Consider the following 70,141-nt stretch of genomic DNA (forward strand, 5'->3'; position numbering starts at 1 on the left):
CATGGCTTTAGCTGGTTTTGCTTACTAATGTATTCCTATCAGTAAGACGGGGCCCAAAACACAGCAGAAACTCAGAAACATGAATACATAACTTTTCTAGAATAGTTCATTGAGGGAAAATTACAGCGTATCAGGATTTTACTACACACTGAAATATTTTTTAAAGATGTGATTTGGCCCATGATTTGATGTTGCAGAATTCATGTAGCTACCTGTGTTACAAGGTGATACTGCAGGTATTATTTTGGGTGTTACTCTTTCCTATCTTGTCAAAAGTAACCAAGAACTGACTGAACAATTATATCCTTTATTATGCTCCCCAGTAATATGCTGACTGCAATCTCAACTTTCATATAAACATGATATTCTATCTCTTACAATTAAATTTCAAATTCAGTATTAAAGACAATATATCTTTTACTTTAGTGGACTGTAAGGAGGGATGTACCTCTGAATTACCTAAAGGAGCTTCATGCCTACTCTTGAAACAGATTCAATAGTATGGGTAGTGCCAGGCACATGAGAACCCCTGCTCTGCTACTATATAACCTAGAATCTAAAATAGTTAGTGGGGCATCTGGGTGGTTCAGTCGGTTAAACGGTTTCCTTTGGCTCAGGTCATGATCTCAGGGTCCCAAGATCAAGCCCCTTGTCATCAGGCTCCCTGCCCGGCAGGGAGTCGGCTTCTCTCTCTCCCTCTGCTCCTTCCCACAGCTCATTCTCTCACTCTCTCTTTCAAATAAATAAAGAAAACAAACAAAAAATAGTGGTCCTCACACAACAGCCACTCAAAAAGACACTTGTTACCTTACTATTCAATAATCTCTAAATGTTGTGGAGAGGAAATCCTCTATTTTTTATATTGAGTTAGAGTGAAACATAAGGTCCTTCTTTGCTACTGCATAATACTGTAGAAAAATAATATCACAACAACATCCTAACTGTTCCTTTCCCTATCACCGACTGCCTACCTTCCAATTCACCTTGCACTCTGCTATCAGAGAAATCTTCCTTATTAAAAAACTATGTGAACTGATGTGGTTATCACTTGTGGCTGAAAAAGAAACAAACTAACAAACTTTGATTCCCTAGCAACAAAGTAAAAACCTGGTACCATGGTTTTCAAACTTTTCTGTTAAGCAGTTGAATTCTTAGAAAAATCTTCAAGGAACCACAATACTACATACATTTAAGTCTTTGTTGCTTTAAGAAAGCCTAAAAATACAGATCCAACCCAAATTCATTTCAAAAATAGGGAAAGCAGATCTACAGAGAGAACTGACTTGCCCAATATCAAGTTAATGACTGATCTGAGGTACTCCTAGGTATTCATTCATTTAACAAATATTTACTGAGCACCTACTATGTGTCAGGCACCGTTCTAGGCCCTTGCCATATAGCAAGAGACTCACTGTTAATAAATGATCCCTACCCACGTGGTGCTTATATTCTAAGCAAGGGAAAGTGATAAACATTATAAACTAAATATAGAGCATGTTAATTATAAATAAAATATATAAATAAAAGATACACTATGCTGGTAATTAGGACAAAGAAGGAAAAAACAAGACAGCAAAGAGGAGAATATGACATTTTGGACAGACTAGCTACAGAGGATTTACTTTGCCATGTTGAGTGAAGACCTCTAGCCATGCAGAGCTATCTTAAGAACATTCTAGACAGAGAAAGCCTATAAGCCAGAGAAAGACTCTAACAGGGAGCTTGCCTGAAATGTTCAAGGAAAGCAAGGAGGCCAGTGTGGGTCAAGTAAAGAAAGTAAAGAGAAGAGTAATAGAAGGAAGAATACTAGAAACTGTTGGGAGAGCCTCACTGTTTAGAGATTTAATAGTTGGACAGTTTTCATCATATGAGTCATAAGATTTGACTGCTGTGTTGAAAACACACTGCAACAGGGCAAGGACGGAAGCAAGGAGAAGTTAATGCAATAACCCAGAGAAGATGATAATGACTTAGACAGAGGAGGCAGCCTAAGAGGAAGATGTGATCAAATTATGGCTGTGTTTTTGAGGAATATCCAACAAAATTTCTATATGGATGGAAAAGAGTCAGTGGGGAAAGAAAGGCTTCAAAACTCCATTTTTGGCAACTGAGAGACTGCAGTTGTCCAAACTGAGAGAAGAAAGACTACAGATGATGATGGTTTGGGGTGTGGAAATATCAGGAGTTCAGGTTTTGTTTTGTTTGTTTTAGATTTATTTATTTAGGGGCACCTGGGTGGCTCAAACGTCTGCTTCTCCTTCTCCCTCTGCCACTACCCCCTGCTTGTGCTCTGCCAAATAAATAAATAAAATCTTAAAAAAAAAAAAAAGATTTATTTATTTCAGAGAGAGAGTGCGCACTCAAGCGGGGGGGAGAGAAGAGGGAGAGCAAGAGAGAGAATCTTAAGCAGACTCGACACTGAAGGGGGAGCCTGACTTGGGGATCGATCCCACGAGCCTGAGATCATGACCTGAGCCGAAATCCAGAGTGGGATCCTTAACCAACTGAGCCACCCAGAGCCCCAAGAGCTCAGTTTTGAACTCATTAAGTTTGAGATGTTCCAAGTGGAGATGTCAAATTGGATATATTGTCCTGGAGTTGCAGACATAGTCCTAAAGCCCAGGGCAGGAGTATGGGCTGGATATATAAATTGAAGTCATTAACATATACATGATATTAATGTGTATCTGATATTAAAGCTACAGCTGGAAAAGTAACAATGACAGATCCCCGGGACCCTCTAATATTTAGAGGTGGGGGAGCTGAGGTAAAGCTAGCAGAGAAGCCTAAGAAGGAGGACTCAAAAATATCACAGGAAAACAAGGCAAATAAGGTATTACCCTGGAATTTGAGTAAAAGTGTTTCCAAAAGGGATTGAGCAATTGTGCCAAATGCTGAGGACAGATCAAATAAAATGAGGTCTGAGGAGGGAAAACAAAAAACAAAAAAACCCAGCAGAATTTAGCAACATGAACGTCACTGTGAATTCTGAAAGAAGAGTTTTCATATTGTGGCAGAGGTAAAAAAAAAAAAAAAAAAGACAAAACATCTGATTAGAGACCGTTTAAAAGAGAATGAAAGGTGAGAAACTAAATAGAAAGTAATTGTGTAGAGTGAATGAGTCAAGAAAAGATTTGAGGGGGGAGGGGAGGGCTTGTTTAAGAAAAGCAGTACCCTTTCTACTGCCAAGAACATTCCACTTTGTACCGCAGTTAATTTTGTACAAGTCCATCTCCACACAGATAAATTGGTAACCTGTCTGAGGGCAGGAACCACACCATGCAGCTGGTACGACCAACCATCACTGTGGACACACTACTGCTGGGGACTCCATTTCCTTTCTTGTCAAATACTGGGAGAGCCCAGAGATCTGGTCATGTCGAAGATCCACTTCAGTTCTGATGTTTTATGATTTTGTAGCCTCTCCAAGTCCTCTGAATAGTGTTTGAGGAACAGAGAACAAATATCACACGAAGGCCACACTTAAGAACGAAGTCTCCTCATCAAAATTTTAGTTTACTGAAAGTAATACATAAAATTACCAGATAGGCAGAATAACTGGAAATTTTGTAAGTTTCCCCAAAACCCAATTACACTTATTTCTGTTCACTAATAAGATATTTTTAAAAACACAAGAAACCCTATACTAATATTCCGGAAACATTTTTATCCTATGACAGGAGGATATTTAAGTAAATGGGCTTTTAGCACAAGTGCAAAAAACTCATCTCAAATACCCCAAAACCTCCAAGCTCTAAAAAAAAAAAAAAAAAAAGAAAGAAATCTTAGTGAAATTTAAGATATGATAGAAGGCAAACCTCTTATTTTAAACTAGCCTAATTTAGACTATGTTTATTTTTATACAATATTTATTATTTATCTATAACACAAATTAAAGATCCTGTTTACAAGATTAAGAAAAAGCTTAGTATTATGGCTTTAATTCTCATAAACAGATGTACTCAATGTTAATTCAGAATTGCTTGTGGACTGATGATTTATTTGGCTTGACTTTCTGCTTTAGAACTGAATCACAGAGCCAGCCACCCCATCCCTCCCACCACCCACCACTCCAGCAACCCTCACTTTGTTTCCTGAGATTAAGAATTCCTCGTATCAGTGAGGTCGTATGATACATGTCTTTCTCTGATTGACTTATTTCGCTCAGCATAATACCCTCCAGTTGGGGAATTAAAGAGAGCATGTTCTGCATGGAGCACTGGGTGTTATACGCAAACAATGAATCATGGAACACTACATCAAAAACTAATGATGTAATGTATGGTGATTAACATAACATAAAAAAAAAAAAAGAACTGAATCACAGAATGCTTAGCCCCAAAGATCATAAACCAGCAACATGAAAAAAATTATAGTTCTATTATATTTGCTCTTTAATAAAAACTAAATATAAACAAAAAGAAGGGGAACTTTATAATATGTTAAAGAAACAAGAACTTCAATTGCTCTTAATTATACTGCTGGTCAAAACAGAGAAATGAAAAAACTGACATTAGCAACTTGCCATGTAGTCCAAAAGCATGGGCTTTAGAGTAGGTGACCTAGGTTTGGGTCCCAAGTCCACTATTAACTAGTTGTATGACCTAGGGCTACTTTAACTCCATGCCTATGTTTTCACTTCTGTAAAGGGGAAAACGATAATCCCTGTTTCACAAAAAATTCACTTAAATTGCTTATTATAGTGCCAGGAGGACATATGATATTTCTTAAATACTTATCAAAAGGGGGGGAGGGGAAGAGATAAACATTCTAGTAGTACATTCATACTCAGCAATAAAATAGAACGAACTATTGATAAACACAACTTAGAGGACTCTCAAAAGCATTATGATGAGTCTAAGAAGCCAATGTCAAGGGTTACATACTCTATGATTCCATTACATGACATTCTCTAAGACACCAATCTACAACGATGAAGAACTAATCAGTGGTTACAGGGGCACGGATTAGGGGATAGGGTGTGACCTATAACAAGAGAACATGGCGGAGTTTTGAGGGGTGATGGAATTGTTCTATTTCCTGATTATAGTGGTGGCTACATAAATTTATACATGTGTTAGAACTCACAGAACTGTATGCTGAAAAAAAGGGCAATTTTATAGTTTTAAAAGTGAAAATGAGGGGCACCTGGGTAGCTCAGCTGATTAAGCATCTGACTCTTGGTTTTGGCTCAGGTCATGATCTCAGGTTTCTGGGATTGAGCCCATCAGACTCCCCGCTCAGCGGGGAGTCTGCTTCCCCTCTCTCTCCCTCTGCCCCTCCCCCTGATCATTCTTTCTCTCTCTCAATCTTTAAAAAAAATTTTTAAATAAAAAATAAAAATGAAAATAAAACAATTTTTTTAAACACCAAAAGCCCAAAAGTCATTACTTCAGTCCATAATCATGAGAAAAGAGAAGACAAAATCAAATTGAAGGACATTCTACAAAATACCTGACCAGTACTCTAAAGTGTCAGTCAAAAAAGAAAAGAAACCATCAGAGATTTGAGATTCTCTTTCCCTCTACCCCTCCCCACCGCACTTGCATGCACACTCTAAAATAAATAAATAAATAAATAGAATTTTTAAGAAAAAGAAAAAGTAATGTTTGCAATAATTTCATAAAGCAAAAATATGTTCTTTCTCTTCCAAAAACCAACCAACGCCATCCTGCATATTTTGAATACCTTAGTGTAAGTTTAATTATCTAGTTTAGGTTGTACCTACACTAAGATCATATATGTTATCTGAAAGGGATAAAACAGATTCTACCATAAATGATATGACTTGTTAGCTGTGCTTACTTCCAGCATATATGTTTATAACTTTAAAAATTCTATCAACATCTGACTTCCCAATTCAAGAATGCGTTTTTTTTTTTAAGAATGTCTCATGAATTCTACCTCTTAATATTCCTATTTAAAAAAACTTTCAATAGCCTTGTAGTACCCACAGAATAAATTCCAATACAAGATTTTTTTTTAAGTGGCTGAGTGTGGAGCCTCATGTGGGGCTTGAGCTCACAACTCTGAGATCAAGACCTGAGCTGAGATCAAGACTCGGACACTTAACCGACTGAGCTACCCAGGTGCCCCCTAATACAAGATACTTTTGCATCTTGATTTTGGTCTACCCTATAGTAGCCTCACTTGTGGCCTTCCCACCTCCCAACATACACCCACAATCCAGCTTTGCTGAACTTATTCAGAGCATGTTGTGCTAACTCCACATTTGCAGGCCTTCCCTACCCAGTGAATTTCCTGCAAAGCCCTTCTCTCCATCACTACAAGAAAGAAATGGTCACTTTCTCCTTTGTACCTCCCTCTGTATTTTGTAAATTATCTAACAGATGCATGAATCGCATTGCTTATGCACTCACCTATACACTTATGCATTGTTAAAATGTGCAAAGCACTCTGATAGGTTTTGAGGACCTAAAGGTGAATTGATTTCTTTCATAACTCCTCCTGCCCACTCTGCTGGAATATCTGGTGAAGAACACAGCGTTTGGGTTCTTTTTTTTTAATCATTTGTTTATATGTCTCACTGGTCATTTAGTTTAGCCTGATAGCATTCCTGACCCACAACAGTTCTGTAATAAATACTTGCTGAATGAAAACATTTGGAAGTTGAACTAAATATTGGCTCAATGATAAATCTTTCTTCTCTTCCACACAAGCCAAACCATGCTCAGGTCATTTCTGTATAGGTCTAAATTACACAAAAAGCAAGGCCCCTTCTTCACTTTCCTGAACAGTCCGGATCTATGAATAGGTTGGCTAAGGCTTGGTCTGGCAGCCCTGTCTGGTGATCAAGGCTGGAGCAGTAAGCTTTACATTTGTTAAGAGAGAACAGTTTCTGGGTTAGTCCCCGTGCTTACACCTGAACATCTCATTATGTTAATAGACAATGAGTAAAGGGAGAGAGACAGACACAGAGAGCAAAGGAGTGAACAAAAAAGAAAAACTCTCCAAAGAGTAGGACTGATTATCCAATCATGGTTCTTTTCCTCAACTTTTGGTCTTCTGTCCCTTTCAGGCCTTTACTTACACAGCCTTCGGTCAATAAACTTCCCTAATTAGAAACAAACTGGTAAATGTTTCAGTAAAAAGGAATATTCAAATAAGATATTTAGCCTAGAGGCTTTCATGTTTCATAATACTGAACAGATGGAACAATTAATGACTTCTTTAAACTCATAGTTTACTATCATCATAAAGGATGCTCTGCCGCTCTTCTTCCCTACTTCAAACCATACCATTGGTACAAATGAAACTTTTAAAACTTAAAAGTATTTTAAACTTAAAGTCATTTCAGGAAATACTTCTTAGACATACATAACGCTCTCAGTATTTCATTCAATGTTCTCAAATTTCTTTTTTCTCTCTCTCTCTTTTTTAGGTAGGCTCCACACCCAGCTTGGAGCCCAAAGCGGGGCCTGAACTCACAACCTCGAGATCAAGATCCTGAGATCAAGATCTGAGCTGAGACCAAGAGTCAGACACTTAACCAACTGAGCCACCTCAGTACCCCCAATGTTCTCCAATTTCTATCTCCAGGTGTTGCTCCTGAACTCGACTCTTCTATCCAACTTGACACCTCCATTCAAATGTCATAGTCTTCTCAAATTTAACAGATCCAAACCTGAATTCCTGGTCTTTTCTCCAAAACTTACTCTTACCCAGTTTTCTCCAGTTGTCCTGGTGGAGAGTGAATACTCCTAGCTGCTCACACCAAAACCTTGGCTACCGACTTGTCTTTCTGTCCTAAAGTCATATCCAATATGTCAAAAAATCCTGTAGGCTCAATCTTCAAAACATATATAGAATCCGAGAATCAATCCACTTCATTGTTACTATCGTGCTGCCAGCCGTTGTCCGCTCTTATCTGCATCCCTGTAGTAGTCTAAGGAGCCCTCCTGCTTCTCTTCTTCTTTCCCTACAATCTAGTCTCAAAGCAGTAGCCAGCAGTAATCTATTTAAAAACACAAGTCAGATTCTATCACTCTCCTACTTTAAAACTCCTCTTTAAAACGCCTTAGCTCCTCTTTTCACACAAAAAAGTAAGTCTTCATAACAGCTTACAAGGACAAGATCCTACCCTGGCCCGAACCTCTATGACTGTATCTCCTACTACTTCCTGCTCGCTCCCTCTCTTCTAGTCCCACTGACCTCTCCTTGCTATCCCAGGAACATATCAAGCATTCTTCCCCTCTAGGCCTGTGCACAGTCTCTTCTCACTGCCAGGGAGGCTTTTCTGTTAGATATCCAGGTAGCTAACTCCTTTACTTCCTGTGGTAAACCACTGTAGTAATAGGTACTAAGTTGTTCAGACTTCTCAGTTTGAAATATGACTCTGCCTCTTCCCCCATCAAGAAGCACAGTCTACTTCTCCATCACTTAAATATGGGCTAGGCCAAGTGATATGCTCTGGCCAGTGGAATAATAACAAAACACAAGCACAGGTCTAAAAAGTATAAGGACACAGGGGCTTACCTTCTTGCTGCTGGGATCCCTCCTGCCACCAGTAAGGTATGAGAACTACACAGAGAGGCCCCCAGCCATGTGAGTGAAGCCACCTGAGATTATGTATCTCGCCCCAGCTGAGTCAGCTCTGATCTGAAGAATCACCCAAACATAAGAAAGAATAAAATAGAGGATACACACAGGTGCTCAAAAATTATGACTTGCTCCTTTAAAGCCAGGATTAAAAACCATTCTCACTGTAGAATCCTATGCCATTTCAATAACATCCCAAACTTTAAAAATCTCATAAATATTTTGAACTTTAGAATTTAGTTTGAACCACCTTAAGAGACATTTCCCAAATTTAAGATACTAAAATAAACATGTATAATCTGCTTTACAGATTAAGAATTCAGACAATTACAAGTTAAGAGAAATAAGTCCCCAGGACTTACCAACCTCTCCTGCCTTGACTCTTGTTACTGTTTCCCCACTATCCTTTCTCCCCATTCTTCAAGACTCTGCTAAAGTTCAGCTGAAAGAAACAATATATAAGTGATGAAACCTTAAAAAACAAAATAGTGAAAAACAATGTGCCTGTGGGCAATAAATTATCTCAAGTAACTAAATGTAAGAATAGAGAGATTAAATAGAATAGGATATTTTTTAAAAAGACATCTAATACTCTTGGGGTGCCTGGCTGGCTCAGTCAGTTAAGCATCTGACTCTTCATCTCAGCTAAGGTCTTGATCTCAGGTTTGTGAGTTCAAGCCCAGAATGGAGCCCAATTAAAAAAAAAAAAGAAAAAAGACATCTGATACTCTCAAAAACAGAAAGCAGATACTATATACAAACATAGATTATAATAAAAATGACATCAGGGACACCTGGCTGGCTCAGTCAGCGGAGCATGCGACTCTTGTGAGTTCAAGCCCCACACTGGGTGTAGAGATTACTTAAAAATTAAATTAAATTAAATCTTTATTTAAAAAATGGCATCAATAAAAACATTAAATTCTATTTTGTTGCAGAAAAAGACATACAGAAGGGAAGACTGTTCATTAGACAGTATTTGCTAATGATCTCAAACCAGTTACTCTTTTTTAAAAAAAATCCCTATACCACATTATTCCAACTAGATACTCAAATGTAAAAAAAGAAAAGCACCAGAAAAAAATATAAACATCTGTATATTATTTGGTAAGAAATGTCTTCCTATGTACGACACAAATGGCAGTAAAAAGATAAGGAAAAGGATGACATCTGACTACTAAAAATTTAAAACCACTATAACCAAAGCTAAGGCAAAGGAAAAAGAAGGGGAAAATGTGACCAAAAGTCCTATAAAAAAAAGAAAACAAAACAAAAGCTAGTCTTGGGTTTGGCTTCCACAGCCAAATACATACACTGAAACTCCACAAATACTTACAAAAAATAAAGTTCATGCTCCACTTACAAAATCAAAACTAGAACTATTAGGCAACATCTTGTGGGTGTGTAAGAAAGACCCTACAACGTGGAGCTGCCTCAGTGGGCTCACTCTGACAGAAACCTTGGTCTCTTTATCAAAATCTTGATCAATGGGGGGCCTGGGTCGCTCAGTCGGTTAAGCATCCGACTTGATTTCAGCTCAGGTCATGAGATCAGGGTCAGGATCCAGCCCTGCATCAGGCTCCACACTCAGCACAGAGTCTGCTTGAGGCTCTTTCCCTCTGCCTCCCCTCCCCGTGTGTGTGTGTGTGTGTGTGTGTGTGTGTGTGTGTGTTCTCACATTAAAAAATCTTGATCAATGAACACCCAATTCTGTTTTGTTTTATTTTAATTTTTTTTTCAAGATTTTATTTATTTGAGAGAGAGACAGAAAGCATGAGCAGGGCACAGGAAAAGGGACAAGCAGACTTCCGGTGGAGCAGGGAGCCCAATGCGGGACTGGATCCCAGGACCCTGGGATCACGAACCAAACCAAACTCAGACACTTAACGACTGAGCCACCCAGGCGCCCCTTCCAATTCTGTTTTAAATTAAAATAAAACATTTAGGGATGCCTGGGTGGCTTAGCTGGTTAAGCAGTTAAGCGTCTGCCTTCGGCTCAGGTCATGATCCCAAGGTCTTGGGATTGAGTCCCCCGCATTGGGCTCCTTGCTCAGCAGGGAGCCTGCTTCTCCCTCTGCCTCCCACTTCCCCTGCTTGTGCGCTCTCTTTCTTCTCTCTCTGACAAATAAATAAAATCTTTCAAAGAATAAAACAAAGTAAAAAGATTCATGCATTTAATTCTATATAAATTTTACCTCAAAAGAAAAAAATAACTAAACAAACATTGGTCAATACTAAGCATGCTAAAGTATTCAGATGGAAATGTACTAATACCTGCAATTTACTTTAAAGGATAAATGTATGATAAGGCAAATATTATAAAATGTTAATGATAAAATCTAAGTGGCAGATACATGAGCAAAATTTCATCTTTGCTGTATGTTTAAAAATCTGTGTAGTAAAATATGGGGGGAAAACTACTGTTGTTGAATCAAACATTCTAACAGAAAAATTGGGCGCCAGGCACGAATATGCACTTCACAAAAGAAATGTGGCCAAACACAATAGAAAATGTTCAAAGATATTCATTCCTGAACCTTAAAGCAGAAAAACAATACCGTTTTTCACCTATTAAAATAGCAAAGAATAAAATGATTAGAGAGGGTACAGGGGAAATAAATGATCTCATACACTATTCATGAGCTTTGTAAAAGAATATAATTCCAGCAGGCAATTTCACAATCAAAAAGCTTTATGTATAGATCCTCTCACCCAGCAGTTTCAATCCTAAGCATTTATTCTAACAAAAAAATGCACAAAGATGTAGACAGAAATTCAGCACTATCGTTCAAAAGTATAAAAAAAAAGAACTGTCATGTAAATCAGATGTTATAGAGACTGTACCTCATCATACTGAACATACCATATTATTCAGCTGTTAAGAATGATTATCTGGGGGCACCTGGCTCAATCATTAAGCGTCTGCCTTCGGCTCAGGTCATGATCCCAGGGTCCTGGGATCGAGCCCCACATCGGGCTCCCTGCTCCTCGGGAAGCCTGCTTCTCTTCTCCTCTCCCTCTGCCCCTGCTTGTGTTCCCTCTCTCGCTGTGTCTCTGTCAAATAAATAAATAAAATCTTTAAAAAAAAAAATGATTATCTGTATAAAATGGTGTAGACACGAAAAAGTCTCCAGAATACATGTAAGTGACATATGCAAGTTATAAACAGTACATGTCACGTACAATCAACATCTATGCATGTGTGGTCCTTATTTCAATATCTGAAGTAATGGTCAACTGAAAGTTAACAGTATTTATACTGTTAAGATTTTTATGATCTTTATTATTTGTTTTTCGGTATTTAAGTAGTTTCTGTGTGCCTGGCACTGTTCTATAGACTCAGGATACAGTTTACCTATAGATTCATGTTAACATTCAGGCAGAGTCCCTGAAGGAACTGTGATGAAGGAAATCAGCAAAGTAACATAGTGACCAAGAAAACCCACTTTCAGTAGGGACAGCCTCTCTGAAAACGGGGCAGCTGCCTTGAGACCTGAATGCTGAGGAGCCAGTCGTACCCAGCAGAAGCTGGGGAGGAATACTATTAACAGAGGAAGTTATAGGAGCAAACAAAGGCAATTCGGCAGGAGTAAGCACCATGCTTCTTAGAGCGCAAGGAGGGAAGAAATAAGAAAAGCGGGTAGAGAGTACTAACCTGGAACATATTACCACTTTGAAAGTCAGGAAAAAGGATCAAGCTCGTCTCATCCTAAAAAATCAAAAACTTTTACCACTATCCCAATCATACTAGAAGACAAAACTTTGAAAATCTTTCCTTCCTAAGTGCTTGCCATACGTATCTCATTTAAGTCAGGCCAGAGCTATTAAAAAGCATTCAGAAAATTTCAAAGTAGAGCATTCTCGGGGCAACAGTTCTCCAAGGCCATTCACAGAACAGATGCATGAGAATCCTCTGAAGACAAGTACACAGTGCAAACATACATTCCTGAGTCCTATAGCTAAGGTTCAAATTGATTAAGTGGGACTCAGGATTCTCTATTTTTACTTCCCAGATGACCAGAAGTTAGTATAGTGACAAAGAGACCTCCATACCTCAACAGGCCTGACTGCCCTGTATTTATGTAGATGTATGTATGTAGAATGCCATATCTAGATTAAGTCCGTGAGAAGGTCATATTTGTGTTCGGTAGATCCTATTTAGGAAATCAGCAAGGTGTGTAATATATTTTTCAAGCATCTCATAGATCCAAAAAAGATATTCTTTAAACTCACACTTTTCCATAGAAACAAATCCAATCATTTGACAACCCCAAACCCATCTACCATTCTTTCTCACTCCCTTCACAGCCAAACTTCCTCAAAGATTTGTCTATATTCCATTTCTTCACTTTCCTCTCATTCTTTGACTCATTCTAATCTAATCTAATCTAATCCTACCCCTTTTAAACCACTAAATCTGTAAAGTCAATGACCACACAGGGCGAAAACCTAATTAATGTTTTTGGAACTTGTTTTGTTAGACCTAATAAATGCTCTCTCCTGGTTTTCCCCCAATTCTGGAGTACTTTTCCTTAGTTTTCTCTGCCCTACCTCCACTACCTCACCACTGAACATAAGAGGTTCTAAAGATTCCACTGAAAGCCCTCTTCTCTTTCCAAACTCTCCCTGGGCAAATCCATCCATTTCTGGGGTTTCAACTACCAAGCCAGAGCATAAAGGTGAAAATCACCTCTGCTAAATTGCCCTCGACAATCCCCTTAAATTCACTGTTGAAGTTTTATCACATCAACAGGTCACACTGGCAACCAATATATCATCTGAATAAATATAAATGAACCATTTTTCCCTCTGGCATTCAAGCACCAGATTAAGTAGGTAATTCATATTTAAAAGCCACATTGTAAGAGAAGATGCAGGATTTTTCTCCTTCTACTCCGTTCCACCTCCCTACTCCCTGGTTTAAAACCCATCAACATCTGCCATCTCTGCTTAAAATAACATTCAAAATCCTTTTTTTTTTTTTAAGATTTTTTTTATTTATTCATTTGAGACAGAGATACAGAGAGAGAGCATGAGCAGGGGGAGGGGCAGAGGGAGAGGCAGAAGCGACGTCCCACTGAGCAGGGAGCCCTACTTGGGGCTCCATCCCAGGACCTAGAGTTCATGACCTGAACCAAAGGCAGACGCTCAACCATCTGAGCCACCCCGGTGCCTCAACATTCAAAATCCTTGCAATGGCCTACAATGACTTATATAATCTGATACATGCCCTGGTCACCACCCCCCACTTTTCATACATCACAGCCCTCAGGGCCTTCTTTCATCTCCCAAAGGATACCCTTCCTTGCCCTGCTTTGGAGCTTTTGCAAAATGCTACTCCCTCGTGCCTCCCCTCCCTTTCCACTCCTCTCTTCCTCCTAGCCACTGCTTACTCATCCTTCAGGTCTCTATTCAAATGTCATTTTCTTGGAGAAGCCTTTTCAGTGTAGCCTTTCCACCTACTTTGTCAGGGGTCTCCCTGGTATGCATGTAACATTCAAGCACGCTTTTTACTTGTTCAATCAGTATCTGCCTCCTGCTCTAAACCGTAACCTTTATGAGGATCTTTGTCTGCTTTTTTCATGGTTCTATCCCCAGCACCTAACACGTGAATATAAACCAAATTAACAACCTCAATCTCATTACAGAGGTTTTTATAATCTTACCACTTGCATATCCAAATATAAATTCAAATTTGCCTTTAAAAAAAAACTATGGTAAAATATACATAAAATTTATCATCTTAACCATTTTTAATTCTACAGTTCAGTGGCAATAAGTATAATCATACTGCTGGGCAACCAATCTCCAGAACTCTTTTCATCTTGCAAAACTGAAACTCTATATCCCAATTCCCCCTTCCCCCAACCCCTAGCAGTCATCATTCCAATTTCTGTCTCTATGATTTCGATTACACTTGATACCACAAGTGGAATCATGCAGTATTTATCTTTGTGTGACTAGTTTATTTCACTTAGCATGATGTCCTCCAGGTTCATCCATGTTGTAGTAAATTGCAAAATATCCTTCCTTTTTAAGACTGAAAAAATATTCCACTGTATGTATATACATTTTGTTTATCCATTAATCCACTGAAGAACATTTGGGTTATTTCCACCTTTTGACTATTGTGAATAATGTCGCTGTGAAGATAGATGTACAGAGTCTCCCTGAGACTCTCCTTTTAGTTCTTTGGGGTGTATAGCCAGAAATGGGATTGCTGGATCAGACAGTAATACTATTTCAAATTTTTTTGAGGAACCACCATAATGCTTTCCACAGTGGCTGTACCATTTTACATTCCCATGAATAGTATACAAGGGCTCCGATTTCTCCACATTCTCTCCAACACTTGTTATTTCCTGTCTTTTTTTATAGCAGCCATTCTAATGAGTCTGAGGTTTTGCTTTTATATAAACTTTATGTGCTTTCTTTTTCCTACAAAGCTGTGGTAAAAAGCCCCCTCAAAACATGCACCATAAACTAACCCAAGACATTCTAGAAAATAATGAAAATGGAAAAGAGACAGTCTTTGAAAGCAGGATTTTAAGGAACAATAAAATTGTGGTTCATGTGCAGTGGCAAAAAAAAAAAGAAGGAAAAACAAATAAAAGAAATGGCATTCCTACTCATATCTGAAATTCCCTGATGCCAACTGCCTGCTTGGAACTCCTTAAGCCTATATTCTGCCTTCCATCATGACACTTCCCTTCACCCTTACCCACACCTGTGTACCTTCCCAGAGTGCTGGGACTGTGTCTGCAGTCAATCTCTTCCGGTCACACTCTTCCCTCCTACTTCAGCTCTTACAACTGGGTCAGTGCCTGCCCTACTCAGTGGGTGATTGAGTGGCAGGGCCCTAACCTTCCCAGTTAATAGGGTCATCTGTATCCCTTGGCATAAGGGAGTATCAGTGATAAATACAGATGTCAGGAAAGCTAGGGTAAAACAACTCCCATTACAACCTTGAAAGTTTGAATTAAATGTTTAATTAAATCTGGAAACAGATAAAAAGCTATACACAAAGCAATACATCAACACATCCTAAATCAGAAATGTATCCTGGTCTTGGGATTTTAAATCCAAAAGAAAGTTTTACTAAATTAAAAGATTAAACTACAAATAAAGATTTAAGATCGTCTAGTAGGACTGTCTGGACATAGAAGTCACTAGCTAAATACCTTCCCAGAGATCTAAAATAAAGCAAAAAAAAAAAAAAAAAAAAAAAGTTTAAATCAAAGTTACTTATTTAATAGTGAGTAGTCTGAATTCAAAAATAAAATGTTAAATTTGCACATACAGGTGCGCACACAAAACTTACGAAACCATTGTTATTCCTTTATCAAAATTCAAGTCACCTATACTGGAATTACTTTTCAGAGAACAAAATATTTTATATTTACATTTGTGAAAATGAACCCCCTGAGAAGTAAAAGGAAACGCTAACTGCCATTAATCCTAAAACAGTCACCATTCCAGCATAAAAAGTCAGATACTGTACAATAACAAAGTGCAGGCTAAAGATCAAACTAAAATTTTCTTTATATAAGTACAATGTCATTTACAGTTTTAAAAATGATATGATAATGAAACCACTAAAGATTAAAAACTATAAATACATCTCTAACTTTACTGGCTCTTTGTCCCAATACTTAGGAAAGGAGCAAATGAACCATGAAGTATTTTGAAAGTTACTTTCCAAACCTTAAATAGTATCTAAATAATACTGTTTTTTATACAGCAATGTACCTTGTAAGCCTAGATAAACATTTGCATTTTCAAGATTCATGGTCTACTTCATATAAATTAGAGTATACGTCAAGTATAGAATATAAGATATAAATATTGCAAAAAAAAATTATGAAAAGTCACCCCCAGTCCCATTCATTTACTTTGAAAAGGTTAAATAAAATGAAACCATTTAAAGTATATCATCATATGTGCCATGCTATACTTCTGAGAAAAATTCAGAAATATTTAATTACTTAAAATCATGAACATTCTATTTGAAAATCTCTTCGTTACCAAAATGTAAGGTCCTTAAGATGAAGTATCAGGTAACTTAAGGGGCTGGGGTCCAGTTGATACTTCATCCACTCTCCTCCTCAGCCTAGATACCACATTCAGAAAGAATGGACAATTGCTGACCTCAGAATGCCGCTTAAGCCCACTTCTGCTTTACTGTTAACACAAATTTCAAGCGCTAAATGGCTACTCCACCCCTCCTGACACCTTAGGGAATACAAGCCATTTACAACATTGGGCTGTAAACAGCTCTTCTGCTAGGAAAGTTTTATTTTGTCGAGTTCTAGACGGAACCATTTCCTGAGTTGCAGAGAGCAAATAAGTCTTTCATAATCACTATTTCATTTTGATTCAAGCTAGTTTACCAATTTAATTTGTGAGCAGACTGCCCTTCTAAATAAGTAACATTGAATAAAATCCAAATTACTTACATAAATACACTTAAGGCAATTTATCAAAGTCTGGAGAACTTTTTTTTTTTTTTAGTCTGGAGAACTTCTAACAATAAAATCCAACTCTACAAAAAATGAGAAGGGAAGGTCACTTTCACTTAGTCAAAGAAGGGGGAGGGTGGAGACTTTTCAAATATTTCTCAAGAGCTACAACTGTCAAAAACAGTACCATATGTATTATAACATTGGATGAAAAAATGAGTACAATAGAAGGAAAAAAAAGACTATTTTACAACATGCCACAGTGTTTTTTTGTTTTTGTTTTTGTTTTTTAGATTTATTTATTTATTTATGTGAGAGAGCGAGAGAACACACAAGCAGGAGGGAGCTGCAGGCAGAGGGAGAAGCAGATGCGGGACTCAATCCCAGTATCCTGAGATCATGATCTGAGCTGAAGGCAGATACTTACCCAACTCAGCCACCCAGGCTTCCCCGCCACAATGTTTTAAAAAACACACTTTTTGATAAGAAATTTCTGGAGCAAATAAGTATCTAAAAAGCATTCTTAAATTTCTTTGCAACTTCCTAAAGCTATTGATTGTATTTTAAATTTCCTTTATTTAAAAGCCTCAGAAAAAATTCAGAAAACAAATTTCAACTTGCCATTTAATTACCATAACCCACATATACCGATATAGAAGAACCATAATGAGTTCTAAAATAGTGAATTTCAAATGAATGAAGTTTTATTAGAATTCTTGATGATATTAGGTTTAAGTTATACTGTCCACAGGGTGGCAGTCTCACAGCCTTAAATTTGTCTCTGGATTCAATGTACAATTTTAGTATTCAAAAAGCCACACCCACATACACATACAGGTGGGCAATAGTAGTTTACTGTCTGACCAACCCTAGGAGCAAAAATTGTCTGTTCTCACCAAAAAAACAAACAACAACAACAAAAAACTATGCTTTGTAACCTCCCTATTTCTTTTAGGAGTATTTACTTCCTGACATCTTCAATTTTTTCTTCCATTTACCTTTTTTTTTAAATCTCATTCTTTGTATTCTGCTGCTACCACCCTATTTAAGGTGAGAATAGAGACAAGGAGAGCTATTAAATTATTTCTGTACTTCTGGAGACACTCCACCTTGTTTAAGGCCTAACCCAAAGGGAGAGGGGGAGCAGGAACAGGAAGATGAGAGTGGACACTACAAACACAATCCCTCCTTTCTCCAGCTCATCCTGCACACTACTACCAATATAATTTCATCAAAACACTTATATTACTAGAAATCCCTTCTCCCAGCTAAGTAAATTCCTTATCCCCAAATTCAAAGACCTTCACAATCAGAACCTTCCAAAATTTCCTGAGTGCTCTGGAAGAGTTAAGGGGATCTGTAAAATAAACTTCACTTTGAATAGACCTTCCAACTTCCTGGTTTTCATTCATTCATTCAAATAGTTTTTGCATACTCTCTGAGTGCCAAGCACACTGTTCCAGGTGCTGATGGTACAGAAAGGAACAAGTCAAAGTCCCTGCTTCAAAGTTATTCTCGACTGGACAGTCTGAATTGGAGTCTCGTTAGGGGTGAGGGAATAAACCCCGATGCACTTCCAGCGCTCTGCAAGTAGAGAAGCACCCCTGGAAGCATACTAGTGGTTGGGGGGGATGATAAAGACACCAGAGATCTGACAGCACGGACATTGTCTGCTGCAGGCCCTAATCTATTTTTGCAGCCTTATTTCCAATTCCTATCCTACTTGTACCCTCAGTTCAGCCAAAATGTGCTAGCAACTGTTAATGTGCCTCTGCTCCTGCCTGCTTCCTTCTTAATGCCTTGCTTTCCACCACATCACCTCCACCAGCAAAAGCCTAGCCAGACCTCAAAGCCCATCCGAAATGTTGCCTCCTACAGGAGGCCTTTCCCCATTCACTTCACATGAATCCAGATGTGATATTTTGGAGGCCTTCAAACCCATGTAACTCTTGGCTTAGTTCCCTCTGAGCATTTATCACACTATACATCGTATCATAATTATCTGTACAGATTAACCTCCTTCATCAGCTATTTACTGAACACTTGCTCCATTCCTGGACTATCTAGGAGCTAGAACTGCAGTGTTAAATTATTCCACTAATATTTTTAAACGCTTACTATCCAAATGATAAATATAAAATGTAAAGACAAAATATTATATATGCTTTTTACTACTTCAATCTTTTTTTTTTTAAGTTTTGTTGATATAATCTACATATCATAGTTCACCCATTCAAAGAGTAGAATTTAGTGTTTAGGTTATTTACTGAGTTGTGCAACCATTATCATTATTAGATTATTTTAGGACAATCACTCTAAAAAGTAACCTTTATCTCCATTAGCAGTCACTCTGAGCCCTGTAACCACTGCCCCCTCACCTCCCAATCCTAGGCAACCATTATCTATCTATCCTCTTTCTCTTATAGAATTGCCTATCATGGACAGTTCATATAAATGGAATCATATAAAATGTGGTCTTTTGAGCTGGCTTCTTCTGCTTAGCATAACAATCTTGAAACTGATCCATGTTGTGGTATGTATCAGTTCATTCTCTTTTATTGCCAAATAATATTTGATTGTATAGATACATCTCGTTTTATTATTCAGTTGATATTTGCACTTTCACTTTCTGCTTATGAATAATGTTCTTCTAAACATGTGTACAAGTTTTTGTGCAGGCGGGTTTTAATTTCTCTTGAATGGAAAGGCTGGGTCGTATGGTAACTCTATGTTTAACATTTTGAGGGAACTGCCATCCTGTTTTCCAAAGAGACTGCACGTCACTTTACAGTCTACCAGCATTGCATGAGGGTTCCAACTACTTCACTATTGTTTGAATCTTAAAGAGCAAGAATGATTTCACTATTCAGTATCCTTACCCTCATGGAGCTTATACTCTAGTGGAAAAAAGACAAATAAATAGAAAAAAAATAAATGTGTTAATTTCAAGTATTAAGAAAAAGGAGAAAACAAAAGAGAGTAAAGTAACCAAAAGAAAAGGATGATCAGAAAGACCTCACTGAGGAGGTAATGTTGACCTGAAATATGAATATTCTAGGCAGTGGTAACACCAAGAAATAAAAGTGAGAAAAGAACAAGTTTGGCATGGTCAAAGAACAAAAAGGAAGCCAGTGTGGCTATGTATAATGAAGAGGCGGAGAAGATAGGAGGTGAAGTTGGGGGGGTAGAGGTCAGATAATATTCGACCACGGTAAAGTCCTTGGATTTTAAATGCCATCATTTTTTAATCCCTTATATTTCTTTAATATAGGTGTTCATCTGTGAAAACATTCCTTAAATAGTCACATATCTTCTGATTGCACCTAATAGTAGCAAATATTAAAGAGACTACTTAGGTAAATATGTACCATTCAATTAGTATCGCTTTACTCTGTGGCCCAAGGGAGGACACCTAAAACATGACTACCAACGGCCTTTTTGGTAACAAGGCACAAGCTTATGAATGAAGCTTTACAAATTTATCACCAAGCCTTAACCAATTTAAGGTGTATGCCTTACTGACAGTAACTAGCAGCTCAGTCTTAAAATATTAAGGTCATTTTCAATAAAGCATGCTAGTAAGAATATAGTTGCATATAATGCTCATGATTTAAACCTAGGTTTCATTCTTTTCAATTGAATTCTGATTGCTTTTCTCATTCTACTAATTAAAAATTAATATTCAACAGGCAAACATAAAACATGGGCACAAATCTCTATATTGCTTAAATTTTTTAAAAATAGTTTTCACATATTACTGCTATATGTTTTTTTTAAAGAAGAAAATGTTTTTAAAACTCCAGTAACATAAATGCTACTCCTTTGATAAAAGAACCCATTACCTAGTCAAACTTTATTAAGGTGAAATTCTCTTCTACCATCCCAGCTTGATCTCCCATGCCTCTCTCTCCCTCTAGGCACTGTGTTCAGACTATTTGCCAGCTTCATACTTGTTGACCCCACCTCCCCCTCCTAGCCCCCCACCCATCCTCCACCCCCCTCAGCTTTAAGACACACATTCCCCACCAGGAGAAATCCAACCAGTTCTTCAAGGTCCAGGGCAAACACTCTCCCCTCTACCTCTCTCTGCCAGTTCTCAGGAGTAGAAGTGATGTCTCACCTCTGTGTTTCTGCAGCATAACTTCTGCAACTCAGATATTGCCTTACCCTGTTTGGCCTGGTACACAATATAGGAGTCTGAGAAATATTGTCACCAAACTACTTCCCTCAGCATACCTTCAAATATATATAAAGCAAAGCTATTTGCAATTCCTCGGTGCTCAGTTGAAAATCACATCCAATCACAATATGATACCAACTCATCACAAAATGCAAGGTCAAGTAGAGTTGTTAAGCCCTCTCCAGAGACAAGGCAGAGGGGTCTTTCCTTCCTTCCAAATTCCGACTGAATTCTTTATAGTAAATGGTTTCTTAATGACACAATCCCGCTCTTCATTCAAATGAAACTTTCCCCACATAAATAAAACTTTTCCACATGCATTACCTATTCAAGAATTGCTCAACAATTCTTGCAACTCCAACCAAAGTTTCTGAATGATACGTATTTTCCAGAATTTACGGCTGTAAACCCAGAGTACAGAGAAGGTGGAAGATTCACACAAGGTGTGAATCGCAAGCTAATCAGAGAAGCGAAAATACAATTCCATTCAGTATTGTACCCACAACCTACTAACACGAACCTGATCAGGAACTTTCAAAAGCGTGTGATGGTGCTTGTCGTAAATATTCAAACATCTGAGTTAACGAAGAGATAAAATATTTTTAATTATGAAAGTTTACTTACAACGTAAAAATGATTAATCCTTAATCATGCAGATCACGTTAACAGATATTTCAAAACTCACTGTGCAATTAAAATATAAAAGTTTGGGAATGCGCACATTAACCACCAATCTTCTGCTCTTATTAATGGCACTGACCAGAAACCTATCCACAAGAGCCACTTTTTCAGTCTCCATTTGTTCCCAGAGGCCCAATGGACTAAACATTATAGCTCACCCCATCTTCTAATTTCAGCTTGCGTTTAAGATAACGCTTTTGTTTCATTTACAGCTCACATGCTGCTGACACAGCTGCCCCTTCTTTGTAATAAACACAGGGCTTCTATATTTAAAAATACAGTGAAACTTTGTTATAACATCCCCTCCCCAGTCTCCAGCCAGTTTTCTCTTCCAAGCCCCACCTCCACCCTAAGATTTTTCTATCCGCGGCGCTCAAAACGTTAGACCCTTTGGACAGCTAAATTTCTTCTTTAAAGACATCTCATCATAGTGGTATTTTTCTTCTCCGCAGCATGTGCGCGCGCGTCTGTGTGCGCGCTTTAAAGCGGGGCGGGAGGATTGGGGGTGGCGGGCGGGGGGAATTCCCTTCCCCGGAGGCCTTCCCAGGCAGTGGCACTCAAGTCTGTGGCTCTGGAGTCCGCGGGACTTTGGTGCGCTGAAACGAGCGCCCCCGAGGTCAGGTTGGGCCGAGCTGGCCGGCGGGCTCGGCCGCTGCGGGACAGCCGGGTGGACACGCGGCCGATCGGACGGTGACGGGCAGCGGCGCGGACGGGAAAGCGCGCCCGAGGGCGCCGAGGCTCGCCAGACCGCCACGCCGCCGCGCGCCCCGCGACAGGCGGCTTTGTGCCGGGGGTCGGGTCCCGTAAACAGCCGGCGGAAAGAGAACGAGGACTCCGAACGGGGTGCGGACTCCCGGCGCCGAGGGCAGGGGGTGAACACGCCCCGCGTCACTTGGGACGGTCGGAAAACCGCGGCCGCGGAGGGTGTGGGCCCCGGGGGGGCGCTGGGAGGAGATAAAGCGACCAGAGTTAATCATCACCTCCCGAGCGCCTGGGAAAGGACGACTCGGGGCAGAGGGGCGAGAGGGCAGCCCCTGGAAAGTGAAACTCCCCGGCGGCTCAGCCCCCCAGCCAGAGGAGGGAGGCGAGGGACCCCAGCGTACTCGCTCCTCCAGCCGCCCGGGTCACGAAGTCACCAAAGACTACACTAATGCTCGTTTTTCACAAACATCACGAGAACGAAACAAGAAGAGAGCCAGAATATTGGAAATAAAATAAGTAAGTTTCCCCATTCGGTTTTTAAAAATGCCACAACGTTCCCATACCGGGAGTCGAACCCGGGCCGCCTGGGTGAAAACCAGGAATCCTAACCGCTAGACCATATGGGAAGTGCTGATAGAGACGCCGCCGTGACTCACCTGACAAGCGCACGCTCCCCGACTGCCGCCGCTCGGCTTCCCCGCGCCGCTGCTCCCTCCGCCGCCTCTGCGCCACTCGAGCCGTAGCGCCGCCGCCGCCGCTGCCCACGCGCTCCCCGAGCGAAGGAACTAGCTCGGCCCGTGCGCGCGGGGGCGGGGCGGGGTCAGTCCGCCGCCTCCGGAAAGTTCTGAGGCAAAGCCCCGCAACTCGCGGCTCCGAAACCAGCTGTTTCACTTTTCTTTTTCTAACTCCGCCAACGGCCCCCAGCCTACAGGTCCGGGTTGCTTCGCTGGTCAAAGTGCGTGCGGACTAGTTGGCAAAGTTGAGGGCGGCGACGTCTCGGGGAACAGCTGTTTGCGTTCGGGGCGGAGGCGGCGCGCGAGCTCCTCGGCCACGAGCCAGCGAGCCTAGAAGGGTGGAGGTTCTGGATCCCAGGGGAAGAGAGAGTGAAGGCGGGATGATGCGGGGATTTGAGGCGTGACGTTCCTGTCCTTCGGCTCAGGTCCCGTCGCGCTTTCACCCCTTCTCGGTGACCTCAACCCCTTTATACCGACCCCACCTCTCAGGATTCCGGAGTACCGCCCCGTAGGGGGAGGGGAGGAGGAGGAGATTTCGAACGCGGTTTGAGTCGCCCGGGCACCCGTACTTGCGAACCGTGGAACCCTGGTCCCGGGGAAAGAGGGAGGTGTTCGGGTTAGGAGGCTCCGGTGGGCCTCGCGGCCGGCCGGGTCCCAACTCGCCCCGCGTGGGGAACACGAGCTCGAGCCGGACCCGGGGGCGACGCGCGGAGCGGCTGGTCCAGTCATGTGAGTCGGGTCTCAGGCTCTAAACAACGAGGTGTTGTTCCTCTGGGCGGCCCTTTTTCCGCCGAGTCTCGCCCTCCACCACCATCCCCCCCCCCACCTCCTTTCGGCTGGAGGCGTGACGGAGGTGCTCTTAACTCGCTCGGGACCGGCACCAGACCGGCAGGGCGGGTTCTCTGGGCGCTTAGAAATGCTATCCTGCGGAGCGCCCTGGGGGCCTGAAGCTCGGGCTTCGGGAGGGAGGCTGGCGGCCAGTTGAGGTTGGACTGCTGCCCGCGAAGCGACCGGGTGCTCCCTCGCTTGAACAGCTGGGGGTCGCAAGCACCCTATTCGTTTCTGTAGCGCGTGAACCCAGGGGTATTGTGAAACTTTAGGGTTGGGCTCCGGCCGCCGCCGCCTTCTCCGACTGGTAGAAACGGCCAGTCTTCGTTAGCGTAGTGACTCCCACCCCTACCCCCCACCCCCGCCCCAAGTCTTGCGGGCTAAGAGGTCCCTTAGCTTTTCCAACTCTCTCTTGCCCTGAGGCTCAAGAACAAATTGTATTAACTGATAGTCTCGGAGGAAGCAGTCTCCCACCAGAGGAGTCTTGTTCTTTGTTCTTTTGGTGGAAATAACTTGATTTAAAGCAAACTTTGAGCTTCTTCAGGCCTCCATTACAGCAACCTCCCAAAATGCCGGAAAGGCATAGACAAGATAAATCTTTTCCAAGATGTATCTTATTTCTTCACACCGATGGCAGTGGCAAATGAGAAAAAAAAAATTTTTTTTAAAGCAATTTTATTAAAGGGAGTTTTAAATCCGGTGCAGACTTTTTCTTTTCTAGTGGCAGCAATTTCAGCTAACTGCTGCAGTGAGTTAAATACTAAAGGTAATGTGTGTAACAAGACAAGATGCAGTAACAGGGGCTTATACTTCAAACTCTAAGAAGATGTAAAAACATGCACAATTTTACCTTTTTAATTGTAAATAAGCTTAGACTTGTTTTTCCCTTTTTCAGGGCAGACTACTGGAAGTCGCAACCAAAGAAATTCTGTGATTACTGCAAGTGTTGGATAGCGGACAATAGGCCTGTATGATATTTCCACTCTTAGAGAGCTTAATAATATTGTATTCCTGTGTTTCTTTTTGATCTAAACTCAGTATTTACGAAGCACCTTCATATACATTGCTCTTGATTTTTCAAAGCATTGAAAGATTTCTGTTGTCTTTTCATTTCTTGAAGGAAAGCCGTGAGCCTTCTTCCTTTTCATCAGCTTAAATTTGATTATATATTAAGCCAAATTATTTTTCTATGGTCTTTCAGTCACATTCAGAAAATGGACGTTGAGTGGGTCATCTCATCCATGTTTATCCACATTATGATGTTTAATACTACCATATAAAAAGAAACGTAAAAGGGCAAAACCCTTAATATATAAAAAGGAACATTATTGTAGTTTATTTTGAATCTTTTCTACTCCAGAAATAATTAAACATATTTGCAGAGCTTTGTAGCTATAAATGGTTAAATTTTAAAGAACATCATTACCTCTTTCATGGAATATGAAAATAGCAGCTCTATTAAGCACCTTATTACTGTATCTCTTAATCTAGATTAAGCTTTTAAGACATAAAAGCATCACTGATTTTTTCGCCTTTGTGTGCATGTCATAATAATATATACATAGTATGTAAACACCTGGGTATCTTTTAAATATATATTCCTATCCTTTTTAGTTGATAGAGTTGCATGCATAACAGAACAGTGGCCCCATTTTTAACAATGTTACACTTCTTTGATAGACTTTTATTTACTACTGTCTACAGGAGTTTGGGGATATTTTTCTCCAGGGTTTTGTTTTGGTTTTTGGTCTTTTGAATAGTTGCTAAAGCTCTCAACTATCTTGTTTAACTTAGGCCATCCTTACACATAAATGCCACAAATTTTGAAATCTATACAAATCACTGATAGTTTCTCTTCTGTTGAGGTACCCAGTCAGTTCAGTGAATTTTAGGAGTCATGAAGAGTAAATAATCTCTTCTATGATAGTCTTTCTTCTCCTTGGATTGTTAATATACATCAACTTAACCTTTAATTAGAAACAAAATTATTTTGTTTTCGAATGGGCCTTGAATATTCTTTGGCATAATTCAGGAAACCTGATATATGAAAAATAGAAGGTGAACCTTTTTTTACAATGTCTCACTTTAAAGAGGAATTCATGGTAGTACTTTAGGATAGCTTAGCTAAGATTTGATTGACAAAATTTATTTTGCAAGGTTTACCAGAAATTTCTTATTGCATAAAACCAGACATTTGCAATTTAGGGAGCATTCCTGACTTTTAAATAGGTGATAACATTCACTCACTCCTTTGTCCCATCCAGTCACCGTCATTTTTTGTAAGTTACCACTTTTTTTCATTTTCTTGTCCATTCTTCATTGTTTCTGTATGCACACATAGGTTTTAATTCCAACATATGTAAAACGTAGGATACCATACACACTATCCTTCACCATAGTTTGGTATTTGTTTGTTTTTTAAATTGAACAGTATGTCCTGGAGCTCTCTCCACATCAGTACGTAGGGAGCTTTGTTCTCTATTCCAGCAGCCAAATTTTGGTAGATAGTGCCAAATTGTCCTCCATTGGAGTTGTACATTTCATACCATTACCACAGTGTATAAAAGTATTTGTTTATAATTTAGAAGGAATTCCTTACTGTCTACTTTTCTCTCAATTTGGAGGAATAAGTTCTAATATTATTGTTTATTCTCTGTGTTTCCAGAGCAGTACAAATTCTAGAGACTTAATGGTTTTGACATTTTATGTTGAGAGGTGTTTCTTGAAGTTTTTTTTTTTCCACTCCTCTTTTGGCTTCATGTCTTGTTTGAGTCCTCGGTACAATCATATTCACTAGATTAGTCATCACAGGTACCTTGTATTTTTCTCCATTGATTCGGTCATCATAGTTTATTTTAAGCACCAAAGGAAACCTAGTCAGAGGATATAATAATAAATAACATGATTCAGTTCCCTCCCATCATTTGATAAAAAGACCAATTTGCATTAAAATTATTTTTCTGTCCGTCATTTTAATTTCAATTTTGTTATGTCCCATTCCCATATTTACTATTACTTTACTATGAACATTATGATGTTGATGTAACCTTCTTTTGCATTTTCTCTTTTATTAATTTTCAAGAGTGTTGAATTTCACGAAAGAGGAAAGAATCATAAGGAAAATGTGGCAAAGAGGATCAGTGAGGTAATTTAGTTTATTTCTTTCTTTGCCAATTTTTCTATGTAAGTATCAGTCCTTTATCTGGCTTTCAATTTTATATGTGTCTCACATAGATTAAACAGAAAAGCCTGGACAAGGCAAAGGAAGAAGAAAAGGCATCAAAGGAGTTTGCCGCAATGGAGGCAGCTGCCCTGAAAGCATACCAAGAGGATTTGAAAAGGCTTGGCTTAGAGTCAGGTAAAAAAGCAGCCAGCATGTTTTAAAACTAACATCAGAGGTCATGCTCAGTGAGCTTTTATTGTTTCCATAAAGAGGTTATACACTCAGGGTATACTCTTAGTGCTTTTCCTGTGCATCATAGCTGTATTTAGACTATGGGACTTTGCTCATGCACTTTTGTTTTACTTTTAAAGCTTCATCTTTTAACACCTCCATTCATAACCATACTACCTTGGTGGTTAGCTAGTCCTAGTTCTGTCCTAGGTCAGTGTTCATTTCAGGCACAGTTGAGTTTTTTAGGTACTTGGCTAAAAAGAGCTATTCATTAAAAAATAGGCCTTGCATTATAACCACAGTTTGTTTTATCCATATGGTCAAAACTATGAATTATGTTTGTTTATGTGGTTGAGTTAGAGTGAATTAGCCTGTTGTGGACAAATTTACTGATTTTACCACTAGAAGGTAGATAATTTTTTTTTAATTGGATAAATTTGACATAAAACATTGTTTATGCAGGTGTTACTTTTATACATTTATATATTGTAATGGGATTGCTACTGAAGCAATATTTATCAGATTACCTATTACAGTATTGTTGTCTATATTCGTTATACTATGCATTCAATCTCTGTGGCTTATGTACTACTCATTGCAAGTTTATAAACTTAAACAGTATCAGCCTTAACCCCCCAACCCCCTGTCCCCTGGAAATAACAGTTTTACTTTCTGGTTTTCTGAGTTTGACTCTTTTAGATTCCACATACAAGTGATATCATAACAGTATGCTTGTCTTCTCTTTAACTTACCTCACTTATCACAGTATGCTCAGGTTCCATCCATGTTGTTGCAAATGGCAAGATATCCTCCTGTCTCATGGCTGAATAGTATCCCATTATGTATATGTACTATATCTTTTTTATCCATTCATCTGGTTGATGGGCATTAAGGTTGTTTATATATCTTGGCTGTTATGAGTAATACTGCAGTAGGTATGGGAGTGCATATATCTCTTTGAAATCCTGCTTATATTTCCAGTGAGTATATACCCAGAAGTGAAATTGCTGGGTCATACGGTAGACCTATTTTTAATTTTTTGAGGAGCCTCCATAAGTTCTCCCTAGTGGTTGGACCAGTTTATTTTGGTACCAATTGTTTTAGAATAAGTTTTTAACATCTGGTAGAACTAGATTCCCCTTATCACTTCTGTTTTATAATTCTGGATATTTGTCAGTTTACATACACCAGCAGTATATAAGCATTTCCTTTTTTCCACATGGTCACCAGCAAGAAGGTAAATAATTTGGGGGTTTGAAGATAACTCAGCTCCAGATAAAAGGCATTTATTTAATTAGAGTGTATCTATCTTGTTGATGAACTTAGGCTTTAACTCGGGAACTTTTCTGTCAGCATTTCTTCCATGACAAATCCATTGTCTTTAAACTAGGCATATAGCAATCCCAGTTGTTGATCTTGCATAATGGTTGAGATAGTCAACATGGAATGATACTCTTTACTCTAAAAACTTCTTTCCGTTAAGTTTTTAAGCAGACTAATAAGTTAATCAGTATTGCCCTCATCAAATAAGGACAGGTGTAACCAGACTTTAAAAATATTCTCCTGGACATTGTTAGTTAAAAGGAAGGGGTGGGGGCTGTATTTCCATGAGGATAAAGCTGTAAGCTTAAAGGAGAAAAAGATAGAGGTGTTCCTGCAGAATTAAAGAGGCATCGTTGAAAATTCATCTCATCAATTATATGGATTGAGAGGTTTTGTTATGCTAACCTATGAGCAAATCAGTCTTAGCATTTTGTATTTAAATGTATTCAAAGAGGATTTTTCCTATTATTTTTCATAGCCTTGTTTTTTTAAATAGGATATACATTCCCCTTAAAGTACCATAATGCAGTACAAAGAAAGGATTTTTTTTTTTTTTTTTTAAAGATTTTATTTATTTATTTGACAGAGAGAGACACAGCGAGAGAGGGAACACAAGCAGGGGGAGTGGGAGAGGGAGAAGCAGGCTCCCCGCTGAGCAGGGAGCCCGCACATGGGGCTCGATCCCAGGACTCTGGGATCATGACCTGAGCCGAAGGCAGACGCTTAACCGACTGAGCCACCCAGGTGCCCCAGGATTTTTAAAAACTAACTGCTTTTAAGATTATCCCAGACATCTTTAGATTTTTCTTTTTTAAGTTATACTCCACATTGTAGTCTAGTTGGAGGTGGTTTTATTTTTTCCCTCAATAACATGTCATATACTTCCTTTCTTTTAAATAATTAAGGATATACATCATGTTTAGTGGCTACAGAGTGGTTAGGAGCACAGACTTTGGAATCCACCAGAATTGCCACTTGCTAGCTATACAACCTCTGATTTTCACAAAAACTAAGTAACATAATGGTATAAACTGCTTATTACAGTGACCACTTGTAATAAGCATTTAATAAAGGGTATAAAATACCATAACAAAATGCCATAAAAGTGCCATAACTTATTTAACTAATCTCTTCCAGACTAACATTTAGGTTGCTTAGTTTTCACTGTTAGAATGAATGCTTCAGTGAACCCCCTTATGCAGGCATGTTTTTTTACATTTATCTCTGTAAATTTAATCTCTAGAGATGAGATTGCAGAATCAAAGTGTGAATATCTTTTATATATTGATAGCTAATACAAGCTGTCTTTGTACTTTTTGTCCATCTTCTGTTAGAATATTGGATTTATTTGTAAGGAGTCTTTGTTATGAACATTAACCATGAGCCATATTTGTTGTAAATATTTGTCTTTTTTTTTTTAGTTTTTAAAAATTTTTAATCCTATTATGATTAACATAGCATTACATTATTTGTTTTATTTTTTTGTTTTTATTTTTGCTATACGGAATATTTGGATTTGTATGCAGTTAAGTTTAACGTTATTTTACTTTGTGTTTTTTTTTTCACATATATCTTTGATCTGAAGTTTATATTGATGTCCAAACATGGGAGGGGCCATGGAGTGGAGAATAGCTTTACTTTGTTCCAAATAATTAACCAGTTAATCCAACATGATTTGTTAAATGATTTCTTTTTCTTTTTTTTTTTTTTTTTTTTTTTTTTTTTTTTTTTTAAGATTTTATTTATTTATTTGACAGAGAGAGACAGTGAGAGCAGGAACACAAGCAGGGGGAGTGGGAGAGGGAGAAGCGGGCTTCCTGCCGAGCAGGGAGCCCGATGTGGGACTCGATCCCAGGACCCTGGGATCATGACCTGAGCCGAAGGCAGACGCTTAACGACTGAGCCACCCAGGCGCCCTAAATGATTTCTTTTTCTAATAAGCACCAGGAGTCTGAGCACTGGGTGTTATACACAAACAATGAATCATGGAACACTACATCAAAAACTAATGATGTAATGTATGGTGATTAACATAACATGATGATAATAAAAAAAAAGAAGCACCAGGAATCTACATTTGGGTCTGTTTACTCTTTGTTCTGTTTCATTCATATGTTTGCCTACTCCTGGATCAGTTTTACTTCTTTTTTTTGGTACCAATTATTTTAGAATAAGTTTTAACATTTGGTAGAACTAGATTCCCTTTATCACTTCTGTTTTATAATTCTAGATATTTGTGCATATTTAGTTTTCCAAATGAGCTTTCTTATAATTTGTCAAGTTCCCAAAAGAATCTTCTTGTCAAGCTTTTGATTGGAGTAACATTATTAGTGTTTTATACCAGGAAAAAAAAAAAAGTGTGTTGGTACTTCACCTTTCTTATATCTTTTTCTCTAGAAATTTCAGAGCCAAGCATATCACCAGTAACAAGCACTGTCCCACCCACCCCGGCATCAAATCAGCAGAAGGAAAAGAAGAAAAAGAAAAAAGACCCTTCAAAGGGCAGATGGGTAGAAGGCATAACCTCTGAGGGTTACCATTACTATTATGATCTTATCACAGGAGGTAGGTCATTTAGGCATAGAACTAGTAAGAATGATAACTGACCATTTATTTTGTTTTAGTTAATATTGGAACATTTAAGCAATGGAAGACTATAACTTTACATCTTTGCCACAATGGTAAAAAAGTCATGTGCCCTTTAAAAAGGTACCTTTCTTATAGTGACTCAACATCATACTTAGTTAAAGTCTTAAGAATGGGTTCCTTATGGGGCACCTGGGTGGCTCAGTCAGTTAAGCATCTGTCTTCGGCTCAGGTCATGATCTCAGGGTCCTGGGATCAAGTCCCATAGAGGCTGGCGTCTTGCTCCCTGCTCAGTGGTGAGTCTGCTTCTCTTTCTCCCTCTGTCTCCCTCACCCCTGCCTCTCCTCTTGTGCTCTCGCTTGCTCACTCTCAAATAAATAAAATTTTTTTTTTTTTAAGAATAGGTTCCTTACAAATAAGTTAAAGCTTTGTATTTTCTCAATAAAATCTTTTAAAAGTATGAACTAGGGCGCCTGGGTGGCTCAGTCGGTTAAGCGGCTGCCTTCAGCTCAGGTCATGATCTCAGGCTCCTGGGATCAAGCCCCACATCGGGCTCCCTGCTCCACAGGGAGTCTGCTTCTCCCTCTCCCTCTGTGCTCTCTCTCCTTCTCTCCCTCTCTCTTTCAAATAAATAAATAAAATCTTAAAAAAAAAAAAAAGTATGAACTACATGGAAATAAGGCATTTTAGATCCACTTTACAAATTGTAGAGGTTCTTAAAATATTCTGTGGGAGAGATTTTCTATCCAAAACCAGGCTGGGAACCAGAACCATTTTCTTTTTTATGTAGCTGTCTTGTAGTAGAGAAGCCCCCCCCTCCTATTCATGTTTTGGATATCACTTTCTAATAAAATACACAATGGTGTTATCCAGTGGGAATATCAAAAATACCTTTTTGTTTTCCTTTAAAACTAAATGTATTAGGGATTTTTTCATATAAATTCTGAGATAAGTAAATATATTTATGTAGCATCTTACTCTCTAGAAATATAAAATTTAAGATCAGAAATAAACACTATACAAGGAAGAGTTTTAAAGTGCTATAATGTAATAGAGATGTAAAATCGTATAGGAACTCCGAATGGTGAGGGATTAATTGTGATTATGTGGATCTGAGAGATTATCGCAGAAATTACTTTTGAACTGATCTATACATTAAGAGGAGAACATCAGGAATGATGTCTTCTTATTCACCATTTATATCCCTAGCACCAAACACAGTGCCTGGCATGGTATAGACACTTTATAGGTATTTTGATTGAAAATGATTATAGTAGGTTATTGTGAGGGTGAAGCAAACATTCCAAACAGGTGGAACAATATGAAGCTTTAAGAAGTTTGAAAGTTTGGGAAACAGTCATCTGGTGGAGGTAAAATATACAGTTCTCTGAAGATGTCCTAGCAGAAGAAAGAGGCTGGAAAAATAGATTGGGGCTGTGTCATGGAGGGCTAGGAGGATGATCGTGCCATTTACTGAGGTATGGAATACAGAAATAGAGTAAGTTAAAGTGGGACAATAATAAATTCAGTTTTTGGTATGTTGAGGTTGAGGTACCTCTAGAACATTCATGTGGTAGTTTTCAGTAGCTGATTAGAGTCTGGAATTAGATAAATTATGTCTAGAAATGTAGATAATATCTTAACTTTCAGGAGTATATGAGATCACAAGGAGAAAGAAGAGAACGAGAAGTATGAAGGGTGGGTAGTACATTTATTGAAGGAAAGGAGAGAAAAGCCAGGAAAAAAAAGAATGATCAGAAAGGTAGGAAATGAGATTAGAGTTAATTATGAAAAAAACCTTGGGCTCTAAGTATTGTAATTATTATGATTTTTAGAATCACAGTTTGGGACTACATAGAAATAGTAATAATCACTCACAGTTTGCACTGAGCCTTAAGAGAAGTGCGTGTTAGTCAGCAGTGAACCACAAATGATTATATGCTAAGGATCATAAGTCTTTCTCAAATTTACATAGAAACTGTTTATTAATGGGGCACCTGGGTGGCTCAGTCGGTTAAGCATCTGACTCTTGATTTCAGCTCAGGTCATGATCTCAAGGTTGTGGAATCAAGCCCCACGTCGGGCTCCTGGCTCAGTGTGGAGTCTGCTTGAGATTCTCTCTCTCTCCTGCTCCCTCTGCACCCCACCCCCTCATGCTCTCTTTTTTCCTCCCTTTTTCTTTCTTTCTTTTTTTTTTTTTTTTAAGATTTTATTTATTTATTTGAGAGACAGCACAAGCCAGGGGGGAGCATCAGGCAGAGGGAGAAGCAGACTCCCCGCTGAGCAGGGAGCCCAATGCGGGGCTCAATCCCAAGACCCTGAGACCATGACCTGAGCCAAAGGCAGACGCTTAAGCAACTGAGCCACCCAGGCGCCCCTTCCTCCCTCTTTCTAAAATAAATAAGTAAATAAAATCTTTTTTAAAAAATATTTTTTTTAAAACTATTAATTCTGTGTTTCTGCCTTCTAATTCCTATTGCTTGCTTCCTTTGTTCACCATCCTACTGTGTATGCTCTTACTCTCAGCAAAACCCTTGAACAACACAGGTGTTAGGGGCACCGACCCCTCCCTACCCCATGTGGTCGAAAATGTGCTTATAACTTTTTTTTAAAGTATAGTTGATATACAGTGTTATATCAGTTTCAGATATACAACATAGTGATTTGACAATTCTGTACATTAACCCATGCTCACTACAAGTGTAGTCACCATACAACACTATTGCAGTTTTATTGACTGTATTCCCTCTCCTGTCCTTTTCTTCATCTCCATGGCTTATTTATTTTATAACTAGAAGTTTAAACCTGTTCATCCCCTTCACCTATTTCACCTGTCCCCCCATCTACCTCCCTTCTGGCAACCAGCAGTTCTCAATATTTAAGAGTCTGGTTTTATTTGTTTTGTTTTGTTTTTTAGACTATACATGCAAGTGAAATCATATGGTATTTGTCTTTCTCTGTTTGATCTATATCATTTAGCATAATATCCTCTAGGTTCATCCATGCTGTCAGAAATGGCAAGATTTTATTTTTTATGGCTGAGTAATTTGTGTGTGTGTGTGTGTGTGTGCGCGTGTGTGTGTGTGTGAGAAGGAGGGAGAGAGATATGTATCTCACATTTTTAGCCATCTATCAGTGAGTGAGCACTTGGGTTGCTTCTGTGTGCTGTGTATATATAATGATAGACGTTATTATAATATATAAGTAATGCTGCAATAAACATAGGGGTGCATTTATCTTTTCAAGTTAGTGTTTTCATTTTCTTTGAGTATATGCCCGTATACTGGGAATTACTGGATCATTGGTATTTTATAACTTTTGACTCCCCAAAAACTTAGCTAGTAATAGCCTACTGTTGACTGGAAGCCTTACAGATGACATAAACACTTGACACACACATTTTGTGTATTATGTGTATTACATACTGTATTTTTACAGTAATACCTTTTTCTTAAATTTTTCGGTATTTCTAGACTACATGGTTCATCTGTTTTTTTAAACTGTCACAATTCTCTCAAAAAATTTCCAATATATATATTTTTAAAAATCTGCTTAAAAGTGGACCTGCACAGTTCAAACCTGTGTTGTTCAAGGGTCAGCTGTTTTCTAATTCTTGCATCTTTCATCTTGCTTCTTTTAAGTCATTCATTCTATCTCTCACTTTCCCCTCCTCAGGATGTCAAACAGCCATCTCATTCCTTCAGAACTTATCAAGCCTGGGGCACCTGGTTGGCTCATCCAGAAAAGCACATGACTTTTAATCTTGGGGTCATGAGTTTGAGCCCTGTGTTGGGTGTAGAGATTACTAAAAAAAAAAATAGTATAATAAGCTTTTAAAAACTTTTCAAGCCTGGGGGCACCTGGGTGCCTCAGTCAGTTGAGCATCCAACTCTTCGTTTTGGCTCAGGTCGTCATTTCATGGGTTGTGGGATCAAGCCCCACGTCAGGCTCCATGGTCTCCAGGAAATCTGCTTAGGGTTCTCTCCCTCTACCCTGTCTCCCATGCGCACAGGGGCACACACTCACTTGCGTGTGCTCGCTCTCAAATAAATAAAGAAATCTTTAAAACAAACAAAAAAACTTCAAGCCTGAATTCCATGAAGTCTTTAAGAGAAGCCCTACAGGTGTCTAATAATTCTTGTGGAAGTCCCAGTAACTTCGAATCCTTCATTCTGTTCTTCCTTCTTGGTTAAATATCATTCATACATGTTCTGTACAATACCACTGGGATATATACTGGTTTTTTTTCATTTTTCAAAGGCCTGTAGTGCTTTGTACACATTGAATGTCTTGTAAATTTTTGCCAAATTAAATTTTTTGAGTTGTTTTTCTTTTTAAGCGAAGAAATTTTTATTAATGAAGTATATTTTGCTTTAAGCATCCCAGTGGGAGAGACCAGAAGGATTTCAAGGAAACTTAAAAAAGGTAACTGAAGCACATTGATAGTGTCTTTGCTTTAAACTGATTGGTTTCTGGGGTTTTTATAAAAGAGTTCTGTTAAGCAAATTTACTTCCAAATAAGCCCCCCTACACACATTTTGTTCCTTTCTTCCTATAATGCTTTTGTGAGGAGGTTGGGTGGAAGTGGAAAAGTGGTATCTACCTAAAAACTCCATGCAGGGCAAATATTATCAGTTGACTTATAGTTGGTTGCCATTCAGATGTCCCTGTCCATCGGCAGAGAATTGTTCCTATCTTTCAGAGGTGTGACATTCTCTCTCTGAAAGTTAGTTCATGATTAACACAAACCAAGCTTCCATAATCAGTACTGCCCCTCTCACTCCCAGGTGTTAAGAGGAAAGGGAAGGTAGCTGACTCTGCCTTAGTTATTTTAATAGAGTGTAACTACATCATTATCTTCAGTTTATGCTGTTTTTTTCCTCCCATTAGACAGCAGGGAAGACTGTTTGGGTAGAAGGAGTAAGTGAAGATGGTTATACCTACTATTATAATATAGAAACAGGAGGTAAGTACTACCTTTGATTATCCTAACTATATAAAATTGTACCTCGAACTGCTTATTAGCCTGCTAATGAAGGGAACTTGGGAATTTTAGTATAGTGATCAACATATATCCATAGCATGTGGGTATTTTGTAATTTAAAAACTATACAGTGGAAAAGCAGGAAGATTTTCGTATATAATATACTGTGCTGCTCATTCTCAATTGATACTCCATTCACAAATTTTAAAAATCATTTTTACTTTATCATTATTGACTTTTGTTATGATTATTGTAGAAATATAATCATTACCTTGAAATGTACCTTAGAAATCACCTAATTCAACTTGCCTTTTCCTTTTCTAAAAAACAAAACTGAAGTTATTTTAGCAGTGGCTGAGACTGTCAAATTTTCACTTTTACTAATTTAATAATGTTTCAGTTATTTGTAAATATTTATGAAACATGCATAACTATTGTTACCTAATTATTACCTAAGTTTTTCAAGTTGACATTTTTTCTAATTTAATTTTATAAAATGGATCAACAAGTAATTGTAGTTTCTCGTACAATTAAATTTACCAAAGTATGTATGGTGTCAGTATAACTTTGAGAGGCTTTATTTAATTATTTATTAAATTTCTACTATCCAAACACATAGCATTAAATCTTTTAGGAGGAAAAAGCCCTTTTAGCCTCCAAGTAGATACCTAGTCTGCCCAACGATAGTAATGGTTCTAGCTCGGTAAAATTGAGGTACTGAAAGTTTCTAAAGATAAAATAATATAGTGATATAGGTGGAGAGTTGGATCTGAGCTTAATGCATAGCTTCTTCCCTTACCAGCTATATAAAAGTCACTAAACCTGTAGCTGCTCTTATGTAAAATTGAGGTGATCATGCATACTCTTGGGTCATGAAGGTCAGGTATCTATAAAGTTCCCAGAACAATACATAGTAGGTGCTTAAATTATTTCCTGAAAGTTTTTTTGTTATTCACGTGAAATATACATAAGGAAATAATGTGGTTTTTTTTTTTTTTTTTTTTTTTTATTGTTGGAAAGCACTTTTTTTTTTAAGATTTTATTTTTGGGGCACCTGGGTTGGCTCAGTTGTTAAGCATCTGCCTTCGGCTCAGGTCATGATCGCAGGGTCCTGGGATCGAGCCCCACATCAGGCTCCCTGCTCAGTGGGAAGCCTGCTTCTCCCTCTCTCACTCCCCCTGCTTGTGTTCCCTCTCTGTCAAATAAATAATAAATAAAATCTTAAAAAAAAAAGATTTTATTTTTAAGTAATCGCTACACCCAGTGTGGGGCTCAGACTTACAACCCTGAGATCAAGAGTCGCATGCTCCATTGACTGAGGCAGCCAGGCGCCCTGGAAAGCACCCTCTTTTAATAAGGGGCTGTACAAATTGATTTGTCCTCAAACAGTTTCAGCTTATGTGTAGACAAGTGTAATTATTGATACAGCCCCTTTCACTCTTAAAACTGTCTCAGTTGGACAGTAAATCTTAGCATCCCCTTCCCTTTTATTACACTAAAAATAGAGACTAATTACAAGATAATTAGAAATGCTATCATGGGGTGCCTGGGTGGCTCAGTCATTAAGCGTCTGCCTTCGGCAGGTCATGATCCCAGGGTCCTGGGATCGAGCCCCACATAGGGCTCGCTGCTCGGCGGGAAGCCTGCTTCTCCCTCTTCCGCTCCCCCTGCTTGTGTTCCCCCTCTTGCTGTGTGTCTGTCAGATAAATAAAATCTTTAAAAAAAAAAAAAAAAAAAGAAAGAAAGAAATGCTGTCATTTTACTAAAAGCCCAGTAAACCACTGGATGGCAGTAGAGTTCAATGGAGATTATTTTTTTCTTAGTATAAAAATGACAAATTATATTCGTTCAGGTCTTCACAGTATGGTATCATTCTGTGAGGATCCCAGGAAATCTTTGTGATAAATTCCGGGAAATCTGATGTGTGCTCATAAGCACCTGTTTCCTGATACTGGTGTCAGATAAAGTGTGACAGTCTTAGAAGGCATTGCCCAATTCTTAAGTTTCTTTCTACTGGGGCTGTAGTTTATACATCTGGAATCCAGATTGAAACCCAACTCTCAAAAGATAAAAGAGCAAGGGCTTTGGGAACTCTTACTTATTCTTGATCAAGTGATAGTGTAAAATAGATCCAGTGCTGTTGTTTAATGTATTATGAAGAAGTTAAAAAAATAATACATTTGTAAGTGACAGGGAGTGTTATATTGGGAATTACTTCTGAATAGAGTTGGTAACTAAATAACATGACTATTAAAATGTGTTGAATAGAATCCAGATGGGAAAAACCTGATGATTTCATTCCACACTCTGGCGATCTGCTTTCTAGTAAGGTCAATGAAAAGCCACTTGGTACCCTAGAAGAGTCTAAATCATCAGATTCTCGTAGTGATTCTGATGGGGAAGAGGAAGCAGAAAAAGGAAAGGCCTCTACAGAAACACAAAAGCCAAAAATAAAGTTTAAGGTAGGTTCTTGATTTATTCTTTACAGAACTTTACCAATTTATAGAAAGCTCAACAGACTTACTCAGTTATCTGGTGGAAGATAGAAATAAAGCCAAGACGTACATTTTTAGCAAATGGATAAACGGTTGTACCACTTATTAGTATCTACCTGGTGGCAAGACAGTGAGTTCATTTTTAGACCTCTTAAGTTTGAGATCCCTCCGTAATATCTAGAGAGTTGTCTGAACATACAAGTCTGAGTATCTAGATCTAGGCTAGAGATCCTATTTTTGAGTATCATCAGCATACTGGTAGTAATTCAAATCTCAGAATGGGTGAGATAACCTAGGAAAATGACTTTGGGCAACAATTAAACATTGAAGAGACAGACAGGGAAAGAGGAGCCTGTAATGAAAAGAGTGACTAGAAAGGTATGCAGAGAAGCAGAAGAATTTAAGATCCAAGAAGCCAAAGGAATAGAGAGCGTCAAGGATTAATTATAGATCTAGAACAAAAAAAAAGTCCATTGAATTTTACAGTTAAAAAGTCCTTGAAGCCCTTCTAGTAGTTTCACCAGGGTTTGGGGTGGCAGAACTCAGATTATATTGTACATCTGAAACTAATATTAGACTGTATGTTAATTAACTGGAATATGAATAAAAACTTTAAAAAATAAATAAAGGGGCGCCTGGGTGGCTCAGTCAGTTAAGCATCTGCCTTCGGCTCAGGTCATGATCCCGGGGTCCTGGGATCAAGCCCCGCGTCGGGCTCCCTGCTCAGCAGGAATCCTCTTTCTCCCTCTCCCACTCCCCCTGCTTGTGTTCCCTCTCTCGCTGTCTGTCTCTGTCAAATAAATAAAAATTTTAAAAGCATCTTAAGAAAGAAAGAACCCCAATTATAGAGGAATGAAAAGTGGTTCATGGTGTATATGTGGTTTGGATATGAAATGAAAACTAGAAATTGGTTGTCAGGATGATGGCTGTACATTGACTCTTAATCATGAGAGATTTGTGGTAGTGATGTTTTCATTAAGAGAGACTCCAAAGGAGGCAGAATGGGAATACCAACAAGGGTAGGTGGATAGGTTGGTCTTCAACAAGGAGTAAACTCATTTTTGGTAAGAAGATAAGGTTTTCCTTTTTTATAAGAAGGTAGGACTATGGATAAGTTGGTATCAGGGAGGAAATTGAAACAGTCATGCCCTTTTAGCTTCAATTTACTCATTTATAAAGAAATCAAGATTGCTTGCTGAGAGTGAGAAGCTTTGAGTAGTTTGACAATATTAATGAATTGAAACAGTCACTGAGCTAGGGTGGGAGAGGAAATGAACCAAGTAAAAGGATTGACAGGTACTGCTGAATCCCCAGCCATGGTAGAAAAGTAAAATTAGATATTTCTATAGTATTGCTAGTCCTGCTTTGTGATCATTCCAGGAACACTCAGGAGCCCAGGTGGCAAAGCAGAAAAGACACATAGCATTGATCCATGGATGACATTACTGGCCTGAGTAGTGAAGGAAATTCAAGGATGCTGGAAAGAGGGTACTCCCAGGCCACATCTAGGATCTTGTCGTTGCCTGGACTTTCTCTACTACCCTGTAATTCTTAGTGGAACACAGGCCAAGGGATGTGTCCAGTTTGCAGAGGCACAGCAGCAAAGCCCTTATAGTAGCCGTCTCACAGTGTTTATATTTCTGTGTTGTTGTTCTTTTATTTTCTTTTTTGAGATTTTCTTTTTAAGTAATATCTTTTTTTTTTTTTTTTAAGTAAACCCAACATGGGGGCTTGGACTCAAAACTTTGAGATCAAGAGTCACATGCTCCACGGACTGAGCCAGCCAGGCACCCCCACCTCACAATGTTTATATCCAGCATCCAACCTGGACTGATAAATTTCAAGCAAATAAAATATTACAAAATACAGATAAAGACAGACTACCTATAACCCTGCTACTTCCCAGAGAAATCACTGTAACACCTTGGTGTTCTCTTGGTCTTTAACTTTTTTTTTATTCCGACTCGCATACATTATTTTAAAATATGGAGTCATACTGGGGGCGTCTGGGTGGCTCAGTCGGTTGGGCATCTGCCTTCAGCTCAGGTCATGATCCCAGGGTCTTGGAATTGAGCCCTGCATCAGGCTCCCTGCTTAGTGGGGAGAGCCTGCTCCTCTCTCTCCCTCTGCTCCAACCCCCCACTTGTGCACATGCTCTCTCTCTCCTTCAAATAAATAAATAAAATCTTTAAAATAAAATAAAACATGGAGTCATACTATAATAAGGTCTTAATTGCTTTACAGTTTAATCTGTCACAAAGACATCAATAAGTTTTCATCCACCAAAATAACGGATAGATAGCTTTAATGTGGTATGAATACACCATTATTTACTCAGCCATTTGTAGCTGAATATTTCTTTTTAATAACTGCTGAGGACTAAGGGAAGAAATACCTGGAGACACATTTCTAAGCAGTGTTAAAGTCTCTGCTGACACTGAATATCATAAACCTTGAAGTCTTACCAGTTTGTATGGTTGTGTGATTTTTTTTTAATTCTAGTACACTTAACATACAGTGTAATATTAGTTTCAGGTGTATAGTGTAGTGACTCAACAATTCCGTACATCACCCAATGCTTATCACAACAAGTGCACTCCTTAATCCCCATCACCTATTTCACCCATTCCCCTTTCCACCTCCCCTCTGGTAACTATCAGTTTGTTGTCTATAGTAAAGAGTCTGTTTCTTGGTTTATCTCTCTCTCTCTTTTTTTTCCTTTTGCTTGTTTGTTTTGTTTCTTAAATTCCACACAAGTGAAATCATATGGTATTTATCTTTCTCTGACTTATTTCACTTAACATTATACTCTAGCTCCATCCGTGTCATTGCAGATGGCAAGCTTTCATTCCTTTTTTTACGGCCGAATAATCTGTTGTATATACATATACCGTATATTTATTCATCTATCTCGATGAGCACTTGGGCTGCTTCCATAGTTTGGCTATTGTAAATAATGCTGCAATAAACATAGCGGTTTGGCTTCCATAGTCTGCTTAGGGGTTTGACTTCCATAGTTTTGCTTCCATAGTTTGGCTATTGTAAATAATTCTGCAATAAACATTATTTCTTGTAGTTTTGATTTGCATTTCCCTGATGATCAGTGATACTGAGTATCTTTTCATGTGTTGGTCATCTGTATGTCTTTGCAAAAATGTCTGTTCATGTCTTCTGCCCATTTAATTGGATTCTTTGTTGTTTGGGTGTTGGTTTGTATAAGTTTTTTGTATATTTTAGATACTAACCCTTTATTGGCTATGTCATTTGCAAAATCTCTTCTCCCATTCAATAGGTGGCCTTTTAGTTTTGTTGATTGTTTCCTTTGCTGTGCAGAAGCTTTTTATTTTGATGTAGTCCCAATAGTTTATTTTTGCTTTTATTTCCCTTCCCTCAGGAGACATATCTAGAAAAATGTTGCTACAGCCAATGTTAGAGACCTTACTACCTGTGCTTTCTTCTAGGATTTATGGTTTCAGGTCTCACATTTAGGTCTTTAATCCATTTTGAATTTATTTGTGTGTATGGTATAAGAAAGTGGTCCAGTTTCATTCTTTTGCATATAGCTGTCCAGTTTTCCCAATACCATTTGTTGAGGGTGGTCTTTTTCCTGTTGTATATTCTTTCCTGTTTTGTCAAAGATTAATTGACCATAAAATTGTGGGTTCATTTCTGGGTTTCTGTTCTGTTCCATGGATCTATATGCCTATTTCAGTGAGCATTTGCAGCCCAAATGCTCACTGATAGATGAATATATAAAGATGTGGTGTATGTATATACAGTGGAATATTATTCAGGCATAAAAAAGTACCATACTGTTTTGTTTTTTTTTTTTAAAGATTTATTCATTTATTTATTTGACAGAGAGAGACACAGCAAGAGAGGGAACACAAGCAGGGGGAGTGGGAGAGGGAGAAGCAGGCTTCCGGTGGAGCAGGGAGCCCAGTGCGGGGCTCGATCCCAGGACCCTGGGATCATGACCTGAGCTGAAGGCAGACGCTTAATGACTGAGCCACCTAGGCGCCGCCCATACTGTTTTGATTACTTCAGCTTTGTAATATAACTTGAAGTCTGGTTGTGTGATTTTTTTTTTTCCCATGTAACATTTGACAGAGCAATGATTGGATAGGTCTGTGTTGGAGGTGTTTAGGCCCCACACAAGAGACAAACAGGAACAAAGATATTTAAGGGTGCTAGCAAAAAAAATGTTTATAAAGTAATTCCACGTGGACCTGGAGCTCTTTAATGAAGGATGTAAAATCTGTGCTCAGCATCACTAATCATCAGGAAAATGCAAATCAAAACTACAAGGAAATAATCACCTCATACCTGTCAGAATGGCTAAAATCTAAAACAAGAAACAATGGGTGTTGGCAAGGAATTGGGAAAAAGGAACCCTCTCACACACTGTTGGTGGGAACACAAACTGGTGTAGACGCTGTGGAAAACAGTATGGAGGTTCCTCACAAAGTTAAAAATAGAACTGCCCTAGGATCCAGCACTACTGGGTATTTACCCCAAAAATATAAAAACACAAAGAGGGATATATGCACCCCTGTGTTTACTGCAGCATTATTTAGAATAGCCAAACTATGGAAGCAGCCCAAATGCTCACTGATAGATGAATAAAGATGTGGTATATGTATATACGGTGGGATATTATTCAGCCATAAAAAAGGAATGAAATCTTGCCCTTTGCAATGACATGAATGGAGCTCAGAGTATAATGCTAAGTGAAATAAGTCAGAGAAAGATAAATACCATATGATCTCACTTGTGCGGAATTTAAGAAACTAAATAAACCAGCAAAGGGGAAAAAGAGAGGGAGAAATAAACCAAGAAACAGACCTTTACTATTTAAACTAAGAAACAGACCTTTAACTGTAGAGAACAAACTGATGGTTACCAGAGGGAAGGTGGGTGGCGGATGGGTGAAATAGGTGATGGGGATTAAAGAGTACACTTACCATGTTGATAAAATAAGATAAAAAGTAAAACGATTCCCTGTGGATGTAAAGCTCTGTAATGATGTAAAATCTAGACAAGGTCAACAAACTCCGAGCACAAGGAGAAGTTAAGGCATTAGAGATGGTAACAAGGTTGGACAGGAGGTATATTAGAAGTAAGGAAGCCAGAAAGCCAGAAGAAAAACTTAACTGTGGTTAAAGGTGGGGTGCTTTTGGAGTTCTAAAATTTACAGGTAGGTCATTTTTGAGTGATGATACAGTTCAAATTAAAAAGTACATTGATGTAAGGATTTAGTATTTGAATACTACTATGTGCTATATGTGAGGGAAAATATCTTATATAACATTAAGTGGCTGAAATATAGTTGAAGGCCAAAGTCCTTGATTGTGAAGCTCACAGAACAGGCTAGGGAATTTTTAAGGTCCAGGATGATGAGTTTGAATAGAAAGAACATGGTTAAAGTCATCAGTGAATATGGAGTAGTGGCCAAAAGTCATTATGGTGTAAGGAAGCATGGGAGAGAACTGTATAGAGGTGGTATGAACCTCAGAGGAGGAGGCATTTAGTACATTGCATTAGAATCAAAACATACATTATAATCACAACAAAAATCTTTTCTTTAAAAAAAAGTCACAGCCTGGAAATAGTCCAGAATGCTAAGAGAAAGTGGATACTGCCTCCTAGTTTTATGATGGAACAGTATGAGGCAATGAGTTAATATCCATTCAAAGAATTACAGACAGAACAGTGTCCTAGGACTGCCACCCACGGTTGTGCATTTTGCAAATAGACTGAAATCTAGTGTATGGTTTATTTGCTTAACTGGATGATAGAGCTTTGTTTTCCCAGATGAAGGGGTGCCATAAAAATTCTAGCTCTAGCCAAGGGCATCATGGGACTTGCTTCTACATCAAGGGTGTGTCTTTTTCTCATTTCACATAGTTACCAGTTACATATTCCATTGAGGCTTTGGCGGTCACCTCGATGTGAAGGCAGAGTTCAGTTAAGACTGATAGATTGAGGGAATTCTTTAAGTAGATAGTGTATTAGGGTCTAATGACGTGGCATTAAATTCAGAAAAGACACAGTATAAGGGGAGATCACTATTGGATATATAAGTAAGGAGAGAAGGCAGAAAAGAGGAGAAGAGAGGATAAAAAAGGCCAGTTTATGTCTTAATTGTAGAACATTGGGGTGCCTGGGTGACACAGTCGGTTAAGCATCTGCTTTTGGCTCAGGTCATGATCCCAGGGTCCTAGGATCGAGCCCCACATCGGGCTCCCTGCTCAGCAGGAAGCCTGCTTCTTCCTCTCCCTCTGCCTGCTACTCCACCTGCTTGTGCTCTTTCTGTGTCAGATAAATAAATATTTTAAAAATTGTAGAATATTAATAGAATAATATTAGGGTTTTTTTTTTTTTAAGATTTTTTATTTATTTATTTAACAGAGAGAGACACAGTGAGAGAGGGAACACAAGCAGGGGGAGTGGGAGAGGGAGAAGCAAGCTTCCTGCAGAGCAGGGAGCCCGATGCGGGGCTCGATCCCACGACCCTGGGATCATGACCTGAGCCGAAGGCAAGACGCTTAACGACTGAGCCACCCAGGCGCCCCTCATATTAGATTATTTTAAAAACCAGCCTTGGCCCATGGTATCTTAACATTTGACATAATAAAAAACCTAATCAAGCATTAAAATTCTTTTATGTATATTTTTTGTGTTATGTGCAATTAAAAATGTTGAGTTAATGTATTATTATTTATAAATCAATAAGATTATGTTAAATTGTGTCCTTGTAGTTTTGCTTGAAGTATGTTATTTCTTGACTTTGACATTTCAGGAAAAAAATAAAAATAGTGATAAAGGAATTGAACCAGAAACACAGAAAGAAAAAAATATCCAAGACCAAAATTCATCAGGTCCAAATGAAGAAAAATCCAAAGCTCATAAAAAGTCAAACCCATATGGGGAATGGCAAGAAATTAAACAGCAAGTTGAGTCTCAGTAAGTACCTGAAACTTAATCCCACTGTTACTACAAATTGTATTTTCTGTCTCAGTACTTCCATACATTACAGTAACTAATTGCAAGGATAAGGTGCTCATTAAAGGTGTGGTTCATTTTTTTTATTCCTAGAGTATTTTTAAGTATTTGAAACTGTAAACTAGTGGTCATTTTAAAAAGTAAGTTAATGAGGTTTTTTTTTTTTTTTTTTGTAGGAGAGATGCTATTTATTTATTTTAATTCCAGTATAGTTAACATAGTGTTATATTTGTTTCAGGTGTATGATAAAGTGATTCAGCGATTCTGTACATTACTTAGTGCAACCAACCTCTAATGATCTTTTTAATTCTTACCCAAATATAACATTTCTTTTGACCACACATTCACACACTAACACACCATGTACACATGGGCATTCTCACACTCACCATCATTCTGTTGGACAAACAGGTATCTGCATATTCAATAAAGGCTTCATAGGATATGTCTAAAGACAAGAAAAAATGCTTTTATTTTGTTACTATCTTAAAAGTGGTTTATGACACTTCACCGAAGTTTTAAAGCCAATATTCAAGGGTGTCTGGTAAGGTGTCTGCCTTCAGGTCAGGTCATGATCCCAGGGTCCTGGGATCAAGCCCCATCCGCGCGTTGGGCTCCCTGCTTAGCAGGGAATCTGCTTCTCGTCTCCCTCTGCCCCTCCTCCCGCTCCTGCCATCTCTCTCTCTCTCTCTCATAAATAAATAGAATATTTTAAAAAATAAATAAAATAAAGCCAGTATTGAAGAAACAGAACAGTTTTATCAATTAAACAAGATCATGGTAGGGATGTTACCTGATTTAAATTATTAGCTTATATGTTTAAATTAGTTATTGTCTTGGGAGCATTTACACAATAAAAGGAAGAAGTCACCCCCAGCTCCACAAATTAGTGTTTCTTAAATGTTTAAGTAAATCTTCAGGTGGAAAAAAAAAGTACATGAGTTAGCAGTTTTTCTCCAAAAACATTAATGCTTCGAATTGGTAATGTAAGATGACTACTCTGTGGATACTTTTATAGTGAAATTATTTATTATTGAAACTGTACTTTTCAAGATCATATTTTTTCATAAGATAGAATAATGCAGGTTTTGGCCAGCTTTATACTGACAGTCCCCAACTCATAATGGTTTGACTTGGGATTTTTTTATTTTAAGATGGTGCAAAAGAGATATGTATTCAGTAGAAACTGTACTTCAAATTTTGAATTATTTTTTTTTGGCTTTTTTTTTTTTAAGATTTTATTTATTTATTTGAGAGAGAGAATGAGATAGAGCATGAGGCGGGGAGGGTCAGAGGGAGAAGCAGACTCCCTACTGAGCAGGGAGCCCGATGCGGGACTCGATCCCAGGACTCCAGGTTCATGACCTGAGCCGAAGGCAGTCGCTTAACCAACTGAGCCACCCAGGCGCCCTCAAATTTTGAATTTTTATCTCTTTTCACCCTGCCTAGCAATACACTGCTGTACAATTCTCTCTCATACACTCCCAGGCAGCCATGTGACCATGTGAGTAAACAGCTAGTATACTTCAAACCATTCTGTTTGTCACTGTCGGTATAGTAGTCAACAAATTACATGTATTCAATATTTTATATAAAATAGGCTTTGTGTTAGATGATTTTGCCCAACTTAGCCTAATATACATGTTCTCAGCTTATTTAAGGTAGGCTAGGCTAAGCTATGATGTTAAGTAGGTTAGGTGTACTAAATGCATTTTCAACTTACTGATACTTTCAATTTACAGTGGGTTTATTGGGACATAACCCCATCATAAGTGAGGGAAGATCTGTATGCTGTTCTAATAATTAATTCTCCAGGGATAACATACCATAGTATAGATTAAAACTGCTGTCAGAATGTTACCATTATTATGATAGGTTAGGTTGTATTTGTTACTTAACATAATACTAGAAAAAATGCATTTTAATGCAGCATACTGCCAGGCACCATGATAAGCCATGCTGACTATGTGTACTGAAATTGCAGAAATAATAGGCTGCATTACTTCAGCCCCTAAGTGACTTTTTTAAGTGACTTACAGTAGGAAGATGGCCTTACTAGACCAACATCTCCTATACTTAAAGCTAAGATTCCATAAAATTCAGGTATTTTGTTTCCCATGTGATAAATACACTGTAAAACCATTCTTGTTAAATTTTAACCGAGTCAGCCAGTTTTACATGTGATGGATTATGATGTCTGACTTCCTAAGTAGATAAAACCTAATTTTTAAGAGGTTCCCCCCTAAAAATAACCAATATATTTTTATTATAAAAAATTTTTGGAATTGAAGAAAAGCATAAGAATAACTCGGTTACTAAGAGATAGTAACATTTTTAATAAATAATAAAAAATAGTAACTTTTTTTTTTTTAAGATTTTATTTATTTGACAGAGAGACACAGCGAGAGAGGGAACACAAGCAGGGGGAGTGGGAGAGGGAGAAGCAGGCTTCCCGCGGAGCAGGGAGCCCGATGCGGGGCTCAATCCCAGGACCCTGGGATCATGACCTGAGCTGAAGGCAGGTGTGTAATGACTGAGCCACCCAGGCGCCCCAAAAATAGTAACATTTTTAAGTATTTTCCCTAGTTTTTATCTTTTTCCCTATTTAGCATTATATATTTTTTTAATTTAATTTATTTTATTATGTTACATTCGTCACCATACAGTAGATCATTATTTTTGATGTAGTGTTCCATGATTCATTGTTTTCATGTAACACCCAGTGCTCCATGCAGTACATGCCCTCCTTAATACCCATCACCTGGCTAACCCATCCACCTGCACCCCTCCCCTCTAAAACCCTCAGTTTGTTTCCCGGAGTCCATAGTCTCTCATGGTTCATCTCCCCCTCCGATTTCCCCCTCTTCATTTTTCCCTTCCTTCTCCTAATGTCCTCCATGCTATTCCTTATGTTCCACAAATAGGTGAAACCATATGATAATTGACTTTCTCTGCTTGACTTAATTCACTTAGCATAATCCCCTCCAGTCCCATCCATGTTGATATAAAAGTTGGGTATTCATCCTTTCTGATGGCTGAGTAATACTCCATTGTATATATGGACCACATCTTCTTTATCCATTCGTCCGTTGAAGGGCATCTCAGCTCTTTCCATAGTTTGGCTACTGCAGACGTTGCTGCTATGAACATTGGGGTGCATATGGCCCTTCTTTTCACTACATCTGTGTCTTTGCGGTAAATACCCAGGAGTGCAATTGCTGGGTCATAGGGTAGCTCTATTTTTAATTTTTTGAGGAACCTCCACACTGTTTTCCAAAGTGGCTGTACCAACTTGCATTCCCACCAACAGTGTAAGTGGGTTTCCCTTTCTCCACAATCTCTTCAACATTGGTTGTTTCTTGCCTTGGCAATTTTTGCCATTCTAACTGGTGTAAGGTGGTATCTCAGTGTGGTTTTGATTTGAATTTCCCTGATGGCTAATGATGATGAACACTTTTTCATGTGCCTGTTAGCCATTTGTATGTCGTCTTTGGAGAAGTGTCTGTTCATGTCTTCTGCCCATTTTTTGACTTGATTATTTGTTTTTTGGGTGTTGAGTTTGAGAAGTTCTTTATAGATCTTGGATATCAGCCCTTTGTCTATAGTGTCATTTGCAGATATCTTCTCCCATTCTATGGGTTACCTCTTTGTTTTGTTGACTGTTTCCTTGGCTGTGCAGAAGCTTTTTATCTTGATGAAGTCCCAAAAGTTCATTTTCACTTTTGTTTCCCTTGCCTTTGGAGATGTATCATGAAAGAAGTTGTGGTGGCCGATGTCGAAGAGGTTACTGCCTATGTTCTCCTCTAGGATTTTGATGGATTCCTGTCTCACCCTGAGGTCTTTCATCCATTTTGAGTTTATCTTTGTGTATGGTGTTAGAGAATGGTCGAGTTTCATTCTTCTGCATGTGGCTGCCCAATTTTCCCAGCACCATTTATTGAAGAGACTGTCTTTTTTCCATTGCATATTTTTTGCTGCTTTGTCAAAGATTATTTGACCATAGAGTTAAGGGTCCATATCTGGGCTCTCTATTCTGTTCCATTGGTCTCTGTGTCTGTTTTTGTGTCGGTACCATGCTGTCTTGGTGATCATGGCATTGTAATATAGCTTGAAATCAGGCAACGTGATGCCCCAGCTTTGTTTTTCTTTTTCAACATTTCCTTGGCAATTCAGGGTCTTTTCTGATTCCATACAAATTTTAGGATTGTTTGTTTCAGCACTTGGAAAAATGTCATTGGAATTTTGATCAGGATGACATTGAAGGTATACATTGCTCTGGGCAGCAAGGACATTTTAACAATGTTTATTCTTCCGATCCATGAGCATGGAATGTTTTTCCATCTTTTTGTGTCTCCTTCAATTTCTTTCATGAGTGTTCTGTAGTTCCTAGAATGTAGATCCTTTACCTCTTTGGTTAGGTTTATTCCGAGGTATCTTACGGATTTTGGTGCTATTGTAAATGGAATCGATTCTCTAATTTCTTTCTCCAGTTGCATTGTTAGTGTATAAGAAAGCAACTGATTTCTGTGCATTGATTTTTGTATCCTGCCACGTTACTGAATTGCTGTATGAGTTCTAGTAATTTGGGGGTGGAGTCTTTCAGATTTTCCACAAAAAGTATCATCTGTGAAGAGAGAGGGTTTGACTTCTTTGCCAATTTGAATACCTTTTATTTCTTTTTGTTGTCTGATTGCTGTTGCTAGGACTTCTAGTACTATGTTGAACAATAGTGGTGAGAGTGGGCATCCTTGTTGTGTTCCTGATCTTAAGGGAAAGGCTCTCAGCTTTCCCCATTGAGGATATTCAGTGTGGGTTTTTCATAGATGGATTTTATGAAATTGAGGAATGTTCCCTCTATCCCTATACTCTGAAGAGTTTTAATCAAGAAAGGATGCTGTATTTTGTCAAATACTTTTTCTGCATTAATTGAGTGGACCATATGGTTCTTCTCTCTCCTCTTATTAATGTGTTCTATTACATTGATTAATTTGCAAATGTTGAACCACCCTTGCATCCCAGGGATAAATCCCACTTGGTTGTGGTGGATGATCCTTTTAATGTATTGTTGGATTCTATTAGCTAGGATTTTGTTGAGAATTTTGGAATCCACATTCATCAGGGATATCGGTCTGAAATTCTCCTTTTTGATGGGGTCTTTGCCTGGTTTGGGGATTAAGGTAATGCTGGCCTCATAGAATGAGTCTGGAAGCTTTCCTTCTGCTTCTGTTTTTTGAAACAGCTTCAGGAGAATAGGTATTATTTCTTCTTTGAATGTTCAGTAGAATTCTCCAGGGAATCCATCAGGCCCTGGACTCTTGTTTTTTTGGGAGGTTTTTGATCACTGCTTCAATCTCGTTCCTGGTTACTGGCCTATTCAGGTTTCTTCCTGTTTCAGTCTTGGTAGTTTATAGGTTTCCAGGAAGGCATCCGTTTCTTCCAAGTTGCTTAATTTATTGGCATATAGTTGTTGATAATAATTTCTAGTAATTGTTTCTATTTCCTTGGTGTTAGTCGTGGTCTCTCCCCTTTCATTCATAATTTTATTAGTTTGGGTCCTTTCTCTTTTGTTTTGGATAAGTCTGGCCAGTGGTTTATCGGTCTTATTAATTCCTTCAAAGAACCAGCTTTTAGTTTTGTTGATCTCATCTACTGTGTTTCTGGTTTCTAATTCATTGATCTCTGCTCTAATCTTAATTATTTCTCTTCTAATGCATGGCTTAGGCATTGTTTGTTGCTTTTTCTCCAGTTCTTTAAGGTGTAAAGTTGCTTGGTGAATTTGGGATTTTTCTATTTTTTTGAGTGAGGCTTGGATGGCTACGTATTTTCCCCTTAGGACCGCCTCTGCAGTATCCCATAGATTTTGGACCGATGTGTTTTTGTTTTCGTTGGTTTCCATGAATTGTTTAAGTTCTTCTTTGATTTCCTGGTTGACCCAAACATTCTTGAGCAGAGTGGTCTTTAGCTTCCAAGTGTTTGAATTTCTTCCAAATTTTTTTTGGGGATTGAGTTCCAGTTTTAAAGCATTATGGTCTGAGAATATGCAGGGAATAATCTCAATCTTTTGGTATTGGTTGAGACCTGATTTGTGACCCAGTATGTGTTCTATTCTGGAGAAAGTTCCATGTGCGCTCGAGAAGAATGAGTATTCTGTTGTTTTAGGGTAGAATGTTCTGTATATATCTATGAGGTCCATTTGGTCCAGCGCGTCATTCAAACCTCTTGTTTCTTTGTTGATTTTCTGCTTGGATGATCTGTCTGTTGCTGAGAGTGGAGTATTGAGGTCTCCTACAATTAATGTATTATTGTCAATATGCCTATTTTGGTTAACAGTTGGCTTATGTATTTGGCTGCTCCCATGTTGGGGGCGTAGATATTTACAATTGTTAGATCTTCTTGTTGGATAGACCCTTTAAGATGATATAGTGTCCTTCTGTGTCTCTAACTACAGTCTTTAGCTTAAAATCTAATTTGTCTGGGGACGCCTGGGTGGCTCAGTTGGTTAAGCGACGGCCTTCGGCTCAGGTCATGATCCTGGAGTCCCGGGATCAAGTCCCGCATCGGGCTCCCTGCTCGGCAGGGAGTCTGCTTCTCCCTCTGACCCTCCTCCCTCTCATGCTCTCTGTCTCTCATTCTCTCTCTCTCAAATAAATAAATAAAATCTTTAAAAAAAAAAAAAAAAAATCTAATTTGTCTGATGTAAGAATTCCTACCCCAGCTTTCTTTTGAGGTCTATTGGCATGGAAGATGGATCTCCATCCCTTCACTTCCAGTCTGGATATATCTTTAGGTTCAAAATGAGTCTCTTATAGGCAGCATATGGATAGGTCCTGTCTTTTTATCCAGTCTGCAACCCTGTGCCATTTTACGAGGGCATTTAGGCTGTTCATGTTTAGAGTGATTATTGAAAGATATGTATTGTCATCATGTTGCCTGTGAAGTCCTTGTTTCTATAGATTGTCTCTCTAAATTTCTATTCTGTATCACTCTTGGGGTCTTTTTTCCTTTAATAGAAACCCCCTTAATATTTCTTGCAGGGCTGGCTTAGCGGTCACACATTCTTTCAGTTTCTGCCGGTCTTGGAAGCTCTGCATCTCTCCATCCATTCTGAATGACAGCTTTGCCAGATAAAGTATTCTTGGCTGCATGTTCTTCTCAATTAGTACCCTGAATATGTCTTGCCAGCCCTTTCTGGCTTACCAGGTCTCTGTGGATAGGTCTGATGTTATTCTGATGTTCCTCCCTCTGTATCTAAGGAATCTCTTCCCCCTACCTGCCCTTAAGATGGTTTCCTTGGTTCTAAGATTTGCAAGTTTTACTATTACATGCCAGGGCATTGGTCTGTTTTCCTTGATCTCGAGAGGGGTCCTCTCTGCCTCTAGGACACGAATGCTTGTTTCATTCCCTAGATTAGGGAAGTTCTCAGCTACGATTTGCTCAGCTATATCATCTCGTCCTGTCTCTCTCTCCACTCCCCCAGGGATCCAAATAATTCTGACATTGGAACGTTTCATGGCATCACTTATTTCTCTAATTCTGTTTTCATGGATTTTAAGCTGTTTCTCCCAGGCCTCCTTTTTCCTTCTTTTCTATCAATTTGTCTTCTGGATCACTAATTCGTTCTTCTGCCTTGTTTACCCTAGCTGTTAGAGTATCTAGATTAGATTGGATCTCATTGATAGCATTTTTAAGTTCTGCCAGTTCAGCTTTCATTTCTGCCATTAATCGATTTCTCCATTCTAGCCATCGTCTTCATAACTGTTACCCTGAAGTCCATTTCCAGCATCTTGGTTATATCTGTATCCATTTATAAATCTGTGGCAGAAGTCACAGTCTCTGAGTCTTTCCTGTTTTGGGGGTTCCTCCTCCTAGTCATTTTGTTGAGGGGTGGTTGAGGGAATGTACAGTGTCCAAATTACCACAACCCAAGCAAGATGCACCTGTTCATAGGGACCTTAGGGTTGTTGGCCTCTTGTTCTCCCAGCCTTCTGGGGGGGGGCCTGCTGCGCTGTTACTCAGGCAACCCTGTTTGGGCAGAATTGCCCTGCTCCCTTTGCGGGGGGATGGGCTCAGTGAAAATCGGTTTTGGGGGGCTTTTTTTTTCTTGTGGCTTTCCCTGGAGGCTTTCCGCGTCTCTTCCGAGAGTCAGAGCAGAAGAGATGGCTTCCAACCCTCTGCCTCAGAGCAGAGAGATCGCAGTCTGTTCTTCAGTGAGCTCTCCAGTCTACATCCTCTCCGTTTCTCTCTGTGCTGCTAAAAAACTGCAGCGTCCTGGGTTGTGTGCCCCTCAGCAGCGCTCCCAGTCCTTGCCTCCAGGTCAGGGCACATTTCTGCCCTTTGTGCTTATAAAACCGCCAGCCGCCCCCAGTTCACACACGTGGCCCAGCCGCTCTGGTTTCAGTCCAGGGGGCTGCCCTAAAGTCCTTTCCCCGTCGCTACCCGTCTGCGAGCCTGTGCCCGGTCCCCAGTGCAGGAGGCCATCGCTCACTGGCGGTGTAGTATCCCGATGGCTCAGCTCCCTCCCCCTTTCATTTATCCTCCGATATATGCCCACGGAATCACACCTCCCTACTTCGTACCTTGACACCAACTGCTTGCCATATTCTGTTTGTAGAGATCCAGATATATTTTCTTACATCTCAGACTGATTTCGTGGGTGTTCAGACTGCTCTGGTAGATACACAGCTCAGTTCAGGGGACCGGTTGGAATAGGGTCCCCTACTCCTCCGCCATCTTTTCCTCCCATCTGTTTAGCATTATATTAATATTTTTGTACTTCTTAAAATATTGTAAATGGTATTTTTAATTGCTATATAAAATTTAATCATTTAGATGTACTTTGATTTTACCCAGCCATTCCCTTTCTGTTGGGCATTTAGATTATTTCAGCACTTTTGGATTTTATAACATTTTTACTATTATATTGATATATCACTCTGTAAACATTTCTGACTATTTCTAGAAATGGAATACCTGTTCAGTGGTTATGAACATGTTGAAAATCCTGATACACAGTGCCCAGTTACTTTCCAAAAAGAGCATACCAATCTATACTCCATCAGCAGTTTCTGAAAGTTTCTGTCGCATTGGACCTTCTCAGCATTCATTATTCTTGAGCTTTTAAATATTTTCTTGTTTTAAATTTTTTATTTAAATTCAATTAACATAGTATTATCAGTTTCAGAGATTGAATTTAGTGATTCATCAGTTGCATATAATTAATTTCTAATTCAGCAAAAAATATCATTTTAGTTTTCTTTGATTTACTGGTATGATTTTTTTTCACATATTTATCATTGTTTTATATTTACTCTTCTATAAATTGTCAGTAGTCTTTGCAAATTTTTCTATTGAACTATTAGTCTTTCCTTATTTCTACAAGCACCTTTTGTAGTACAGATGCTAACCATTGTTTAGTTGTAGTTATGGTGGATTTTCCACATTTCTGACTTGATTTTTAACTGTGCTTATAATGGTTTTTGATGTGCACAATTTTGTCAGGTTTAACTAGTCCAACTTTTTCTTTTGTGATCTGTTTTTTTATTGATATAATTTCCATCCAAAAGTCAAATATATACTTGTATTTCCTTCTGGTTTGTGTGGTCTGTCTTCTTTTTCACATAACTATTTAATCCATCCCTAATTATTTTGATGTATCATATGAGATGAGATTTTTAAGTGACACTTTTTTTTAATCTTGGGTTTAATTCTTAAATTTGCCAGTTTGTTTCTAGCTACCTATTCTGGTCCATTATTAGCCTCTGTTTTTGTGACAAAACTGTAAAGATTTAATTATTGTGATTTTTAATTACATACTTTTATATGATAATGTTCTGCTGTCTGGTGGTATATCCTGTTTTGTTTTGGTTTTTTTTTTCCAAAGTCTTCTTAAGTAGTTCCTTTCTGTTCTGTTTTTCTTTTCATTTTTTCCCCCAGGTAAATTACATCACTTTGCAAGTGTTCAACAACTATAATGTAATTTTAGCCAAAATGATTGAAATTCTGTTTTAGTTGTTGAATTTTGTAAAAATTGACATGTTTTCAGTATTTCATATTTTCATTCAAAAATGTTGTATATCTTTTTATTCAAGTCATCAGGTATGATTCTCTACACAACCTATGTAGCTGCCTCTATGTTAAGTTTCACACTTGTATTTCATGAATGTAGGCAACTTAGTCTAGTTGGTTCACTTCTGTACTCCAAAATTAAAAACTGCCTGGCATATAAGAAATGCTTAGTAAATGTTAATTACACAGATTTTTACATGATTTGCTTCTTTTAAATTGTGAATTAAATCCATGTTTTCTACTATTTCTTTAACCAGTAATTATGGTCTCAAAATGTTTGAGTCCAGTTGTATTGCTGAATTATTGTATTATTTATAAAATTTATTTTTTTGAGTCTTGGGTTTTTCATGAAGAAATTTGTCTGCAAATATTTTGTGATCTATTTTCTGTTGATTTTATTTCACGTTCTATTTATTTTAATTAGATTTTCACACCCAGTGGTATAGTGATGAGAGTGGGCATGTATGTTTTGTTTCTGATTTCAGTGCAAATGTCTCTAAAATTTATATTAAGGATTATATTGACTATTGGCTTAAGATAGATAATCCTTATTATGTTGAGGAAGCATGCTTTATTACTAGATTTTTCAAGGGTTATTATCAGAAAAAGATTTTGGTACATTTCAATAGTGATAGCTTTGATGTGGAAAACAGATTGGGAAATAGTGGTCTATAGTTTAGTTTTGTTTTTGTTAAATGTGTGATACCTATATCAGATTTTGGTATCCAATTTATGCTAAATAAAGTGAATTAGGTGGTTTTCCATTTGTTTTTATGGTTTTTTTCCTCCTGTAACTTTCCATTATTTATTTGGGGGCAGGGGATTAGAAAGTTTAAAAGAAAATACTAGTACAATCTTCTGGTCCTGGAATCCTAGGGGAGTTAATTTTTGATAACTTTTTATTTATTTATTTATTTATTTATTTATTTTAAAGATTTTATTTATTCATTTGAGACACAGAGATACAGAGAGAGAGAGAGAGAGAAAGCATGAGTAGGGAGAGAGGCAGAGGGAGAGGAAGAAGCAGGCTCCCGGCTGAGCCAGGAGCCCAATGTGGGGCTCGATCCCAGGACCCTGGGATCATGACCTGAGCCGAAGGCAGACGCTTAACCATCTGAGCCAGCCAGGTGCCCTTTGATAACTTTTTAGATTCATGCTTACTGTCTATGTGACTGTGGGCAAATTGCCTAATCTACCTGAGCCTCAATTTTTTCATTTGTAAAATAGCATAATACTAGTTCCAATTTCTAATTTATTGTGAAGACTAAATTAGAAAAGACAAATTAACACAGCACCATGTATGCAGTTGGTATCTAGAACACCTAAGCACCCAATAACTTAACACACTCCAGCTATTATTCTTGGGTAGTAGAGGAGTAGTAGTTTCTTTGATAATTTATATTTTCCCCGTATCTTGTATTTCATCAAAGGTTTAAATATTAAAACATATGGTAATACATTGAACTTTCTGTATAATTTAAGTTTTACAGATGTCAATGCCTCCTTTTAAATTTTTATTTTTTTCTTTTGTAATATTTCCTAAAGAATTTTCTACCACTTTATTGAGATATAATTGACATATCACACTGTATAAGCTTAAGGCATACAATGTGTTGATTTGATACACTTAATGTATTGCAAAATGATTACCACAATAGTGTTAGCTAGCACCTCCATCATGTCACACAAATACCATTTTTTTTAACGGTGAGAACATTTAAGATCTAGTCAGTTAGCAAATTTAAAGTATATAATACAGTTTTGTTAACTATAATTACCGTACTATACATTAGATAACCAAAATTAAAATTGTTAATCATCTTATTGGAAGTTTGTACCCTTTGACCAATCTCCCCATTTCCCCAGCCTCCCTCACATCCTAGTAACCACAAGTATTCTGTTTCTATGAGTTTGGGTGATTTAGACTTCACATATAAATGATACCATATTTGCCTTTCTTTGTCTAAATTAGTTCAGTTAGCATAACGCCCTCAAGATCCAACCATGTTGTCACAAATGGTAGATGACCTTCTTTCTCATTGCTAAATAATATTCCATTGTATATATACAGGTTTTGTCCGCTATCCAAAAATAGAGCATTCTTGTGAAATCTTCTGTAAACCCAAATGGCATAAAATTAAAATTCTACTTTTTGCCATTTTAATTACTGTGTGTCTTGATGTGGACCTCCTTGGGTTGATTTTGTTGGGGGCTCTCTACACCTCTTGGATCTGGATTTCTGTTTCCTTCCTCAATTTGGCTGTTATTTCTTCAAATAAATTTTCTGCCCCTTTTCTCTCTCCTCTCCTTCCAGAATCTCTATAATGTGAATGTTATAACACTGATGATGTCACCAAGTTCCCTAAGTCTGTTTACATTTTTTCCTCTCTCTCCAATTCAGCTTGATGGCTTTCCATTATCTGTTCTTCAGGTCAGTGATCCGTTCTTCTGCTCCTTCTAGTCTACTATTTATTCCATTTAATGTACTTTTAGTTTCATATATTGAGTTCTTCATTTCTGTTTGGTTCTTTTTTATGTTTTCTATCTCTTTGTTGAGGGTCTCACTGAGGTGCTCCACTCTTTTCTCAAGTCCAATGAGTATCTTTATGATGATGATTTTAAGTTCTCTGTCAGGTGTATTATCTGTTTTGTTTAGCTCTCTTGCTGTGATTTTGTCTTGTTCTTTAATTTGGGATATATTCATCTGTCTGTTCATTTCCTCTAACTCTCTGTGTCTGTTTTTTTTTTTTCCTCTGTTTCTGTGTCTTAGGAAAGTCAGCTACCTCTCCTGCTCTTGAAAGTAATGGACTTAATGAAGAAGAGGTTCTGTAGTGCCCTGCCGTGCAATGTCCCCCTGTTCACGTGGCACTTCGGGGGTGTCTCTTATGTGTGTTGTATGCATCCTACTGCTGTGGCTGAGCAGTGTTTGCCTTCAGACCAGTCATCTGCAATGGCTCTCTTTGCCTTTTGGGGGCACAGTTTTGTTCATGTGTTATAAGTGGGCCAGTCTGGGGCCGCCTTGATTTGAGTCAGACCCGGTGTTTGCCAGAGATGCAATAGCAGCAAAATACAGAGCACTTCCTCTGTGTTGTCGCCTGAGAAGCTTTCATTGATGGGCAGGGCCTGTAGTCAAACCCGATGTCTGCCCCAGCCCACTACTGGGGCTTCAGTAGGACTGGTGTGTCTGGTTATCTTCCCCTTACCCCAGGACAAAAGTCACTTTGGAATTGTGCTGGTCCCTATCAGGGCTGCTTGCACACTGCCATGTTTATGGCTTTGCTTCAGGTGGGCCCTGGCCAAGGGCATTTTGGAGGGGTCTCAGTCTTCAGGAGAATACAGGGGGCAGGGGCGTAGCGTTAGCAAGGTTTGTGTAGGTCTCTTGTGGGAAGGGACCTGGAGCCACTTTAGAAAACTGCCACAGGGCTGGAGGGGACCAGTCCTCAGGAGAAAGAGGTGGTGGGGCATGGTGCCAGCAAGGTCTGCACTGGTCTGCTACAGGAAGGGACCTGCAGGGTTGGAGGGGGCAGGTCTGTAGAAGGAGGGGGATGCACTGTTAGCAAGCTAAGTGGAATGTATTAGCACTGCATTGATTCCTACAGGTGTCCATGTGTCTAGGCTACGGGTATGGGGGAGGTAAATGGCACTTGCCACCTCCTTTGTTCCTGGAAAAGTATCCTAAAGATTCCTGCCCCTCCAAAAGATCCCTAGTGCTCCAACACATACTCTGAGACCAGTAAGTAAATCTCCTTTCTGTACACTCTAGGCATTTTTCCATCTGCTGCCTCTGTGCTTTTTCTCTACACAGGGCTATTTGTCGTGCTGTTTCTTTAAGGGTAGGGACTCAGGTTCCATTGACCTCCAGCTCTCCCACAGCCAAGCCCAATGATTTTTAAAGTTCCAGATGTTAAGCTCACTGATTGTAAGAACTTGCAAAATTAGTCCCCTCTGGTTTTCAAAGCAGTGTTACAGGGATTCATCTTCCTAGTGCAGGTTCCTGGTGCCTAAAGTGAGTGTCTGTCTCTCTCCCTTCTCCTTGCCCACGGCATTCCTCCCTTCCACAGTCTTGTGGCTCTGACTGCATCTCCACCCTTCCTACCCTCTTTGGTGTGGCCTCTTCTCTACATTTAACTGTGGAGAGTCTATTCTGCCAGTCTTTAGGTCATTTTTCTGGGCTATTTACACTGATGTGGGTATTATCCAGTTGTATGCATGGGACAAGGTGAGCTTAGGATCTTCCCATTCCACCACCTTCCCAGAAGTCCTCCAGCCATTATTTCTTTATATAAGCTTTCCACTCCTTTCTCCCTCCCTTTTCCTTCTGAGACTATAATGATGCATATATTATTTTTATTGATGGTGTCCCAGAAGTTCCGTAGCCTGGCTTCTTCATTCTTTTCACTTTTTTTCTCCTCTGATTAGCTAATTTCCAATATCTATCTTCAAGCTCTCATATTCTTTCTTCTGCTTGATCTAGTCTGTCGTTGAAGCTCCCTCTCTGTTGAATTCTTCAATTCAGTCGTTGTATTCTTTAGCACCAAAACCTTTTTGGTTCCTTTTTGTTTTCTGTCTCTTTGTTGAACTTTGAATGAAGGTTCCTTGATTTCATTGTTTCTGGAACAATTTAGTGTTGTATTTTTGCTTACTTTTTCATTTGGTGATTTTCCAGAATAGTATTTGTTTTTGTTACCCTTAAAAATAAAATTGCCAGGGGCACCTGGGTGGCTCAGTCAGTTAAGTGTGGACTCTTGATTTTGGCTTAGGTCATGATCTCAGGGTTGTGAGATCGAGCCCCACATCGGACTCTGCACTGGGCATGGAGCCTGCTTAAGATTCTCTCTCTCCCTTTCCTCCACCCTCTCCCCCCCTGCAAGTGCATGCTCTCAATCAGTCTGCCAGTTCTTTACTAGCAAAAATGGGTTTATTCAGGAATAGCAGAGAATTGCAATGCAGGACAAGCAAACTATGGCAAAACCATAGGCAAGTCCAGAGAACAAAAGAGAGAAACGCTCTTTTATAGAGGAAAGGGGGATATTGGGAAGGCTATTATGAACAAAATAGGTCCATTGGAGTAAACTGGGAACTTGAACTATAGTGGCTTTTCATTGGCTGAGTTGTGATGGTCTCATATTGGCTGGACTGTTTGCTGGGGTGGGGGTGGAGAAGGAAAGCCTCCCTCCTGCTGGAATACTAATGTGGGTCCTTTCTCTTCCTGTTGGGTTTGCAACTGAGGAGTGGTAGGGTGTGAAAGCTCCCCCCGCTGGCCTCCTGACTCCATTCTAAATGAAGTTTCCTTTTATTAAAATTTTAGAATCCCCACCCTCCACTTTTTTTTTTTTTAATTCAAGACAGAAATGTATTTCTCTCTCATGTAATATGCAGAGATAGAAGGTAATTCAGAGCAGGTAAGTATCTGTATTCCATTCCAGGTTCTTTCCATCTTGTTGCTCTACCATTCTGCAGGATGTTGTCTGTTGAATTGTCAAAGCTGGGTCACTGCCATATCCATGTTTCTGCCCTTGGAAAGGAAAAAGAGTGCTGGAAGACATAGCCAGTGTTTTAATGCCAACACCCAAGAGACCCATGACTTGAACTGAGTTTACATAGCTGGCCCTACCTGACTGCAGGAGAGATTCCAAAGTCCAGCTGATGCCCTAATACTAGGGAAGAAAGGGAGAATGAATTTAAGGTCTGTCACAAGGTAGCTAACAGACTGATGTTCGTTAGAAAGTTCAGGGATGAGTAGAGCTTCTGAATATCGAAGGGACAGTGAAGGAACCTGCAAAGGACAATGGCTGACATAGAGGCTTCTGTTGTGGGGACAGTGAGGGTTCCAGGGCTCCTTGACTCACATTGGTACTGCAACAGGTGCTTAATAAGCACTTCTAAAAGTAAAGGAGCAGTTGTGCTCAATGGGGATTATCCAATGTGTAGATGAGCCAGATTTCTGAAGCCTTTCTTCCTTAATGTTCACCACACAGTCCTGGTTGGAGAAAAATATCTGTGGGGCCTGAGCTTTGTTTTTGGGTTTTGTGGTTTTTTTGTGTGTGCTTATATCTTCTTCTGGTTTTTTTTTTTTTTTCCTTTTCTCTTTTTTCATCATGATAAGTATATTCTTTATTCCCCAAATCCTATTTCACCCATCGCCCCACCTACCTCCCCTCTGGTGACCATCACTTTGTTTTCTATAGTTAAGATTCTATTTCTTGGTTTCTCTCTCTCTCCCTTTGCTTCTTTGTGTTTCTTAAATTCCACATATGAGTGAAATCATACGATATTTGTCTTTCTCTGACTGACTTATTTCACTTAACATAATACTGTCTAGCTCCTCCAAAGCATTGCAAATGGCAAGATTTCATTCTTATGGCCAAATAATATTTCATTATCTATATATACACCACATCTTCTTTATCCATTTATCTGTCAATGAGCACTTGGGCTGCTTCCATAGTTTGGCTATTATAAATAATGCTGCAGTGAACATAGGGGTGCATTTATCCCTTTGAGTTAGTGTATTTGTATTTTGGGGGTAAATACCCAGTAGTGAGATTATTTGATCCTAGGGCAGTTCTATTTTTAATTTTGTGAGGAACCTCCACACTGTTTTCCACAGTGGCTGCACCAATTTGCATTCCCACCAACAGTGCACAAGAGTTCCTTTTCTCCACATCCTCACCAACACCTGTTATTTCTTGTATTTTTGATTTTAGCTATTCTGATAGGTGTGAGGTGGTATCTCCTTGTAGGGTTTTTTGTTTTGTTTTGTTTATTGTTTCTTTGGTTTTTTTTTTTTTAAGATTTATTGATTTAGGGCACCTGGGTGGCTCAGCCATTAAGCGTCTGCCTTCGGCTCAGGGTCCTGGGATCAAGCCCCACATCAGGCTCCCTGCTCAGTGGGAAGCCTGCTTCTCCCTCTCCCACTCCCCCTGCTTGTGTTCCCTCTCTCACTGTCTCTCTCTGTCAAATAAATAAAATCTTAAAAAAAAAAAAAAGATTTATTGATTTATTTTAGAGAGTGTGTGCACACATATGAGTGGGGGGAGGGGCAGAGGGAGAGGGAGAGAGAATCCTCAAACAGATTCCCCGATGAGCGGGGAGCCCGATGCAGCTCGATCCCAGGACCCTGAGATCATTACCTGGGCTGAAATCAAGAACCAGCTGCTTAACCAACTGAGCCACCTAGGTGCCCCACTCTCCTTGTAGTTTTGATTTGCATTTCCCTGATGATCAGTGATGTTCAGCATCCTTTCATGTGTTTGTTGGCCATCTGTATGTCTTCTTTGGAGAAATGTCTATTCATGTCTTCTGCCCATGGATTATTTAGTTTTCTGGGTGTTGAGTTGTATCAGTTCTTTTTTTTTTTTTTTTTTTTAAGGATTCATGTATTTATATTAGAGAGAGCATTTGCACACACAGGAGGAGAGGGAGAGAAGCAGAGAAGGAGACTCCCCTCTGAGCACGGAGCCCGATGCCGGGCTTAATCTCACAACCCTGAGATCGTGACCTGAGCGAAATCAAGAGTCAGATGCTTAACTAACTGAGCCACCCAGTCACCCCAAGTTGTATCCATTCTTTATATATTTTGGATACTACTAACCCTTTATTGGGTATGTCATTTGCAAATATCTTCTTCCATTCAGGAGGTTGCCTTTTAGTTTTGTTGATTGTTTCCTTCACTGTGCAGAAAATCTTTATTTTGATGAAGTCCCAATTTTTTGCTTTATTTTTGCTTTTATTTCCCTTGCCTCAGGAGATGTATCTAGAAGTGGCTGTGGCTGATGTTGAAGAAATTACTGCCTGTGCTCTCTTCTAGGATTATTATGATTTCATGTCTCATATTTAGGTTTTAATCCATTTTGGGTTTTTTGTTCTTGTTTTTTTTTGTTTGTTTTTGGGTTTATTTATTTATTTACTTACTTATTTTTAAGTAGGCTCCACACCCAGCATATAGCCCAGCGCAGGGCTTGAACTCACGACCCTGAGATCAAAACCTGAGCTGAGATCAAGAGTTGGATGCTTAACCAGCCATGCCACCCAAGCGCCCCATTTAATCCATCTTGAATTTATTTTTCTGTATGGTGTAAGAAGGTGGTCCTGTTTTTTTCTTTCTTTTTTTTTTGTGCATGTAGCTGTCCAGTTTTCCCAATACCATTTGTTGAAGAAACTTTTTCCCATTGCATATTGATTCCTCCTTCATTGAAGATTGACCATATAACTGTGGGTTCATTTCTGGGTTTTCTATTCTATTCTGTTGATCTGTGTGTCTATTTTTATGCCAGTACCATACTGTTTTAATTACTACCGTTTTATAATATAACTGGAAATCTGGAATTGTGATACCCCTAGTTTTGTTTTTCTTTTTCAAGATTGCTTTGGCTATTTGAGGTCTTCTGCGGTTCCATACAATTTTAAGATTGTTCGTTTTAGTTCTGTGAAAAATGCTGTTGGTATTTGATCTGTAGATTACTTTAAAGGATATAGACCTTTTAATAGTATTTGTTCCTCCAACCCATGAGCATGGAATGTCTTTCCACTTCTTTGTGTCATCTTGAATTTCTTTCATCGGTGTTTTATAGTTTCCAAAGTACAGGTCTTTCACCTGTTTGGTTAAGCTTATTTCTAGGTATTTTTTTGGTTTTGGTGCAGTTGTAATTGGGATTGTTTTCTTTTTTTTTTTTTTTTTTTGTTAAAGATTTTATTTATTTATTTGACAGAGAGAGCGAGAGAGCACAAGCAGGGAGAACAATAGAGGGAGAGGGAGAAGCAGGCCCCCCGCCAAACAGGGAGCCCGATGCGGGGCTCGATCCCAGGACCCTGAGATCATGACCTGAGCCGAAGGCAGACGCTTAACGACTGAACCACCCAGGCGCCCCGGGATTGTTTTCTTAATTTCACTTTCTGCCACTTCATTATTAGTGTGTAGGAATGCAGCAGATTTCTGTACAATAATTTTGTATCCTGTGACTTTACTGACTTCATTTATCAGTCCCAGCAGTTTTTTGGTGGAGTCTGTGTGTGTGCGTGTGTGTGTATGTGTATATATATATATATATATATATATACACACACACACACGCACACACACAGTATATATATATACCATATATATATGTATATAGTATATTATCTGCAAATAGAGTTTTACTCTTCCTTCCCAGTTTGGATGCCTTTTATTTCTTTATGTTGTTTAATTGCTGTAGCTAGGACTTCTATGCTGAATAAAAGTGCTGGGGCGCCTGGGTGGCTCAGTCGTTAAGCATCTGCCTTTGGCTCAGGTCATGATCCCAGTGTCCTGGGATCGAGCCCCGCATCGGGCTCCCTGCTCCTCGGGAAGCCTGCTTCTCCTCTCCCTCTGCCCCTACTTGTGTTCCCTCTCTCGCTGTGTCTCCCTGTCAAATAAATAAATAAAATCTTAAAAAAAAAAAAAAAGTGCTGAGAGTGGACATCCTTGTCATGTTGATGACCTTAGGGGAGAAGCTCTCAGTTTTTCACTATTGAGTATGATGTCGGCTGTGAATTTTTCGTGTAAGACCTTTATTATTTTGGGGGTATGTTCTCTCTAAATCTACATTGCAGAGGGTTTTTTTTACATGAATGGATGTTATACTTTATCAAATGTTTTTTCTACATCTACTGAAATGATCATATACTTTTTATCCTTTCTTTTTTTTTTCTTTTTTTTTTTTTAAAGATTTTATTTGAGAGAATGAGACAGAGAGACCATGAGAGGGGGGAGGATCAGAGGGAGAAGCAGACTCCCTGCTGAGCAGGGAGTCCGATGCGGGACTCGATCCCGGGACTCCAGGATCATGACCTGAGCCGAAGGCAGTCACTTAACCAACTGAGCCACCCAGGCGCCCCTATCCTTTCTCTTATTGACATGACGTATCACGTTGATTGTTTTGCAAATATTGAACCACCCTTTCATTCTGAGAATAAATCCCACTTGTTTGTGGTGTTGGATTTTTTAATGTATTGTTGGATTCAGTTAGCTAATATTTTGTTGAGAACGTTTACATTTATATTCATGAGAGATACTGGTCTGTGGTTCTCTTTTTTGGGCTGTCTTTATCTCGTTTTGTTATTACAGTGATACTGGCCTCATAGAATGGATTTGGAAGTTTTCCTTCCTCTTGCATTTCTTGGAATAGTTTGAAAAGAATAGGTAGTAACTCTTTTTTAAATGTTTGGTAGAATTCACCTATGAAGCTTTCTGGTCCTGGACTTATGTTTTGGGGGAGTTTTTTGATTACTGATTCAGTTTCATTGCTTGTAATCAGTCTGTTCAAATTTTCTATTCTTCCTCCTTTTGTTTTGGTAGGTTATATGTTTCTATGAATTTATCCATTTCTCCTAAGTTGTCTGATTTGTTGGCATATAGGTTTTCATGATATTCTGTTACAGTTGTTTTTATTTCAATGGTGTTGGTTATTTCTCCTCTTTAATTATTGATTTTGTTTATTTAGGTACTCTCTCTCTCTCTTTTCTTTTTCCTGATGAAAAGGTTTATCAATTTTCTTGACCCTTTTTCAAAGAACCAGTTCCTGGTTTCAATCTATTCTCTTGGGTTTTTTTTAGTTTCTATGTCATTTATTTTTGTTTTCATCTTTATTATTTCCATTATTTCCTTTCTTTGCTGGTTTGGGGTTTTGTTTTTATTCTAGCTTCTTTGGGTATATGGTTAGGTTGTTTGAGATATTTCTTGGTTCTTCAGATAGGCCTGTATTGCTATAAACTTCCCTCTTAGAACAGCTTTTGCTGCATCCCAAAGATTTTGGACCATTGTGTTTTCATTTTCATTTGTTTCCATGTAATTTTTTATGTCTTTTGTGATGTCTTGGTTGACCCATTCATTGTTTAGTAGCATGATATTTAACCTCCATGTATTTGTCCTCTTTGCAGATTCTTTTCGTGTGATTGATTCCTGGTTTCATGGTATTGTGTTCAGAAAAGATGCATAGTGTGACTTCAGTCTTTTTCTTTTTGTTGAGACTTGTTTTATGTTATCTCTTCTGGAGAATATTCTGTGTACACTTGAAAAGAATGTATATTCTGCTGTTTTTAGGATGGAATGTTCTGCATATATATGTGTTAATCCATCTGGTCCAATGCGTCATTCAAAGCCATTGTTTGCTTTAAAAACAAAACAAAACACAAAGCCACTGTTTCCTTGTTGATTTTCTGTTTGGATGATCTATCCATCAGTGTAAGTGGGGTATTAAGGTGCCCTACTTATGGAGTGCCTGGGTGGCTCAGGCTCTGTGCTCAGCGGGGAGTCTGCTCCCTCTCACTCTGCTCGCTCTCACTCTCGCTCGAGTAAATAAATATATAAATAAAGTGTCCTACTTAAAGTATTACCTTCAGTTATTTCCTTTGTTTTTCGTTGTTGTTTTCCTTTTTGTTTTTTATTAATTGTTTTATGCTTTTGGGTGCATAAATACTTACAGTTGTTTATATATTCCTGTTGGATTGTCTCCTTTATTATTATAAAGCATCCTTCTTTGTCTGTTGTTACAGTCTTTGTATTAAAGTCTATTTTGTCTGATGCAAGTATTGCCACCCCGGCTTTCTTTTGACATCCATTTGCATGATAGATGGTTCTCCACACCCTTACATACATTCTGCAGGTATCTTGGGCTAAAATGAGTCTCTTGTAGGCAGCATATTGATGGATCTTGTTTTTTTTAATCCACCTTGTCACCGTATGTCTTTTGATTGGAGCATTTAGTCCATTTATATTCGAAGTAATTATTGATAGGTATGTATTTATTGCCATTTTGTTACTTGTGGTTGTTTTTATAGAGTTTGATCCTTCTCTTGCTCTCTGTCATGGTTTGTTGGCTTTCTTTAGTAATGTACTGGTATTCCTTTCTCTTTATTCTTTGCATATCTATTACTGGTTTTTGATGTGTGGTTACTTTTAGGATTGTGTATAACATCTGCATATAGTCTGTATTAAGTTATTGGTCACTTAAATTTGAAACTGTTCTTTATTCCTCTCTCTCCACATTCAAGTATATGGTGTCATACTCATCTTTTTATTTTATGAATCCTTTGATTTTTACAAAAATATTTTCACATTCTCACTTACAGTCTCCTTTCCAGTCAGAGAGGCTCCTTTAATACTTCTTGTAGGGTTGGTTTAGTGGCTATGAACTTTTTTGGTTTTGACTGAAAAATTGTCTCTCCTTCTATGCTAAATGTTAGCCTTGTTGGATAGAGTATTCTTGGCTACAGATTTTTCCCTCTCAGCACTTTGAATATATCATATCACTCCCTTCTGACCTGGAAAGTTTCTGTTGAAAATCCACTGCTATGTGGTTTACTTGGTATGTAACTGTTTTCTTTTCTCTTGCTGCTTTTTTTTCCTTATTGCTACTTTTTGCCATTTTAATTACTATGTGTCTTGGTGTGTGGACCTCCTTGGGTTGAATTTTTGGGGAGATCTCTCCACCTCCTGGATCTGGAAATCTGTTTCTTTCCCAGACTAGGGAATTTTTCAGCTATTATTTCTTCAACTTTTCTGCCTCCTCTTCTTTTTCTTGAGATATCTATAACGTGAATGTTATTACACTTGATGGAATCTGAGTTCCCCAAAAGACTCTTCTTAATTTGAATAATTTTCTTCCTTCTCCTTTTCTCAGCTTACCTCTGTTACAGTCTTCCGGGTCATTAATTTGTTCCTCTACTTCATCTAGTCTGCTATTTATTCCATCAGGTGTATTTTTAATTGCATGTATTGTGTTCTTGATCTCTGGTTCTTTTTTTATCTCTGTGTTAAGGGTCTCATTGATGTTCTCCACTCTTCTCAAGTCCATTGAGTATCTCTTTGATCATTACTTTAAATTCTCTATTAGGCATATTACTTCTATCCATTTTGCTTAGCTCTCTTGCTGTGGTTTGGTTCTGTTCTTTCATGTGAGAAATGTTTTTCTGTCTTCTCATTTTGTCTGAATTTCTGTGTGTTCGGAAGGTCAGCTACTTTGTGCTTTTAACACTAATAGTCTTTTTATGAAGAGAAGTCCTGTAGTGCCCTGCAGTGCAGTGTCTCCTATTCCCCAGGGCCTGGAGCTTCAGGAAGTGTCTCCTATGTGTCTGTGTGTGTGTTCTCTGCTGTTGAGGCTTGACCTCTTTTGCCTCCAGTCCAGTTGTCTGTAGATACTCTCTTTGCCTATTGTGGGCAGTGTTTGGTCTGTAATAGGGGGTGGGGTGCATTTTAACAAAGTGTGCAGTGGTCTGGTTGCAAAATGAGACCTGCCCTCCGCAGGAACTGAGGTTTCACAAAACGTGCAGGTTGGGAAATGTGGTGTTGGCAGAGTTTGCGCCAGACTTCTCAGGGAGAGGATCTGCAGCTGTGGTACTGAGGCAAGTGTGACTGAGAAGGGGGATCCACTGAAGCATAGGGTTGGAGGTTTTGCAGCGGGGCTTGGTGTAAGCAAGTTAGGTAATGAGTGTTGGCTTCACTGGTTCCCACAAGTGGCCATTGTTTATAGTGGGGGGCAGGGGAGGGAAATGGCACCTGCCAGCTCCTTTGTTCCTGGAGGAGCGCTGTGTCTCCAGGCCACACTCTGAAATGAGGAAATCACTCTCCCTTCTGTCTGCCGTCAGTGTTTTTCAAACTGCTGGTTCTACACTATATGTTCTAGTGCTGCTTGTTGTGCTGTCTCTTTAAGGGTCTGAACTGGGCTTCTTAACACCCTCCGCACTCTCCCAGAGCTGAGCTCTCTGATTTTTTTTTTAAGATTCTGTTTATCCATTTGACAGCACACAAGCAGGGGGAGGGGCAGAGGGAGAGGGAGAGGGAGAAGCAGGCTTCCCGCTGAGCTGGGAGCCCGACACAGGGCTCGATCCCAGGACCCTGGGATCACGACCTGAGCTAAAGGCGGATGCTTAACCGACTGAGCCACCCAGGCGCTAGGCTTTAAGTCTCACTGGGTAAGAACTCAAAAATTCAACCCCTCTCACTTTGAAAGGCAAATGTTACGGGGATTCATCCTCCCCACTCATGGACTCCCCAGTGCGAAAGTCTAGTTTTTGCCCTTCTCCCCACCACCAGTTTTCCCACCACAGACAGCCACAATCCATTTCACTCCCAGACCACATCTATGCCCTTCGTACTTTCTTCAGTGTGGCCTCCTCTCTACCTTTA

At 38.9% G+C, this 70,141-nt stretch overlaps 1 protein-coding gene, 1 long non-coding RNA gene and 1 other non-coding gene across 3 annotated transcripts; 1 reads left to right on the forward strand and 2 right to left on the reverse strand.

The window, feature by feature from the left end:
• Positions 1-21,778: 21,778 nt before the first annotated feature.
• On the reverse strand, positions 21,779-23,777 carry LOC144380722 (uncharacterized). The gene is made up of 2 exons (XR_013444930.1): positions 23,238-23,777; positions 21,779-22,823 (listed from the first exon to the last, which is right to left on the reverse strand). It is a non-coding gene; the product is annotated as an uncharacterized LOC144380722 (long non-coding RNA).
• On the reverse strand, positions 23,136-23,207 carry TRNAE-UUC (transfer RNA glutamic acid (anticodon UUC)). Its single transcript has one exon. It is a non-coding gene; the product is annotated as a tRNA-Glu (tRNA).
• Positions 23,778-23,910: 133 nt separating the features above from the next.
• On the forward strand, positions 23,911-56,239 carry LOC144378735 (WW domain-binding protein 4-like). The gene is made up of 10 exons (XM_078065553.1): positions 23,911-24,044; positions 25,039-25,111; positions 27,226-27,288; positions 27,378-27,501; positions 31,258-31,425; positions 35,825-35,871; positions 36,337-36,412; positions 38,699-38,892; positions 45,728-45,891; positions 54,890-56,239. Coding segments are annotated over exons 1-10 (939 nt in total). The 5' UTR covers positions 23,911-24,042; the 3' UTR covers positions 54,918-56,239.
• Positions 56,240-70,141: the final 13,902 nt, after the last annotated feature.

The sequence above is a fragment of the Halichoerus grypus genome, unplaced genomic scaffold, assembly GCF_964656455.1.
Source record: "Halichoerus grypus unplaced genomic scaffold, mHalGry1.hap1.1 HAP1_SCAFFOLD_114, whole genome shotgun sequence".
Taxonomy (NCBI): Eukaryota; Metazoa; Chordata; class Mammalia; order Carnivora; family Phocidae; genus Halichoerus; species Halichoerus grypus.

Excerpts from the sequence above, each read along its gene's own strand:
- LOC144378735 (XM_078065553.1), top strand. Across the intron at positions 27,502-31,257 it reads AAGGCTTGGCTTAGAGTCAG|AAATTTCAGAGCCAAGCATA; the intron begins GTAAAAAAGCAG and ends CTTTTTCTCTAG. Across the intron at positions 38,893-45,727 it reads AGCCAAAAATAAAGTTTAAG|GAAAAAAATAAAAATAGTGA; the intron begins GTAGGTTCTTGA and ends TTGACATTTCAG.